This window comes from Apteryx mantelli, chromosome 9 (genome assembly GCF_036417845.1).
Source record: "Apteryx mantelli isolate bAptMan1 chromosome 9, bAptMan1.hap1, whole genome shotgun sequence".
NCBI lineage: Eukaryota > Metazoa > Chordata > Aves > Apterygiformes > Apterygidae > Apteryx > Apteryx mantelli.
The window spans coordinates 19,700,811-19,772,899 of record NC_089986.1 but is presented as its reverse complement, the minus strand read 5'-3'; the positions used below and the strand labels follow the sequence as shown (position 1 = coordinate 19,772,899).

The following is a 72,089-nucleotide window of genomic DNA, read 5'->3' as shown; positions in this document are numbered from 1 at the left end:
CACAAAGAAACGACTCTAGCGAAGTACAAAAACAGCCAGTAATAAGAAATACAGACACCTTCCTTGCAGCAGTGTCTTCTCTGATGATTCTCCCTATCTCTAGATCCCAGTTATACTTACCTCCAGGGGACAATTATGCTGTAGTCTCGCCTGTCTGTCAATCCAGGACAGAGATGTAGACCTCACGGGCATCTAGAGGAAGCACTGCTGTGCTGGGAAATTGGCTGCTTCGGACCTTTCAGTGGGAGGTCATCCAGGTCCAGCACTCCTTAACTTATATTAATAAGTATCACCAATTTGTCTGAGGATCCAAAACTCACTGATGAAAAGATGACTGTGGTAGATTTTGGAACAGGACTCCAGTGAACTCCCTGTGCCTATGTTATTCACAGTAGGGAGAGCTTTTAAAAGCCCAAGAAGGAATTCCTTTAATTTAGAGTAACATTTTTCTTATCTTTTAAAGGTTTAAAGAGAATTTAGTATCTTCAGTTATCATCCATCTAAACAATATTACTAAGATTTTTAATTTCTTATTAAAGGACTGAAGTAAGTGGGACTATGTAAAACTAAGATATGGCTCATGTTTTCATGCTTTTTTGCGTTGAGGTTCTGATGTAAAATAGAACAATTCTTCTGAAAACAAACCTTTCCTCACTAAGATCAGATAAAAATTATTCTAGGACTTGCATGAGAATATTTTAAGAAAACGGGTGAATGTACAGCCTTTCAGATTCACAATAAAGCCAAACCCCGCAATTCATCGCAGAAGCCCAGATAAGTCTCAAAATCTATCCTAATAGGAACAGAAGTAAAGAAAATAATTGCACCTTGTATGTTCACACATTGCAAGAGGCCTTTTGAAAATATTTTGAATAACCAATCAAATATAATTACAATATTCCTAGTGACAGTTCATTAAAAGTAATTTTGTCCAGTGATGCAAGATACTGCGAAACCATTAATGCAAGTATCAATGGCAAATTTGAAGGAAAATCAGATAAAATATACATCACACTTATATTGATAAATAATCTTTGGGAAACACTTATTCCGGGATATTATCACATCTGCAGTTTAATTTCTGTTGCTACAGAAACACATTTTTGTGCTGCACTGTGTGAATCATAAAGCTCTGTTTTACACATGTATTAAGCTATGGTTCTCACTGACATTGACTTAATTCAAATATTGCCACAAGATATAACAGTACAAGTCCTCAGAGTTCCCTAATACATAATGAAATTTGTTTAATATACAGAGATTAAGATCCTGTTTCATCCAGGGATTTAAATGAAAGAGTAGTCTCATTTGAAGCCAGCAGGACTGTTTGAGTTGGTAAAAGAAGGCAAAGTACTTCATATCTGAAATTGGAGCCTAAAATAGGGTTCTGTAAATATATCTATAACGGCAGCCCTTTAAAACTGTCTGCTGAACCATTAAAATTTCCTTTAATTAAGAATTAACATTGTTATTTGAAGTTGAGAATTTCTGGTTGACTTTTTTTTGGTAATTGGTAATTTTTGCTGTGCACCCTTTAAAATGCAAATCAAATTTTAAGTGTAAGGAATATATAGGAAATGTCAGCTCAGCACCTGTCTGCCAGTGCCACCTGCACAGAGCCCAGGGGAAAGGGCTGTGGAAAGACCCGCTGGCCAGGGAGGGAAGTTGTAGCTGGGGAACGTATGGGCTTTGTTTTTTCTCTTTTTCTACAAAATTACAAATTGCATTCAGAGGGCAACTGGTCCAAATGTTATTGATTTTTGTCTATCAGAGCTGCTAGAATGGACAAGTTATCGCATCCAAAAGGATAACTCTTGCCAAAAAACGGTGTATTTGCAGAATCAGATGCACCATAATAGTAGATTAGATTTAGAGCATTTATTTTTGATGTCTTTCATTATAAAAATAAAAAAAAAAGCATTTTTTTGGCCTGTAAGTCTGCCTGAATCACTGCTGAAAAGTCAGATTTTTTTTTAATTTTCCTTTTTCTATAGCCTTGTTTGAAGCTTACCTGCACAGGGAAATCAGTGCTGCACTAAGGTATGAATTTCCAGTGTTTATATAGTGCAGTTTAAGCCCTGTTAGACATGGACTAACCCAACTGGACACAAGGGATCCTTCATGAAAAATAAATGAAACCACTCATGAAATCAGTACAGAATAGCTGATGATATACTTTTTATTCAAATCATAGTTTATTTACAGTAATTATCTTATATTCCAATGCTTGTCTACGCACATCAACAGTTCCCATGACAGTACAGTGGGAAGCATACTTCCCACCTGTTTGAATTGTTGATTTCTTTAAAAAACAAGTTACTCTTCCAACACATCAGGAAAGAATTCAGTAGATTGTAACACAGTGCTGCACCAGTGGAGCCCTCGTGTCCACACTAAACGTGTTCAGTTTTCAAAACCCTTCAAAACAGAAGTGCGTTGTTCCCTCCGGATGGTCGTTTTCTGAAGCTGGGAAGTCCTGCCATGCGGTAGGCCCCTCAAGCAGGGTTTTCCCTGGGCAATTCCCTTGTCGTGCCACCTTTCCTTCCATGCCCAAAGCAGTCTAGACTCCTACACCTCCTGTGAGAAGCTGAGAAGTCAGTGGACATGGCAGTGATTTTTTATCATTTGTAGAGTCCCTCTCTGGAGCTGGCTATCATGCTACACTGATACTCATTTTCTGAGGATTTCAATTTTTAATGTCATCGATACAGTACCAGAGCAACCACCAAATTCACGTGACCTTATCATGAAACCTGAACAAATCCTCAAGCTCAGTTGCAAGAAGTCCTTTGCAAGTAAAGCCATGTACGGGCTTTCAGCATCTCTGCTTCACCCTTGCAATTGCTTCTAAGGCTATCTAGTCATTTCTGTACTTGCTGAGCCTTCATCTACAGACAGCTGGTTGTTGCCAGGCCATAAAATCATGTCTAAAAGCTATGATCCATCAGACACATTACAGAACACGCAATGCACATCAGTTAGATTTCAGATAAATACATTTTCTTCTGTATTAAACACAGAGCAAGTAAATAGATATTTTGAATACAAATAAAAAGATCACAGGGGAACTAGAAAACCTTAGAAGTGTCTCAAGCATTCAGGAGTAACCAAGTGAATATTCTGCTTCAGTGAAATGTTTGAATTCCTTTCAGGTATTTTTGACCATGTGTGAGCTCACGGAGATTCAGAAGTCTCTGTCACTATATGTTTTATCCAAATCCTGCATTTTATTCTGTACAGCTTCTGGTGTTTTTAAAAGATAACAGCAAATGGAAATAGCAGCGAGGCCAGTCAGCTGGGCCACTGATGAATTGTGTTTAGGTACCAGCAAGATATCCATTTAATTTTTGTAATAATTTGTCAAGGAAATTCACAAGCTGTGTTAGAGCATACGGTCAGAGCATATGGCCATCAAGCCTCACCATATGGCTGAGCCCTGACTTTGCCCTGTTAGCCATCTATTCAGAGGCTAAATTAGGCTTGGGTAACTTGCCAGTGCTCAGCGTCCGGGGTTGCAATCCAGACCAGATTGCTTTAGGTCCTTGTGCAGTTGTTGAACTGAAGTTTACCTCCTCCCGCAACCGTGTCTAAACTATCAGCTGGTCTTGTAGGGAAAACTGCTGGTTAGAAAAGAAACAGAAATCTACCCAGCCTAACACATAGAGGTTGTCAGGAACTGGGAATTTCTTGCGAAGCCTTTGAAAGAAACATTCTTTTGTTTTCCTGAGATTACTTTGGGAATATTTTATATTATTTCTGAAAGAAAGAAATGCAAAGAGGGAAGGGAGTTGAACTGTCTCAGGTTTTAAAAGATGTGAAGCTCACAAAAGCACGAACATAGCTGATGGTTCTGGCTGATTTCTAGAACTGTTCCTGCAAAAGTTAACCATGCATTTCTTCCCCCAAAACAAGTCGGCTGGAAGCTGAGTGTTTTAGAAAACCCCATTTAACTTCAACCCTGCTATTCTGTCCTATCCATACATAAATGAGAAATAACTGTTGGGCTACCTTCAAAGAGCAATTTCTTCGTTCATCCTGGACTCATCCGATCAGTCTTAGACATTGCAAGGTGTTTGTCGGGGAGAACTGGTCACAGCTGAGGAGCGCAGGCTTTTCCGCAGTCCTAATGCGGCCACGTGTGCCGGTACCAGCTGCTCTCTCCAGCTAAAGCAGGCAATGGCAGCCTGGCCCATCATTAGCACTGTTATCACAAGAAGCATAAAGGCCACTGCCCCATCTCAAGTGAAAGTCCTAGAAATGAAATGAAAGTCCTTATTTTTCTACAAATAAGTGGGAAAGGGTTTTTTTTTTCGTGAATTTTTTGGTGAATATATAACAAAACTAAAATATGAAATACAAGGAGGGCAAATGCAAAGAAAGCATTCCTTGAGTTAAGGCTCTCAGAGCACTGTTAGTAGGCTAGTAAATGAAGGCTTATTCAGCTCTTTCTTTTCCAATTAAATATATGACATCTCCATAGCAACAGCCATTTTGTAAGACGCACATATTTCCTGGTGTTTCAGTACTGTCGGCTAACTAAAGGGGAGGGGGCCATAACTGTAGTGCGGGTCTTTTCATAATGCTCTCTAGGGAAAGGAGCAGTACCTAGCGCCACAGAGCAACAATTTTCCTGAGAGCAATGGCAATTTTAAAACCTTTTTCCTTTTTATACAAATTATGTTTTTTCCTTCTCAGTCCTTGCTGTGCTGTGTGATGAGAAGCAAATTTTAAAAGAGAATTTTAAATATAAGATTAGAATGCAATGTGATTTTGTATTTTTGAAGTCGTGTTGTTACCGAGCTAGATTTGCAGTAGGTCCAAGTCCTTTTCAAATCACTGAAGTCACCACAGAGATGCTAATTTATAAGAGCCGAGGCTCTGCAGTCAGTCTGTTATCAACACGCTGCTAAAAGCAGTTGCGGCACGTCATCTCGGCAGCGCGGCTGTTGTCGCAGCGCGGTAGGTGCTGTGCAAGCGAAAGAGCACAACAGCTACCCAGGGAAGATTTTAAAAATTATTTTCATAATGACGTTTGTCATCCATCATGTGAGGTCTAAACACTGCGCCTCTCCTGCACAGTGCACGTGCCAGGTGGCGCGGCGTACAGCCGATACCAGTAAGAGTAAAAATTTGATCCAAGCCCCACAATTAAGCCGAGAAGGGTTTTGACACACGCTTTGGACCTAGATCTGTATTTATAATTTAACCTGCTGGCGATACTTGTAGAGAGCCTGGCCCTGTGCGCCTGGTGGCAAGAGCAATCCTGGTAGAAATCCACAGCCGTTGAGCGCGGGAGGGGGGAACGCCAGGCAGGAGCTTTGGTCACCGTTTCTGAAGGCGGTTTTCCCTGACCGCCTTTTCTTCGGGTGCTCTGCCGCCTGCGTTTGCTGCAGGTGGAGATGGGCCATTGGTCTCCCCGTTGGAGCCCTTCTGGCCGTGGTGTGGGACAGGACCCCGGCGACGGGGGGCTGCTCTTGGGGGCCCTCCGGAGCTGCGGCCGCCCCGGCTGGCGGGCGGCGGGAGCGAACTGGAGCGGGGACGAGCTGGTCAGGAGATGGCGAGCAGGTCTGGCAGGAGGCTGGCGGATGCGCGTGGCTTGCGGAGCCTCCCGGGCCGGCGGCCGAGAGGGACAGGCTCGCTTGCTGGAGACACCGCGGAGCTGCGTGCGAGGCTGGGGAATGGCCACGTACGCAGCGGGGCAGCTCTGAGCACGGAAGCAGATTTCTAAAAGCTGAATACAAGAGTGTTTAGAGCGAAAATTGGGGTTAGAATTCTGACTTATCGTACGTGTGAGGCGCCAGAGCTGCTTTCCAATAGGAACGGCGGATTAAGATAAAAATCCCATCAGCTTTAAGGTGGAGGTAGCCAAGCTGATGCCGGGTGCCATCACAAAAAAGTATTGAGTAGGGGAAGCTGCCAACGTTCCCAGGCCCATAGTTGTATTTTAGGCTTAAATCCTCTGTTGAGATAAGATATAGTTACAGCTCTGAAAGGGATGGAGACAAACCTAAACCAGCCTTTGCGCTTTATCCCAGCCCACTGTCAATAGCCAAGGAAGTCCAGTCCCCGAAGTGAAAGAAAACTTTCAGGATAATTTTTCAATTCACGGAAAAGGAAGGTAAAATGGCAAAAAAGTTTGTTGATAAAGAGAAAACATAAACCCCGTGCTGTGTTAGTGTTTGTGTCCCCTGCTCGCGGGGCGGAGTGGCGGGCCGCCCCGGAGCTGGGGCCGAGCCAGCGCAGAGGTGGTGCCATCGGCAGGCCGTTGTATATGTACATATATAGGCAGGTCTGTGCGTATCTGCAGGCTCAGCAACAGGCCACCTTCAGCCCTGCTTCGACTACAGTGTCAACAACAAGGCTGAGCCAGGGAAAGCCCTGCCCAGTATTGATAAAAAAAGTGAAGCGTGACTTTCTGGGAAATGCAGCAGTTTACAATGTGTCTTCCCTAGGCAAGTTCTGTTATTTTTCTTTTTTGTCTTTAAACGAATTTGAGGTTTGTTTTTCTTTGGCTCAACATGACAGCCTGGGCACTAATCTTATTACCTATGTCCCATGAACTCCAACAAAAATCTATGAACATACTATGCTGGAAGCAGCGGGTGACAGGTGCGGTTGGAACTGGTGCTTAGCACAAGTGCGTTTTGTGCCAGCAAAAACCTGGGAGTAGGAACAGAGGATTGCAATGTCCGGTCTGCCAGGAATTGCCACAGGCAATTGCAATAATGGATTATTAATCTCTGTAAAGGGCTTAATAGCTAAAATACAGTTTTGCGTGTTTTCAGATAAAATATTCTCAAATATGCCTGTATGCCAGATGTCCCCAAGAGAGCACATAGCCTCGCCAGGGCATTTCCGTTAAGGAGGACAGGAGCTCTGGGGCGTCGATGCAGCTCTTTGAGAGGCTGAACACCTCCGGAGGGGAGCCGAGCGCAAGGCCCTCCCAAACTTTGGGAAATTCATTTCCTTTCCTCTCCCCCTCTGCTTGCCTGCAGGGACGGGGCAGGCAATAGGCTGCTTTCAGACAGCTCAGATGCGAAGTCTGGGAGCTCACGCCTTCTCGGGGCTAGAAAAAGGCCTTTCTGTTAACAGGTCTTTCCCCCTGACAGTGAGAGATCTGCACTGGGGGTGGGATATACTACATCTGTGTTTTACGTCTAGTTCTGAAAGTTTCTGGCTTACTGAAAATTTAGGTTGTGATAGTATTATACAGAGACAGGTCTTTCTCTGGTAATTTTATTAAAATCTTATGAATCCTTCTTTTCTTCAGAAACCCTGCACTATCAGATATTCTTGAGGGAATTTCCTCAAATATTTTTTTCTCCTTTGCATAACACCTTTTACTCTTAAATTGTGACCACTGTTCTTTTATCCTACAGTTTCCTTCACTGCTTGGAAATGTCAAATACCATTAAGTTTCTCCCTGCAATTCAGGATATTTGGGTATAACACCTAGTTTCTGACTAACAACTGCTTCATGGTGCTTCTAGTCTGTTGGTAAATCCTTCTTTCTAGGAAGGAATCTGTTCATTATTTAGGCAAATATGTCAATGCAGAAGAGCGGCGGTGCCTTGAACTTCAATTGAGAGAACATTCATTTAAAACTATTGTCATCTTAATTCACTACTATACAGCTAGATTACTATGGCTAAGGATAATTTAACAACACAGCAGGTTATAGAGCAAACTACTGGTCAGAAGTGGCAGATTTAGACAACCAGAAACCATGGCTGTTTTCTCTAGAGGCGATTGCATTAGGCAACTCTCTTCCAGATTTGGTTGCTGACATGAAAATTCTTAAACATGAACTGCCACCATGGCAATTTTTAGGGAGGTGCAGGGTACTGCTTGTGTGAGAAATCTGTCTGCCTTCATCTACAAAAGAATGAAACTTAACTTGTCTGCGTTGCCTTATTCTCCTGGTTACAAAGAGTAAGTAAAGGGCCACTCCTCTAAAGCCTGTGTTATGCTACTGTAATTCATAACATGCTCAACTGCTCCAAGCCTGGCCCTATGTCCTATCAATCTATGCAGTATAGGAAAAATAGTTACTAGCTTCATAAAAATGATAGATTCGGGTATTTCTATTTTAGCAAATGGACATACATTTTTTCTAGGCCCAGAGCATAATACATTCAATATCACATTCCATCAAAAATGCATTATTTGCCAAGAAATATGACTGTTGCAATCTTTTTCCCTGGTATTACTGCCCTTCGGCCTGGTCATCTATGACAACTGGCTCAGGAGGGAAGTCTAGTTAGCAAGTGTTAGCAGATGAGCCCTATTTTACAGTCCTCACCTGTCATAAGTGATGCAAATGAAGCCAAAGGCATGGCCCTTGTATACATATGCAGTGTTTTTATTGTTGTGTTACTTAAGCTTGATCATTACATGAGTTGCTGTGCCATCCGCTGTGGCAAAGCCATTGGGGAAACAACTGCTCTTAATCACTTCAGTATATGTGGAAGTGATTTATCTTTTCAAGCAAATGCTTTCAGTGATCTTCAGGCTACCCTTAGGTATTGGGCCACTATCTACAGTTATGATCTAAGAAAAGAGTGGTGTAAGCTGATGGACTCACATCTGGATGACTGTCCCTTTTTAAGAAGAATTCCTGTGATGCTCTTTGTCATCATGAAGCAGCCTTCAGAGCAGAGCTGTGTTTGACCTATCTTTGCAGCACTCCCTCAGCTGGGTTTTCCTTATGTAAATACAATTATTCACCAGTTTGAAAGACTCACTTGAATAAGGATTTTAGGATCTGGATACGTACCCACAGAAGAAGCTTTTACATCATAGTAATTTATAGCAGTATTGCTTCTTGAGATTGTCAAAAGAGTTATTACAATGATAAATACCTGGATTCTGTAACTATTGACATTTATGTTAAAGAAAGCAGCCTGTGAAACCACCTGTGCATGAGCTGTTGATACAATCTAATGCCCTGATTGGCAATGCATTGCACACGGGTTGTGTCAGACTTAATGTGCATGTGATTTAGAGATATTTGCACAGTTTGGTCTGCATTTCAACAAGATTTGCATGTATCCAGCAGGCTCTATCTGATACTCTCAGAACATCTCTAGTAGTAGAATGACACTTTATTGCTGCTGAAAGCCATCCGGAACAGTGGCACCTCTGTGCAGGAGATCAAAGCTCCCCAAGTCAGGATAACGCCACTTTCATTTATAGCTGAAACTGGAAGATCTTTCCTTATTTTTACTTTATGCAAAAATAATTTTTTGGGAAAGTACATAATCCTCCATCTCTGTGCTCTTAGTCGGCTCAGCCCCGGTGGAAAAGAGTGATGAAATGTTCTCAAGCTGTGTTTCCCAAGCTCTCAGGCACCTGGTGAGGAGCAGCCGGTCGCCAGGGCCAGTGGGGTTTGCTCAGGAGGAGACCTGCCCTTCGAACCAGGCAGAAACCACAGCAGCAATGTACACCAAAAGCTCAGCCCCGGTGTCGTGACTGAGAGAGCAAAGACGCTTTCTTTGGAAGGGCAGGTCATGTGAGGTAACTGGGAGGACGACTGGACACAGAACAGCTTAGAGTCAAATTGGATTACTGCAAAGGCTGTCAATAAACAAGACCTGAGGACAGGAAAAGGAGGAGAATTAACAAGAGGAAATAAAGTATTCTTCAAAAAAAAAATTATGGAATTTTGAGCAAAATTAAACAATAATCAAATCAATGCTTTTGGAAAATGTGCAATATAGATCCTAAAAGACAGCAGTACATTCTGGATCCACAACATCTGCTATGTTTTCTTATTAATATCATCTTAGATTATTTATTTTTCTAGTAATATTATTAGAAATAACAATAAAAGCAATAATAGGCAGCCTCAGGGTTTAGTGTCTAGGTAGGAGCAGGCTTCAGACCTTTAATATTTGTTCAGAGCATTTTTTAATTACTATTGTAGCGTTCATATTCCTCTCAGCTAACCAAAACCATGCAGGATACTGTTTTTTTCCCTTCTAGCTACGGTTTGGTTACCTTCTGGCAGATTAAACTTCTTGTAGGCAATGTCAAGAAGGCTTGATCACTCCATCTCCTGCCATCCTCATCCTCTGGACTAAAACTCCAAGCATTACGTTACATGCATTATGCCAAGGCATGCCTCTGCCTACATGTTTCCTCCCTGCTGTTTTTTAACATCTTTCATTCCAAATTACCAGCTACAACTCTAATTATTCGGTAGAAATGCACTCAGTTGGCTCCACATACGCAACTGGAATCACAGCAAAGTCAATAAGGTGTTGTGCTGAACAACAGATCTAGGCAAATCCTACAGCAGGATTTTAATCCAGCAACTCAAGGCTTCCAGAATTCTGGCTTAATTACAGAAAATCAAAGAAAATGTTCTGCCTTGTTGCACTATCTCAGATCTGTGTGAGACAAACTTCCCGAAAAGCTCTTAGTGCCTGGCTCAAGTTCAGCCCTGGGTCCCACCCAGGCAAACTCACAGAGATCAATGCAGTCAAGAGCATCCAAAGTAGGAAATCAGAAGAAAACTGCTCAGGCTGTTGTATTTGTCCTTAACATTTTGTGACTGCACTTCTGTATTTTGTCACTTTATTTTACTATTCCATAAACATTTCATTTCTGCATCTAGGCCTCCCAACACTGAGATTGTTGCAAACAACCAGCAAAAATGTCATGTTTGCTTCAAACTGCTTACGGGGAAAACATCTGGTAGTAGGGAGATACAGTAAACAGGGAGGCAGAGTACTAAGTAATAGGGATATTATTGTTCATGTGATAAGCAACAGTCACAGCCAAGTGAGTGCCTTGTTAAAGGAAAAGAAGTGGTGCTTTCCCACAACTGCATCTTTTTATTAAAAATTCCAGCTGCTCTCCTGTGACCTCAGTGTGCGTTTGCTCCTCACGAGGAGCCAGGGAACTGAAGCTGGTAGCATCTGAGCTAACAGACACACCATATAAGCCATGGTCTTCATCTTTATTTTGCTCTTACCCTGATTTTTACCTGTCCCTTGCCCAGTTGGATACATGCACTTGGGTCTAGTGTTGTGCCTCAGTGCTTTCCCTCCTGCGCTGAGGAACAGCTGCCCTGCTAGCTTCTCCTTTCACTAGATATTTATGTGAAAACCTCAAGTATTAGCTGCACAGCACTCTGAGATGAAATATCCCCTCCATGAAAAGAGAGACTGTAAATAAAACCTCCTGATAAATCCGTTCCAATATGAGCAACATCAGCTTTGGTATGCCTCCTCTGGAAAGCCATTTCCTTATCTATTTAGTTTTATGTCTAGTTATTATTCAGCTGGCTGTAGACACTGGCCTAAATTCGGTTGTAAAGTGGAACAGAGGAAAAAAGGAATAAAGAGATTATGCTGGTCATAATTTACAACCCATGCACGATTAGCCAGTCTTCTGGGGTTGTTAGTGTTGTTGTAGGTTATGGAGAAGGGCTCTCAAGGGGTTTCTGCTCTTGTGATTTTTTTGGTTCATTAGATGCAAGTTGTATATTGGCCCCTTGTTCATGCCTTGAGTCCATCTGCAGCATGTCTGTCCCAGCGGGGAGCAGTGACAGTGCAAAGATCTGCTGTTAACATAATTTTTGTAATTCATTAAAGGTGAGAAATGGAGCCTCTATGAATTAAATCGTTGTGATACTGAATGCTCTCCAACAGCCCATCCCCTAGGGTTTGAACATTAGCCAAAAGAGAACCTGAAAGCATTCGTTTTTATGTTGATTTTGTAGATTCTCAAAAAAACGCAACAAATACATTCTCTGTTTCTCTCATGGTATTTCAAAGAACAAAATATCCGTGTCATTTGTACCAAGGTACAGGGTATGCTCCAATTTCCTATTAAGGTGGGATGATATTTAATAATTGCACTTATTTCCATGCTGCTCAGTAATTTAAATCAGCTTTCTTCACTGATGGACAGTGTCAAGGCCCTAGAAAAAATATCCTTGTGCTACACCTGCATTTTTTATAAATAAATAACAGAAAGGGGGCTAATGATAGCATTTCTTACAGTAATTACATCAATTAAGGTAATGAAACGCTGCGGGAGCTTCATTTCTAAAGTTCTTCTCCTTTTAGATCCTGAAGAAATTTACAGTAGGTCAGGGGCTCTTTTCCAAATGGTTTACATAAAGTTTATGATTTACATGGTAGGGTTTCACAGCAGTTACACAATAGTAATTAGGTATTTAATTACTTTCATTTTTTAGATCCTGTTCTTAAATGTACATTATAAGGGGAGCGTTCTTCACAGCTAATAAACACAATGATATTAAAACAAAACAGCAGATTTTTAAAATGTTTTAATACAGAGATCCCTTCACCTTCATTTCTGATTTGTTCACTGGTTTCTCTCTACTTTTTGAGAGAAAGCATAAGGATCTTGGCTGTATTTTAAGAATAACATAGCTATGGTTCTTCCCAGATTAAAAGAAGGCTTGCAAGGTTAAACACAAACAGAGGATGCTGGCGAGGTGCTAGTAGCCTTACTCTGTAATGCAGAACCTGTATCAAATCTGTGAGCATTTCAAAGCTGCTATCGTGCTATTCAGGAGATGTTAAAACCTAACCGTAACCCATAACCTAATCCTAAACCAATTCTGAACCAAAGGCAGATGAGCATTTGGGTGCCCAAAAGTAAATGCACTATCCTGGACCACGAATGCAGCAACCCCAAACTAAGCCAGATCAAGCGATTTAGGCAGAGATCATTAACTAACATGTGACCCGAGTGTTTGTCAGTGATCTTCTAGGTCCCCCAGGGAAAGAAGGGGCCTGAGCATGCTGCCGCCCTGCGAAGAGCGAGGCCGGCTCCGCCGGACACTGCAGCTCGGCAGCTCTTGCATGTGTTGAGTTTTGGTTTCCCGACGGTCAGGCAGGTGGCCCTGTCAGGCTCCCAAAAGAGGCGGCGTGGGGGGATATTCTACCTCTCCTACAAGTAACCGCTTACTCCTGAGAGCCCACCCTGAGCACACCACCTTTACTCCTGCAGGACAAAATCCTAACCCTTAGCCAAACTCTAACCCAGTTCCTCTTCTGAGGCCACTGGCAATGTGGTTCTCAAAAGTAAATATATTGACCTGACCCATGAACTGTGTTTTTAACTGAGGATTAATTGGAATGTGGAAACTTACATTGAGCAAATGAGATTTGTATTAAATAAAATGGCTAACATGGAAACAGCATGAATTTCTAAGCGAATTTGCTCTAAATGTGCCTTAGGATTACAGTAATATAAATCACAGTATTTCCATTATTTAATTTTAAATCTCAGCCTTTAATAACCTCATAAATTCAGTGTTGCTTTTAATTACTGTTTATATCTACAGCATCAAAAAAATAGACTCAAAGAAAATATCAGAACCTAGTTTTGATTAGAAACATTCGTAATATTAAAATAGACATGTTACTCCTAGCTGTACTGTTTGAATTATACATTAACTCATTTCATCTTGTTTCTTTGGCACTGTTTTGGATTATTTTTTCAACCATTGATTTACATTACATGTCCAAGCTGAAATTGTACTTTTTAATATTCAGAGATAATAGGTCAGCTGTATAATTCAGGAATTCATCAAAGTAAACACCATGCCTGGTGCTGTATTGGCTGCGCACTGACTAGCGAGTGCCACTGGGACAGTGAGTCAGAACGTTTCCAAGGCATGTGCAGAAATTTGAGATTCAGAAATACAAATATACAAGCTAATGCACTATGGGTGACAATCAGCTAGAGGGCATGTCAAATTCAGAATAACATCCTAAGGCAAATGCGTGTGCTGTTAACTATGCCACTTCAGCTTATACTAAGTACTAGACCCACAATAATATTGCTATGTCAGTCGTTCATTTTTCCTAAACTGAATTGCAGACAACATATCTGGCATCATTTCCCAGTATGGAATGCATTTGAAAAATTCCTGTTCCACTTGAGGGTGAGTACAGCCACAACACAGCATTCACTAGTGAGGAACAACTTGACTTAAACATTACATTTCGTTGAGTCTAGTAGAGATACTCCTGCCTTCAGTTCACCCCTTCCTGTTTTACAAGTAGCAAGCGGCAAGGAAGAGCCTTCTTTTAATTCATTGTAACGAATAGATTTCCCTTCAGCCTGTCTCCTTCAGTTCCTCTTATGGAGGTTGCAAGAAACCAGCATCGAGAATGGCTGGGGAAGCATGCTCCATTGCACTGTTACAGTGTGGTTTATAGGACTAATTTGAATTTCTGAAGCTGTTCAACCAAGATGATGTTTGCCCCAAATCTTTTGAGCCCTCTTCCACCTCCTCTGCCTGCTGCTGTTGTAGAGGCAGAGCTCGACTCTTCTCCCACAGTCCCTGTACCAAGGCTACCTTCCGTTCCTGCGGAGAGTTTTAGGAACTTACTGTTTCATTCAAGAAAAGCTGAAATAGGTTTTCTTAATAACATCATCATAGTCAGAGCTTGAAAACACTTGTGAGTTATGGCTAATACTGGGTGCAGAAACAGCTCTTTGGCAACACTTAGTACAGGTGTTATCTGACCAAAGTTTAGTCCAGAGGTTGGAAGTAGTCATTGTTTTGATCTTAAAATTGGGGATCACACAGCAGAGGCCACAAGAAATCATTTATGGATAGCATTAAGATCTCTTTCTTTGATTTAGGTTTGAACTCGAGTTAGGCATATGTGTATTTTTTCATTATCTTAAAGGAAGGATGAGATTTAAGGTTGGGAGCTAGGTGGGTTGATGAGCTGCAGATGGAAGTGGGTACAGCAGAGACACTGGTGCCAATACACTGTATTAAGCGCAGTAGGCGGCTGTGGTTTGCTGCCTGGCTTCAGCAATATGCCTAACGCTGAGGTGATTAGGAACCAGTATGTTTTGGTTAGGTTCAGATCTCGAAGGCTTAGCCAGACTAGTTTTCTAACTGGGAATAGAAATATAACCCTTCATTCCCATCCTTGACTCTTAATTAGATACTCATATGCACAGGTTAGAAGTGGATGTAATTTTGCTGTGCATATGGTTTTCCTCACACTTCAGACAAAGCAGTTAGAGGCACATTAGAGAGCTGCTTGCCTTCAGTTAAGAAATGAATGCCATAAGCCTGGGTATAACTGTATTTTACCCTCAGATTTTTACATAAATGTATTTGAATTTTGTGCTTCCTCAAAAATCTTGAGACTTCTACTCTGCTCAGGGAACTTCATTTCCTCTCTGGGTCCTCTCATGACTCGCACCTCTTTCTGCTGGCTTTTTGTCCTGTCTCTTGCAAAGAAGGACCTTGTCCTCATGTCCATCAACTGCAGGTCCACTCGGTTCCCATCAAAAAGCGCCTGCCACCCACTGGCCCCAGCTGGAGCCCCCGGCGAAAGGGTCCCATCCTCGCCTCGCTGGAGGCGAAACAGGGCTCGCCTGGGACACGGCCTGGCTGTGGCTGTCTGCAGGTCAGGTGCTCATCAGAGAGTAACGGCCTCAATGCAATGAGTTAATCACAGCTGATTGATTCATTAGAAATTAACCTGCTGCCGTTGCTCTTCTTTCCTTCCCGTCACGAGACATAGTCGGTATTCCTTTCTGAAAGAGTTTGGTCTGTGCAGAGCAGAGCAGAAGGTAAACCTATAGCTTGCACTGCCACAGTGAGAAATAATATGGGGATGTTTGTATATATATATATACAGATGTGTATCTTTTTAAATGTGTATGTGTGCATGTGCTTATAGATATATATACACACACACTGAATAATTGTCACTATATATAAATAAATGCAATGTTTACATATGAGCTTTAAATCACAAGCGCTTGCTGCTCAGAACCTAAAAAAACAGTTTTTCACGCAAATTCATAGAAAGGAAATATGGAAAAATGTGGATTTAGCGCCATCTTGAGGATAAGTGTGTTTTGTACCTGACTGTAGATGTTATTTTGGGGCCACACACTGCAAGGTGTGTATGTTGTCCCCAAGGAAAAGGGTTTAATTGCAGAGGCATGAAAAGATTTCAGGCACTTGAGTTGTTGTTAGGGGTACTTTGAACTAGGTAATTGTGTAGTTAAGCTTTTCTTCAACATTTGGACCAGAAAAAATCAACAAAGTCCAAAGCCTGGATGCTTATTTGTGTAGTACCTACCATGCCCTACAGATGACACCTCTGCCTTCAGGAGGGACTGCTATCGAGCTACGCGTGCTCAGGAAAGGAGCCTGGAGTGATAGGGTGGCAGGAGAAGGGGTCAGAATTAAACACTTTTTTTGGCTTTTTTCCCTTAACTGTGGTTTGTGCTGTTAGGACTCTTCTAGGGTTTGGAGTGAGGGGGGTGGTGAGGAAGCTCAATTTCAAACCCAAAAGTTAGTTCCAAAATTGGACTTGCTGCATCCACCCTGAGGAGATTTACAGCTGTGAAATAAAATCCAGCTGAAGCCTTGAGGTATCTCCGCTCAGCCTGACAGCTATTCCCCCGCTGCCAGAGAAAGCCTGGGGGAAGAAAGAGGTTTTCCCATTTCCCCAGCACCTGAGGAGGATCTGCAGTGAGGCATCAAAGGCAGCGCTGAGCCCCACGGGCCGGGGGTGCTGGGAGCTCAGGAGCCTGGTTAAGAGAGGAAATAGCAGAAACACTTGTCCGTGCGCGGCGCAGCGCACTCCGATCCCTTCCCGTTCGCAGAACGGGGATGCTGCCGTTGCCGAAAGGGGGCTCCAGGCCTTGTGGGCACTAAGCCGCCTGCCTGCCAAAAGTGCCGCAGGGCACCAGGGAGCCCGCGGGAGCCAGGGCGGGAGAAGCGCCTAGTCGCGCAAGTCAGACGGGCACGATCAGCTGTCAGGTTGCCCCTGATGCAAGGAGGATGCCAGGTGAAGCAGTCAGGGGCAGGTGATTCAGGCAGGAAGCATACGGAGGTCGTGTTACAAATATGCCGCCCAGCACCTGTGTGTGAAGGACGGGAAAAACAGAGTGAGCGATGAGGGATCGCGCTTCGAGCAGCTGCTGCCAGCTCTACCTCGCTCCGGCTGCAGCCGGGTGCCCACGGGGGTGAGAGCCGTCGGGGCCGTCAGTTTTGTGTGCGTCCCTTCGTGTGCCTTCTGCAGGCATCAGCTATCACAGGGGCTGTGGAAATAGGTGTTAGTCACAGCATTAAAGCACACAGCAATTCATCCGTCAGTCCCCTGGCTCCCCAAGCCAAGCAAAGTCCTGCCACGCAAAGATGCCGAATGGACCGTGCGCTCCAGCAGCGATTCCCGGCCTGCCGTGCCGCTGCGTGGCCGCGTGGAGAAGTGCAGGTCTGGCACTAACAGTCCCTTGGTGCTCTCTTGCTGTGATAATCCCCAGAAGAGCAAAACCAAACATAAAGCAGGCCATGTCAGCAGTGACAGCACCAGCATAGTGACCTGCAGGCACAACCTGAAATGAAAGCTTCTTCAGTATAAACACTTCCAAAGCATATGAGCAGGTCCTCCCGTTGTAAACTTTTTGTATCATCTCTCATGCTCTTGGGGAAAATAGATTTTAATAACCTAAATCTGTTTCATTAGTAGTAACAACTTCTTTTCCTGATTGTTAATGAAATCTTTATGTTTGGAGAGATGCCACACGTTCACAATACATCTTTACCGTACTAGAAATAATATTTTAAAAGGAATGTTAGCTGAAGATAAAGCTAGGAGGTAGGTAGGTTACATATTGTTGCTTTTTGATACACCATAAAAGAAATGCCAACAACTGCAGTGCAGTAGCTGAAGCGTAGCATTTTCCGTGTATTAACCTACACCTTGCAAGGTGGCAATGAGCTGCAAAAGGTGCTTCCCTGCAACTATTGTACTTGCCTAGGGAAAATCTGAAAAGGGACATCTGACAACAGGACGTCGTCCTCCTATTGCTGAGCAAGCCCTGATCTGTCCTTTCAGGAGGACTGATCAGCTCCTGAAAAGCAGGCAGCTAAATTAAAAGAAGATTTTTTTTCATTACTATAGAATACAATTTGTGGTGGTCCTATAATGACACAAATTGCAACTGGGAAGAGATCACTAGGAGAGAGTTCAGCAAAAGCTGAGCTGCAAGCTGCAATCAGGAAGGCAATGCCGATAATTATGGCACAAATTACCTTCCAATGTAGCTGAAAATGATGGCAATAAAAATGAAATACACCACTTTAAACAGAGAATTTGGGCTGGAGAGAAAGTGAGATTAAAGTGGGAGGAAGACTGCGTCATCTTTATGTTGTGCTTTCCTGTTCCTGTTCTTCCATTTGGTTTTATTTTCTCGCTTTCTTCCAGTTCTTAATGTTTTGGCGATGATTCAACAGCATATGTCTAGTGGCCAAACATGCAAGTTATCCCTCTGAATTCAAAGGGACTCTTAACATGTGGTGCCTGCTTTAGTTGCTTGCTAAATAAGGCCATTAGCGCTGCCATTTTCCTGGTCCCCTGTTGCTTCTCGTTCTCTCTAGGGACACAGCTTTCTGCCGGTGGGGCTGCGTCCAGTAGTTCTCACTTCACTGAGCAAGTGTATTTTAAATTAGCAGTGTACGTACAGCCATGGGTGGGTGACAAGGAAAGTAGATAGCAGGGCAGCAGCATCAGGCCCTGGAGTTAATCCCATCACGTGTGCTGTGCCCTCCACTGTACCAAGCTACAGTTTGTCAGGATTTCATGAATTTTCCTGAGAATAAAATTTGACTGCACGTATTTCATGTTTTTATATAGTGCTGTAAAGCAGTCTCAGACTGGGTACCTCTCACTTTCCCTAGATGCCTCCTTGAACATTTAATTATGCAGTGAAGAACGCAGAGGTTTCTTGTGGGCTCAAGGCTTGCCTTTTCCTTTTTTCTAACCAGAGAGGTACCATTAGAGAGGAAAGGGTCTTCACTCCCTTCTCCATGGTAATGCCCACATGTTAATTAAGGACCAGTAAAAATGTTCAAAAAACTGGTCCACAGATTAGCTCAAACTCTCCCATCAGTGAATAGAGAGGACAAGATTCTGCCCACTCCTGCCTGTCTGGTACCTTCTCCTTCTGGCTACTGCCAGGCCAATAACCAGGCAAGAAGCTCAGTTTAACCTCTTGAGCTCAAGAGCCGCTTAGCACACAGCCTGGTATAAATGAGTGTTAATTCCCACTCTCCTAAGCAGATACTCAGGATACAACCTAACTCAAATGTACTAATGCTCAGTCAAATTCCTTGTCTCTCACTTGCTAGTGTCAATACAGAATTTTCAGACGTCCATGTAGACGTTGTGTAGGAAAAATTTTAGTGAGCAAGGTCGCACCTGACTGAAAAAGTGCCTATGCGCAGGATGTAGTCACTGATTTCCTCCCAGTTGGAATAAGTGTCTGGAGAGAGTATGGCTGGAGTTTTGCTGCTCTTTGCTGTTGGTGTGAATGCTGGGAGCAAAAGTACTGCTCAGTGTAAGGGACAAAATTGGCACGGTGGGCTAAAGCAGCTGCTGAATCAGTGCCAGTTTGTGGACAATTCGAAAGTATATAACTGAGATACATTCATCAGGTAAATTAGGCAGAGAAATAATTAACACATCAGAGAGCGGCGCAAGGTGAAGATCCTGGCAGGGAGGAGTCCCAAAGGTATCAGAGGGTTGCACTGCACAGCGTCGTCTCCTGTAGCGGTTTGCCTTTACGGGACTCACAAGTTCCTCAACAAGGGTCTCCTGCAGGGAAAGAAAATCTTCCTTTAGTAGCAGGCCTCAGAATAATTCAAGCTGTCTGCTAGTAATTGAATCCATTGCTTTAGCAACAGGTGGCGAAGCTGTAATTTTCTCACATCTGTTATCATTTTTTGGGAGTCAGTATGTATTAAATGCTAGTGCTGTGTAAACCACCGAGCAGGGAGAGTTGGGTTGATGGCTGTCGTCCAGGCAGCTGCCGCGCTCGCCCGGGTGGCTCTCTGCAGAGCTGGGCAGGGGGGACGTGAGGATATGTAGTGGGCTGGGAAGGCTTTGGGCAGGATCCCAACGGGCAGGAAGGCAGGGATTTAATAGAGAGGAAAGAGATTTCATAGGTTCCTGTTAGACTGAAAGAGGAAGGGAAGAATAAAAAAGAAAAAGGAAAGCTGGTTTGTGTCTAGCATTACCTTGGTGTCTGTTTCAAATCCTGCTGTGCCATAGACTTCACGTGTGATCCGGAGCACATTTCTTGGTCACTCTGGCTACATCTATATTAGAAAATTTTAAAATCAAAATCCCTGGGAAATTTCATAGTGACCAAGGACAAGAGGCATAGAACAGCTCACTTGAATGTTAGTGAATTTGTCTTAGCTTCCAAAACGGAAAGACTTTATGCAGACTGCCTGTTGTGAATGTTGTGCCATGATCAAGAGGACCGTGCAAGTTCCAAAGGTAAATTTTGGATATTGAAGAGATCACTAAGACAGAAAGCTTTGCTTTATGCAAAAAAACAAGTGGAATGAACACAGTTCTGCGTGGATGTGTACTACAGCTGGTTGTAGGTATCACTCTTATGTAAGATCAGAAAGGCATCCTGCTGCCTGGGCACGCTGTGTCCTCGTATAAGTTTGTTAAAGTCCACTCTGGAGAGCAGCTGCAGCTAGTTCCACCAGACATCAGGATGATGGACTTCCCAAGAATGTTTTCTGTGTCTTTTCCACCTTCCTCCAAACCCCGCTTCTCCTTTGGCTCTCAGGTGAAAGGTTATGTCATTTTGTGGAGCTGTTGTGTCCATTTTTGAGTACTGAGAATGAGTATGCATGAAGGGGGGAGAGAAGTTCATGATCAGTTTGCTTCCCTGAATGGTGATACAGGGTCTTAATTTGGTTTAGGACATGCTGCCTTTATACCTCTCCTGAAGGACTAGTTTCTTCTTCTGCAGTAACTACTTGCAAGTCCCACCTCCCCACAGCGGCCGCCTAGAAAACACTGCCTCCGTTTCTGTCTCTCCCACGCTGAAGGAGGGCAGGAGATTGGGGTGTTCTGCTCTATCTGGGACAAAGCAGACCTTGAAAATGTTTTCACTGAAAAAGCCAAAACATCCCCTCACCTGCACTCCAAAGCAGAGCAGCTTCCAGTTTGGTCTGGCACTTTGTTATTCTGAATCCCAGCTCAGTCCCTTTAACCATCAGGTGGCTGGATGAGTCTCTGCCCACCTCTCCTGATGGAGTTATTCTATTTTGCTTCAATAATTCAACACTAATAGGATAAGAAAGACAAAGTGATCCTGACCGGCTCTGTCACCAGGTTCTTCAGGTGGTCAGCCAGAATCTGTCAGATGTTTGCCATAACTGATGTCTTCTCACCAAAACCTTTGGTTTTGATGCAACCAGCATTTTACAATGAAAAATTGTTTCATTAAAAATGCCATATAGTTCTTGCAAGATTTACCAGCTCAGGAACTGGAAGCTCTTATTGCAGAATAATATACAGATGAGAGGTCATCAGAGGCCTCTTGGATCCCCAAATTAGCAGCATATGTAATGAGCCTGATGCTGTCCCATATTTCAGTTTTACTGAACTCATGGAAGTTACATGTGCCTGTATGTGTATCCATCTTTGTACTTTTTCTACAAGATTTTTTTCCTCTAAGTGGCCAAAGTACTCTCCAAATTAAAAGCAAAGAAAACCTGAGGGACTAACTTAGCTCAGTAGTGAGCTTATGCCTTCCCAACAGAATAAATCTCAAGATTATACTATCAGGCAATAGAAAAAGCTTATGCAATCAGTGTTGTTAATGAATCAATGTGAAGAACGCTTCCTAAACCCTTGTGACATTTATGTTTCAGTAATATCTGATTTATTATCCTCAAACATTTTACCTGTATCAACTCCTTCTGGATGCACAAAAAGCAGGAGTAACTATTTGCTGTTGTTCAGATTCAATCAGATCATGAGCTGAGGTGCAGTTTAAAAGGGTCTGGGAACACAGACAGTAGATATTACTTAAACCTTTGCTGTAACGAAGCTCAGGGATAGTTTGAAGCATGACAAGGCCTGAAACATCTCTCCAAAACTGATTAGTGGCTGATACCCAGTTTGAAGATGGCTGCACGTATTCCACTAAACCTAGAGTCACTCTTTTTGGTTATGCTATCAGTATAAAATATCATCATTAACCAGATTACTGAATGCATAGTATAGATCAGCTAGAGCTGATATTATATAAATAATAAAACACAGCATGGTATGCAAATCATAGCTGTACATATTACATTGAACGTAAGATTGGCAGTATCAATTTGTCAACATGTACAGTTAACTCAGATTTATATTCTGAGTGTGAAGAGAGGCGTACAAAAGCATATTTGAAGTACCTACTTCATCAGATTGCAATATTGAGGATACTTATTATTGAATTGAGCTACAGTTTTGTGGCCAGTAAATTATTATTCACTCAGAAAATAAATCCTTAAAAAAGCGGTTTAAAACAAAAAGTATATAATAGTTACTTTTCAGAGGAAATTCTTTTATTATGTTATTGTGGCAAATTACTGTAATTCTCTCCAAAGAATCATCATTTAGTTCCATCAAATTTTGAACTAACACCACGGTGCAGGTTCTTTTATGTTAGTGTTAAAGACTGTCATTAAGCTGAGATTATGTGGCTGAAATCCCCTGCGCGGGACAGGCTTTACCCAGCAGATCTCCAACTTGCTGAAAAGGCCGTGGTCCCTGCGGGAAGCTCCGTCCATCTGCGGCGCTGCCCTTCCTCGCTCCCCACCTGTGCTCCCTTTCCCTTTGCACGGGAATGAGCCAAAGCTCACTGGAAAGACGAGAACGGATGCAGGGGGCTTTGGGGAAGGAAAATTTATTTACCAGGTTTAGCAGCGTTACTCCATTATTTGTCTAAGAGGGTTGAACGGTGGAGGCGGTTTCTTCATAGGAAATAACTACACGTTGCACAGTGATTCACTGACTGTTGGCCAGAGTGCTGTTTTGAGTGAGTGATTTATCTGAATCCTTTCGAAAACTTCCCCTATATTAACATTGCAGCAGTTTCTTTCCTTTGTAAATTTGCAGTAGTTACGTGTTGCTCAGGATGCTTGTACCGAAACGGTTTCAAACAAAACGAGCACACAGCGAGCAGACGAGCTGGCCCGGGTTCCCGTCGCCACCCGTCCGCCCGTTTCAGACGGGCTTGCGGCAGGTGCCGTTGCCTCTTCCCCGGGTGGGCAGCAGAACTGGCGGCGGGCGTTTGGCCTCCTCACGCGGCTTGTCCTTTGGAGAGCGTTAGCCCGGTCTGCACGCTTCCGAATCCCTATTTCCTTCTGCAGATAGATAGCGTCTGAACCTGAGCCCGTTTTGGCAGAGCTGCTGTTGTGCCGAAAGCCGTCCCGTCCCTATCCTGCTGCGCCGCGCCACGCCGGGTCGGCTGCGGGCTGCGGGCTGCGCTGAGCCCAGGCGCAGGCCGCAGAGCCGGAGCCCGCCGAGAGCTGGATGGAGCAAACCTGGGAGCCGGGTAGGTCTTGGACCTGTATGCAGCACTGGAGCACTAACCCTACATACCTGAATTTGGACTGGCATCAGATTAAAGGTTATAGTTAAGGCTGATATAGACACTCCTTTTAAGACTCCCTTCTAGTCTAACTACTTAGAATGCAAATATTTTCCGTATAGGTTTTATATTGTAGTCCCTATTATTTACACTGCTTTGGATTAATGTTGGGCGCTATGATTAGCCGGACACAAGGTGTCACTGTAGTGTAGCGGATTGTTAGTAAGGATTTACTGCTACAGCATCATTTGTCCGTTAATACAATTAAAGCCTGCCTTCTGGTGGGTTATTTGAATAGCCAATTGCAAACATTCAGGTCAGGTCACATCTTTTGTACCTCACTTATTTAATCAATGAAGTCTTCTCATGCTATGATTGGGAGTAGAAAGCAAGTTAGTATAAATGACTGAAATAAAAAATGCGACAGGCCACACGCTACAGGCTACAAATATTGTTGCACTGTGTTTTAGCAAGAAAGGCTGGTAAAGCAGGATCGCAGACTGTTGGGGGTGAATTAATTTGTGTCAAAATATGAGAAGTGACCATAAGCAAAAGACACAACGTGTGAATTAATTAACTCTTCACAGTAAGGAGTCAAAATATCTAGATGAAATGGTGCCTGTGCTCAATTATAAGAGGCATAATGACTGATGAGACAAGAAAAAGATGGAAAAGCCATATTAATGAGTTCTATTTTGTCTCTCTAAGACGCAGATCTTTGTGTGTCATTAAATATAAAGGCAAATGCCTCAAAGGAGTCAGAGCAAAAGCTGAGTTATGAATTACAAAGGATGTGGAAGCAATTCGGTTTTGTACCCCGACAGGGGGTTAGGATCTGGGGAAGAAGGGCCTGTTAGAAATGCGAATGAAAGGCTTCTAGGAAAATGACTCCTAGAACTGTGAATATTTCTCTCTTTGAAGTATGCATTAATGGGTTTTGGCTAAGATTTTTCAAAGGGGTTGAGGACTTATCTCCCAGTGAATGTCAGTGGCATTTGGACACTTCACTTCCATAGTCTGCTTTGAAAATCCCAGCTTAGAATATTAATTTTAATTTATCTTTTTCACTGCAGTAGGAGGGAGTAGACCCATGACAGAGAACGGAACAGAGAAGCCACAAAAGAAAATAAGTAAGTTTCTTTATATTACAGTCTTTCTTTTTAAATTATTGTGCTTTACCTAATCTACTCAGTCAAGTACAAAAGTATATATAATAGGTGGCTGAATAGAGGATATTACATTACATGAAGCCCTTCCCTTGTCTGACTGCCTCTCCATATTGTGCTTTGCATTAAGGGGAGGACACTGGCTAGCAGATAATACGGTAGAAGAAAATCTTTGGACATGTTTCTTAAAAGGACAAAGGGAAGATGGAGCCTGTTTATGCAAGGAACTGGTTTTCTCAGGTTCTAAACCAGCTGTGACACCACGCCGTCCTTTCAGAGATATTTTATTGGGCAACAGATCAGTGTTGGAGGTCAGGAGAGCAACAGCAATAGATGCATCATGTTCTTTGGAGCTCCCTGGGGGCAGGTTGGGACAATAGTTAGCAAAAACTGCACAATCTGTGGGAATATAACTCATGCTGTTCATGTGCTTCTCTCTTTTGCATTTCTTTTTCTTATCATACATCTCAACAAGAGAAAAGACCCATGCGTGATACTGATATGAGAGTGAATAAAATGCCTTAGGGCACCTTAAGTCCTTCAGAATGAGAGGAGGTTGAAAAGGTGTTTTTTTGCATATTGACAGTGGCAACACAAAGCGATGGAAAACCCAGCAGAGAAACACCATTGCTAGTCCCACGTCACATGTTCACCCCAGCCCCAGAGGTTCAGTATTGCAGTTAGTGGAAAACGGAGGAAAGCCTTGCTCCCCTACACTGGTCTGGGGACACTGGGGGTTTTAAATATGCTTTATTTTATCTCTCCTCAAAGGAAAACAAGTCGAAGCATTTTCTTTCTTGGAATGAATTGATCAAAAACTGAAACAACTTACCAGCGATATGGTGGTATAAAGTATATCATATTGGGTTTGGGGTTTTTTTTTAATCACTGTTATACTGAAGAAAACATAAAGCATAAATAGGTGTGCTGTTAGGAGAGATTTGAAGTAGATAAGTGAGGCTGACTAATAGGTCATTTTAGGACTAGGAGAATGAATGCTGAAAAAGACATGTACCAGAGCTGGGACAAAACCCATATAAGAGTCCAGTGAATACACGATTTCTAGCAAATGTTTGCCACCTACAAATTTTCACCATTACCCCTGGTTTAAATAGCAAGAGGTTTTTTCATAAAAATATCTCAGGCCCACAAAAATCCCTGCTGATCAGTTATTACTACTGAAGTGCTTGTTCCTAGACAAGAGCCCAAATCACAGACTTGGAGCTGTGTAAATCCAAACTGATTGTTTGCACAAAAACAATAAATTCCGCTCCTGAGAGATGCATAGGTTTCTCTGCATATATTCTAGTCCACCTGTCACCAGCCCCATCTGTTGTATCTACCTCTGAAAAATGAACACTGCTTCGCCATGGAGAAAGCCCTGAATGCATAGCAGTACTTGTGCTTTTTAACTGGTTTTGTGCAGCCTGGGCTAAGGAAGCCATTCTGTGAGATGATGAGGTTGTAGTTCCTTCTCTCACACTAAGGCTGTGACGTGCCCAATACACACAAACTGTGAGTGTTACCAGAGCATCAGTGAAGGGTTTACAATATACAGGAAATAAATGAGAACACAGTTCCTGACATAAAGAACTAAGAGTCTAATGGTATATCTTCATTGTCTGATGTATCCAAGCTGGTTTGCTTCCTACCAGCTTGAAAGTATAGATTAAAATTTTCATGTTTGCCTACATAAAGTTATTCTGCAGGCTGCAGAATTTTCTCCAGATCTTCTAAAGCTGCTGAATATGTCCTTAATGTTACTACGTGAGCATTAGCAGTTGTATTACTGTAGTGCCTAGGAGCCACTTCCAGGACAAAGAGTCTATTTTCTTGGTTGTGAACAGAAAGGAAATTCCTGCCATACAGCTTTTGCAGTCTGATACACACATGGGTCCATGCAGGTGGGAGATCACACAGAAGTGATAAGCCAATATTTATCAGCATGAGTGGCAACAGTCCTAGTGCATCAGCAGGCTTAACTGCCCTCAAATCTTTGGTAGGCCAAGGAGAGCTTTAAGGACTGGAAGGAAGGTACCAGCATAGCTTTCTAGCTCCACTGAGCCCCAAATCTGCATGGGAGGAAAGCACAGGGATGCTTGTGAGAAAATGTAACAGCTGAGTAATCGGATGCCACGCTAGATCTACCATCAATCGTGTGCTCTCATGCCTTGCTGGACCAGGGCCCAGATCTGCAGCATGTTTAAAGAATAGGCTTTCTATTGAAACAATAGATTATGAAGTGAGGGATTTCCTGACTTCTGGGTCCCCTCCTGCTACAAATTTTAGTTTTGAGCAATTAGAAGTGCATAATAGTATTTGACCCTTTAAGCAGCAGTGAGCTATGAGGAAACTATGTAAGCTCCACTTTAACTAGTCATGCGAGGATATTCCAGACTTCTCCCCCGAGTCATCCTAGTCGTCCCCAGCAGAGTGTTTGTCCTAAGAAGATGTTCTTTCAAAGCAAGGCAATCGCTTTAAACTCTCTAGGCTGCTTTCTTCACAGATTTCAATGTTTTGGCAGTTCAGACAAACACGGATTAGGTGTGGGTGGCACTATTCACTATGTGAATCATATAAGGTGGTTTAGAAGCATGTTGTCTTCTGCTTAATGTTACCCAAATGGTAACCTTACTCTGAAGCCTGTCATTTGGCCAGTCTTCCTTTCTTGCCAATCACACACCACTGAAGAAAGCAGGGGTATACGCCAAGATGCTACTGCAAAAGGCAGCAGACCTCTAACTAGCGCTGCCAGTCTGCTCCTATGTACACAGAGAAGTAGGGAGAGTCAGGATAAAAAGCATTTTTACTGTTATATGCAATATATATATATGCAATGATACATATTCAATATTTTGAGGGTATCTAATTTTGAAATTCTGGCTCCAGTTTGGGCCAGCTGATTGGGGAAAAGTTGGGATGAAGACATCTTTGGAAGCACTTTTCAAACACAGCACATCCGTTGCACCACACACTGGAGGTCCTGCAAGAGCCCAGCACTGTGAGCTGAGTGCATATCACCTTGACCTCATGACCATAAGAAAAATGGTCAAAGACTGTTGTTCCTGAAGACATCATTTAGAACACTGCTACACTTGTTGACATTAATCATAGGTCACAAATCTGATATTGTAATTTAAGGTATTGAATAATATCCTCAACTCCTGATTCATTATGGCATTTAAATGCCACAAGTAGTGTCCAGGACTCTATTCCAAAATGTATGAGTTCAGATACCCTTCCAAAATAAGCAAGTGACTAAAAGCCATGAATTTAGTTCACTTCAACTGCTAATAGTGCCCAGAAAGACTATGCTTTAGCTCTTCTGGCAAGCATGAGGTCATAAATATTCCAATATATACTGCCCCCCTCAGATCTCATCCCTATTTCACTCTGAGGATGCCAACATTTGGCTTTCAGCATTTACCAGAGGGTTAATTCTGTTCCAGACAAAGAGAGCTGAAGTGACCTGACAGCTTTAGTTAACCAGCACGGCAAAGCTCCATTTCTTGAGGCACAACTTAGGGATAATTGTGTCTGTGGCAAGCATATTGGAGAGTGCAGGTGATCTCCCCCACTTCTGCTCCAAAAGGAACATGCAGCACTTGAAGAAAAGATGACTTCTCCTGAGCACACTGCATGCATATGTGCAGTGCTTACTGCCTTCATCTCCTGAGGGTAAGACAGTACCCTCTAGAAAGCAGCTTCTGCTCACCAGACATTTTTTCAGAGCAAAATTTCCAAGTTTCCTTTATTGGTGCACACCAAAGCACTCTGTCTTCAGCCAGGAAAAGTCATTCATGGTTTGGGGTTGGTGGAACCAACATTTTCAATGGATCATCTCTTACTAGCGTTGGACTACCTTGGAGCCTGCATTCAACAATAGATAGACTAAAAATCCCGACTTGTTGCCTCAGCCACTGTCACTGAATACCATCTGCTGGATGAACTGTATTTGTATCTACTCTGTACACTTCCTATGAGTTGTGTGGCTTTTGTTTAAACGTGTTTATTTTCGATAGACTCTCAGAGCACTGTATGCCCTCAGGACGTAGATTCCCACATTGTTTTTTCCTCTTTTTAGCAGTGCCAGTGATGATGCGCAATTCCTCAGCCTTGTGGAAAGATGCACAGTATGAGCATTCCCCTGGTTGGAACAAGTCGTTTTGACAATGGATCCATTTATCCAACAGAGAACAAGCAGCAGGTCCAAATGCTGACTGTGGACACCCCATCAAAAGTGAGGTCACTTGTACATACCAAGACGCCAAAAAGAACATTCATATGCCAGAGGAGAAGACTCTGCATAAGGTCTGAAACTCATACTTCTTTCTATGTAATATGCCAAGTGTGATAGTTGCAGAAATCTTTTTAAGTGTGCTCAGCACTATTACATTGTAACAATGCTAATTTTTTTTAGACTTGAAGATTAATCTTGATCATTTTCTAACGTTTACATCTACATATAGAGGTTTGTTAAAAGAAATCCGAGCAAAATTATGGGGGAGGGTTGATTATGAAGTAAAGAAATTTTCTTGCCAAAAGCAGATTTATTTTTTCTGTGACTGCTATCTGTAATCTGGTCTGTGCATCTGCTTGCATCATTATGTTACTTTGTAAATACTAATCAATGAAATGCAGTAGTTGATATAAAAAGAAAAATCCACTGGATGCGAATGTGATTACAGACTCAGCCTCTAAATTGCAGTTGCTCCTTTTCCTACAACCAATTATAATTTTGTTGGCTTTGCAATAGTTACTCTTGATTTACACACATTAATGTGAATGGAGTCAAGCACAGCAAAGATCATGCAAGACTTACTTAAGCAAATAAAACAAAATAAACCTAACAGACATCTCCAAAACAAAGTATGAAGATTAATAGGGAGAAGCGCTCAAATTAAAGCAAAATTTAATTTTAGTCCAACTGGCACATTTTATCAAGCTACATACAACTTATAATGATTTTAAAACAGGAAGAGAAGACACAGTGAGAAGTTATAATACGTACTAACAGGCAGAAAACAAATTCACAGATGTCCACATCAAAGCAAATTAGAAGAAAAACCCTGAATGCCTTTGCTTTTGAGCCTGTGCAGAATCCTCTGCCAGCCCATGAACGAGGTGCCCTGGGTGCAGTGCGTGCCGTGGCGGTAGGTGCTGGCCTCGTGCCAGGTGAGATGTTTTGTGAGATGATGAAGAGAGAATGGAACTGCCAGAAGAGCTGTGGGAAAAGAGATTTCAGCACAAGAGGGATGACTAATCGCCGCATGTGGTGCCAGGCCTGAGAGGAAGGGTTCAGAGTACGCTTCTGCAGGGTTAGCCTCAGCATCGAGAGGAATCTGTACATTACAGAAAAGTATTGCTAATGAGCTCACGTCAGCTGAAAATAGCTCCGGAAAGCACATCCATGTCAAGCAAAAATGTCATCTAGAAGTGGGGATTGACTGGTATAAAATAGGTGAGCCTGAGCCAGATACAAAACTTCACAGGAAAACTCAGTGAAAAGGAAGGGAGAGGAAGGCATCTCCGTTTCTGAGCAAGGTTGCAAAAATGTACCAGGAGGATGATACCATCATGATGGGTTTACTAGGAGATGGAGACATGCGCTTGGGGCCTCAGTGCAGCTTTCCTGCCGCATCCAGGAGTCCCGTTTGAAACTGTCCCCGCTGCTCGGCATGTCAGAGGGGCCAGCAGCCAAGAGGACCAGCCGTTAACATCGTTGCGTTCCCTCGCAGTAAGAGCAGGACCTGTTTTGCTGGCCTTTTCGGGCATGTTACCTGCAATTAGTGCACTGAAAGGATGAACTATAAGTAAATGTCAGAAGGAGGATTTTAATGAACACTCCCAAAGTGCTGAAAGGCAGGTGACTGGAGCCTGATTTAAACTAGCCTTGTGCACTGCTGACCAAAGTTATATTTCATAAGATAAAGAAAAAAAACCCAGAGAAATATAGGAACTCTAAAAGGCTTGAGCTGAAGTTCCAGTCATTTCTCGAGCTAGTTACATGCTATGCAGTGCCTAAGGTACAGAGCTCCCTTTTGAGATAAAAACTATAAAATCAAAGTAAACAGTGAGAGGGACTGAGCTGCAAGTGTAGCAGCCTGGTGGCCCATCTGCCGTTGCTCTCCCCTTCCTCCAAGACATCTATGGCACTCAGTAAGGTCCTGCATATCCTGCGATACCCTTCTTCTCTTCCTCCCCTTTAATTCATTTCCTTTTCCACATGAATTAATTAACATTCTTTTTCGGAGAAGAAAGTCTTGGAGAAATGTCCTGTATGTGACTTATAATGTATATTTTCTTAAATTCCATCCAAAGTTTAAAATTGCATGCTGAGGCCTGTTCTTCTTAATTGATTCTCATTCTGAGTGAATATAACAGGATTTCAGTCAATTTTCATTTGATCTAGGAATTTTGCTCTGCCTTCCCAAGAGTATAGGGAATATGGCACAAACACCAAAATCACTAGTTTCAATATTTACAGTGCATTCTGGTGTTAAGTATATATATGTGAAATCCTAAACTAAGCTCCACCCTCTGGCATATGCCCAGCTTTCAACAGAGGATTAAGCTCAGACTATCAAGATCCAGTTAAGCAAATGCTAACTATTGGCTCAGGTGGTGCCAAAGCGCAAACTTTGCAGTGATACAAAGATGTGTGCAAAAAGAGAAACTGAGCCGCAAAATTTCGTGCACAAGTCTGAACCGTGCTGTGATGGCTTTTCAAGTTGGAAGCTAGGCAGGCAGAACTGCACTTGTCTCTTGTACTTTTAAACATTTCTCTCTGTCTTCTCTTAGATCATCTACTACATTTCAAAGAATACATGGATTCAGTTACAAATTAGAATTTTTTTGTGCCTCTAACTTGGCAGAACAATACTCAATTTCAGAACTGACAAGCTCTTCTGCCTAACAAAGTAATTCACTGCCAATGATTTAATACGACCTGAGAGAGCGTTCTAAGATAGTAAAACTGGCTGGCTGTCCTAGGCAGCATTCTGTCTCCCAGAAGATTACAACAGGATGTGTTTGACAGCCTTGGTTTATAAAATCATTCTGGTAACAGTTATATATACAAGAATTGCCAAACTTAGTGTTACTATAGGTCGATTTTCACGTTCTCACTTAATACAAGTGTAAAATATAGGTGACAAATTTCATTGTAGCCTGACAGTTTAAGATGTGCGGTAGATGTAACATCAAAAGTATGCCTTAAGCTGGAAGTGGCATTTTTAACATTTCTCAGCTGAATACACATCCTTGACAATGTTTTGATCTTCCTGTAGCAGGACATGAAAAATGTGCACCTGAGAGCTGCCTCATGTTCTAACAAGACATTTCCTACCAGGCAAACATTTTCAAAGCTGCATTCTTTGTTATTTGGGATCAGCACAGTGACAAGGACAGGGCTCCAGAGAGTTCTGGCAGACTCTAGGCCAGAGAAAGTTTCAAGAAACTATCAAAGTTCATAGTTTTCCTTATTAGTAGTTCTAGTCTCCCCCTTTTTCTCCTCTTCCAAACCCTGTTAAATGCCCATGTGCTTCCAGTTTCTTATTCTGATCCTAGCAGTTGGCAAAGATGAGCTCAGCTCTATGTGTAGTCATCTTCATGGTGGTGCTCTAGTTACTGCAGTGATACAGAATCATGACATCTGTAAAATTCTCAGATAAAAGCAATCTAAACAGTCAGTCAGCCTTATTTTAGTCCTTGCATGCCATATCTCCATGACCACCCCAGGACCTGTGGAAATATAGTAACGCTGAATAAATATCTTCCCTTGGAGCCTCAAGACAACACTGTTGTGTGATCTTAAGGGAAACAACATAGCTAGTAGCAGTGATGTACAAATAAGATATACATATGTATACATATGTTTTAAAGATTCTAGGATTCCTTAGTAGTGAATTACCTACCATATTCTGAGTGATTATAACTTGGACAATAATACTCTTTCTGCAAATGTTTAATATGGAGTTGAGGAATATCATATCTGCTGGGGACATTTAAAGCGGTTTGGTGTTTCTCCTTATGGCTAGACGGAAACGATTCTGGTGCCAGATTCCATAATGTTCTATAAAGTTCTAAAGGGACAGAAATGTAAAATCAATTATACAACAGCATGGTAGTCTGTTATATACCACATATTGTGTTAGTTCAAACAAACCATGAACAATCCAAGATTTTTCTTTTTTTGTGGTGTTTTTGCATCTATCTTTTTTTTTCTATGAATATATTCCAAGGTCAGAGTGTGGGCCAGGCCTTTTTCTCTTTTGTCTCTCATGTTGCCCTCACAAGCCAGTAACATATAAGGCAAAGTTCAGATTCTATTAAAAGAAAATGAAATACCTGGAGTTGTACTGAGTGGAAATTACATCAGAAACAAGTTATTTTACTGTGCTGGTCAGTCAAGTCTTTACAGTCCATGAGCAGCTGTGAAAGCCAATGGCAACCCTGAGAAAGGAGAGGTCTTTATACCAGTGATCTTGAAGGAGAGTCTGAAGACACAGACTTAACATGCATTTTTCTTACTTTCCCTTCCTGTGCGGATATTGCAGTTGTGTCAGTTAAAATCCAATTGCTTTGGAGGCAGAGAGACCGAAATGTTGTTATCCACACTGGGGGCGAGAAAGGACCAAGGAACTATACTTCATGTGCCCTGAATGAAGAGTCAAGCCCACTTTCCATCTGACTGTTGGAAGTTAGACAGAAAAGAACACAGAAAGGTGTTTCTGTCTTGAAAGAAAAGGTAGAAACAGCAAGTATCTTCCAAAGAGGCATGTGACTCAGGGAAGACTTCAGTCTGGCAGTAACAGGATTACAGCAGCCTTACTGAAGCCAGTTACATTAGGAAGTGGGTCTGACTGGCAAAGGAAGACCCACAGGCAGGCACGTCTGCATGCATTTGTGCTGTGGGGAACCTGTTATAAGTAAAATAACTCTCTTGCCTAGATTATTTCTGGAAATCAGTAGAAATCTCCCAGCAATTAGTTGTTTCATTCCAGAATCTGGAAAGGGTTTTTAAAAAATTCCTGCTCATAACTGCAGTGTGAAGTTGCCCTTAAAAATTTTCCAGCTATGCTATTAATTACAGTATGTGGCAGCAATGTTTCTCCTGTGTTGTTACACACATTTTTCAGCTAGGAAAAGAAGCCAGATCATCCAACAGAGTGGTGCAGTTCTCTCCCCACTAAGCATCGCCGCCACAAGATTGTTAGTCTTGATAGAACAATAGTGACCATTATTCAAGAGTAATACCATCATTAAGCAAAATTTTTCAGTTATGAGTCTTACATGAGTAAAGCAAACTTTTCAAGCTAATAGGCTTGAAATAATAACTAGCATCTTTACAGATGATAAAGAAGAAGGAACAAGATCATAGTACTATTTCATTTTTCTTCAGTCTTTAAAAAAATGACTATCATTACCACATCCCATTTAAGCATTCAAAGCAAAGTGAAACTTAGAAACTTTTCTTCTTTTATAGAACTTAAATGGGGTACTATTATTTACAAGACTGTTGTTCTATTTTCTGGAAAATTATCTACATTAATTATCTGTGTTTCTCCAAAAAATGTATGTTGGCTGTTCACCAAGAAATATTCTCACTAAGGTGTGGCACCAAGGAGAGTCTTTTTGCCAGTTGAAAACTGCACTCCTTCACAGCAACCCATCTTATCATTGCTATCAGTTGAAGATAGCCAGGTGAACTAGACTAAAATGTTCATTGCATTTTTTCAGTGTGAATATTTCTTTTCTGCTCCTGTGTAGTTGCCAGCCTGTCTGCTCTCTCAAACATTATGGAACTCTGACAATTTCTAATGATGACAGAGTGATTCAATACTGTCTGTGTTTATTCCTCCAGGAATAAGTTGCTTTAGCAGAAGCACATTTGCAATGTGCATGACCTCTGCTCTCCTTCATAATTCTTTTTGACAACATGAGGAGCCAGTGCAGCATTTTTAATAGGCGCTGTGTTAACCATTATATCTTCCTGATTTAGGAACCAGTAAAAAATTCTCAAAAAGATGTATTTGATCCAGTCTGAGATGTATTCTTTACATACATAAAGTTGTCAAGCAAATCAGAGAAGCCCAAGAAGCCTATTTCTGAGAGACGGTAGCTAAAGCTTGAGCTGATTTCACCTGGAATTGTGGATCTGAGCTCCCCTCTAAAAAAAAGACACACAGGGGAAGGGAATCACTGGCACAAAGTTGATACTTCTGGAAATATTGGCTCAGATCTGTAGGACCACCATGCCTACAGCAGGATGGGGAGAGAAGTGTCTAATGTTATGTTTGCATTTCTGAACTTCTGGGGCCGAGCAGTTCATTGCTGTAATGCAGAATAGCCCCAGGACAGTTCTGCCTCTCCATGATCCCTTCGAAGTTATGAGCAGCCAAGAAAAACTGAAGAACTTAATATTAACCACACAATAAAGCTGGATGAAGATGTAAGCTGAAAAACTCACACTACTGGGTGGTACATGTTAGCAAATAATGACTTTTTAATGATGGCCGTCTTTTCCTTATTAAAGATACACTCTGGTTAGATGTTTTTGTCCATCTTTGCCACAGCAGGACAAGAATATGGCTGGTGTCATGGCTGTTCAGAGTAGCTTCTCTGATCTTCAGAGATAAGGTTTTCTGTCATCTTTCTAACAAGTTACCTAACAAGTTACCTTTCAAATCTTTCTATTGAAACCTGAAACACTGAAAAAAATATTATTTTTCTTATTTCTGCATTTTCAAATCGGGTGGACATCTCTTTCCACTGTTTCTAATGGAAAACAGGCTGAAACGACTCTCATCTGTTCATTCATCCAAGCAGCAGCATGATTCACTCTTTGAGCATGAATGTGACTTCAGCCTCTTGCACTAAAGCAATACAATTGTTTTGCGCTGCATCGCAACAGATATTCATCAGCACTTTATTTATTTATTTATTTATTTATTTAGGCAAATGACCATAGAATTAAATTGACATGATCAAAGAGAGATCTAGAGCCTGCAAAGCACTCCTTAACAAAAAAAAGCCCACATTTTTGTTTAAACTACAGTTTTAAAGTGATTCTTTAGAGCAATTGTTCTAAAACAGAGTTACAGAGAGTGAGAGACATACATAAACTGGAACTGTAGACCTGACTTTTAGGGAGCCTTGGTTGAAGACCCAAAACGTTGTAGCTTGCCTGGCCCTGTTTCCTTAAAACGGGATGAGCAGATTTCAGTACAAAAGCGCTTCCAAGTTTGGAGACACACATATTAAGTTCCGAGTTGAACCTGCTTGTGTGGCTTCATCACTAATTACTATCCTAGTACTAGGTTTTGGAGTAAAAGGGGAAAAAAATCCTCACATAAATCCTGGTAAATCAGATGCTTCTGTGATCAAAATTAACTGCAGTTTTTGGCAACTAATACTGTTTAAAGAATCATGGGTTAATAGTGGAAATAATATCTATAGTCTAGTTACACAAGCAAGCTATTTTAATTGTTGCTATTGGAAGAAATGTATCAGCATATTACGTCTTAAATCATCTAGAAGAATGTGTTCCTTGGCTTTTTTTGTCCATTGAATCAAGTGTTGTTTAAAACAGAGAAAACAGTTCTACTTCCTTATATGTTTTTAGTGTGTCTTCAGGGCATTGGTATTTATTTTGCAAGGTCACTGTAACTGTATGTTATTCATTTCACTGAATTTTTGAAATATGGCCCATCAATTATCAATTAAAGTGACTGATGGACCCAAGTGCATACTACTTTTGTCTATTGTAGGCTACAGTCACTGGTATTTCATTACCATTTCCCTTTACATCAGTTCTCTATTTGGCCATTTTGCTTAATTATAGCTTTAGAGGCAGTAGACTTGGAACAAATTACAAAATGTAAAAAAGGTCCGATTAAAAAATAACAACTGAATAAGAATTATTATAAAAATAAATAATGAAAACAACTAAAAGCTAAAATGTCACAGTGTGATTTTTCTCTATTTGCCAAATAGCACTCACTAAATGGATTTCTCACCTAAAGCATCTCTAGGCTTTTGATATACAAGTATAGTCTTGATGGCTGCACATTAAAAAATGGATTTATTCAGGTTTTTTGGCCAGATTGTGTACTGGAGAACTACGGAGCTGTTTTTTAATGGAAGAAGACTGAGAAGATCATTTAATCTCCATTTCACACTTTGTACACATTTTCTCTTGCTGTGGTTGCTGAATAGTGTACAGTGCTCCAGCACAGCAGAAAGGGTCAGTCTTTAGTCAAAAGGGGGTCTCATTCAGATTCCCAGGCTGAACTATTTGTTCATCCACATCTCCATCCTGGTTAACACATGTTCAGGTTCATGATCTCAGATTATGACTAACAGAGGACAAGGAGCCGGTCAGGAGACGGCAACTTGCTAGGGCTTTTCTGGGAAAGCAGTCTCAGCACAATTTTATAGTGCACATTTGGCAGATGCGGTAGCTGCCTACACTGCGGCAAGTTCCCCTTTCACATCCTCTGCTGTGGCGGGGGTGAAACAGTCTTGGAAGAGCTATTTCCATGTCTGCACCCCAGGCCTACTGCCAGCACCTCCCACTCCTCTTCGTGTCTGGCAAGGTCATAAAACAACATGGAGTGGAGTGCGTGTGTATGTGTATACATGTATATATGTGTGTGTGTGTGTGTGTATGTATGTATGTATATAGATGCATTGTGGTCATGCTTCAACACAGCCCTGTTCTGTTTTGAATGGGATGAAGGTGCATCTAAGACACTTCTACAGTACCCACCTCAGCTCTGGAGCCAACAGCAGGTACATTATACAGTGTCTGAACTCCTCTAGGAGGCACTGCCTATATTATAACCGAGAAACTATTATATTGCTGAAAATTGCAAGGCCTAAGGGCCCATGCCCTCTGCGTGCCTGCAAGGCTGGGTTGTGTGTGCCACCAAACTGGCTGCTTGAGTTAAAATTGCTCTGATCAACAAATGCAATAGGGCTATCACAGTCTTATATACATGTCTGTTCAGACACCGTATTTTGATGCATATATTCTGTGAATGGATGAAACAACAGAGCACATTTGGAATTAAACTTCTGTCATAAAATACTTCACATACTTTATTAGCTACACCAGGTGCTAGCCAATACCTGGCAACCCCTTTTCTGCCACTGTAGTGCGGGGCAGCAAGAGGAAATGGGACAGATGAAAGAAGCTGTAATGATTCATTTCCCTTAACCCCTTGACTATCAGCCTCACACCAGTGGGAAGGGCCTGCCTTCTCCTGAGAAAGTTAGCCCAGCCAGGATGTTTGAAAAGTTCATCTAGCATAAAGCTAATTTTAGAACCTCTGTGGTTTAACCTCCGCTAGCCAGTGTAATAACTAACAACTAACAACTGTGCTATCATTTATGCTGAACATTGAATTAAAAGCATTTCAGATTATTTACTCCAGTGGTTTGGGCCATGGAGCAAGTGATGTGCCAATGTTCCAGCCGTGATACTGCCGACTGCCTGGGAGCTGCAGGCCTGGACCTCCAATTCCACAGAGCCGGCTGAGCGGCAAGGTGCGGAAGGAATATCCCCAACTCTAGCTCATGTCATTCACAGGTAAAAGATTACCAAACATCTAGAATATGTAAAGGAATAGAATCAAATGGCAGGAGAGCAGGAAGCATCCAAGAACATAGTCAGATGCTGTAAATTCCATTTTCTAGTGCAAATGACAAAATACATAGAGGAGGAAGCAGACTGATAGGAATAGAGAGTTGGAAGGGAGCCAATGCAAAGCACTGAGCAATAGCATCATACCAAAAATGAGACTAATTTGTTCTAAAAGATGCTCACTGTTTGTTTGAAAGCAGAGCTACTCATATGCCATAAGGTAGGAGAAGTACCTATTGATACTAATCATAACGTCAAAATAGATTTTGAAGCCTCCATTGGTTTTATGTTGGGGCCTATAAGATCTGGCTAGTGCACAGCTAAATAAGTATTCAGGTGTTATTTAAAAATAATTGTACTCTTTTCGGTAGTCTCTGCCCTGCATTACCATATAAATGTAAAACAGCTGAGAGTATGAGCTTTTGAGAAAGGGATTCTTAGACACTTCCTAATCATATGTTTATAATGCATTTAGTTATGTTTACTATTCAAAAAGATTTGCATTTTTGTGATGGATTTCAGGATAGGCAAATAAATAAGTAGTTGCTTGTTTGCAAAACAATCCAGAATAACCTGTAGACTTTAAAGTAATGCAACCTGTCAAACATAAATACCAAATTTAAGTGTATCACAGAAGAAAGCTGCTGAGATTTTTTTTTTAGATTTTGCTCCTCTATTAGCTCAAAGAGAACTAAAGTCCCATACAGATTTAAAAGTTGGACATTTTTCACAGAACATATGATTTTCAGGAATGTGGGCATACTGTTTATTTTCACAAAAAATGTTGAGCATCCATGACTGATTTCAAAGAGAAATAAGAATACTCTGCATTTCTTAAACTCAAGTTAAAGCTGGCTGTAACCGCATTAGCAGTAGTGGGAAGCAGTTGGTGTGGATGCACAGACCAAAGCAATTAGTGGTGAGGACCTAACATCTGCACTCTACACATCTCAGGGGTTTTACTTAAAGTTAACTGTAGGCTGGTCCTGTGGACTGAATGCCAATTAGCATTGGAGTACATTAGGAGCCATCTTCTGATTTCTCTTTATTCAAAAAGAATCCAGTTCATGCACTTCAAGAGCACTGTGCAAAGAGACCAAAGCTTGATAGGTCAGGCTGATCGGAAGACTTGCTTCAAAAGCACATTTTTGATCTGAACTGAAGTACTCTTGTAGATACATCTAATATTTCCCAGGAATTGGCCTCAGTGTAAATTTCAGATTTCCAGACTTTTCAGAACTTGGAACAATCCTGACTTGGACCTGCCAGTTTGCATTTACATGTGACAAGCTTGCCCCATGGTCTTCGCTCCTAATTCTCTGTAGATGTGAGGACTCTTAATGCCCACTGACTCCAGTAAGGATTGATACTCAGTATCAAACAAAAAGAAAATGATGCAGTACGCTAATACCTTTAACATTTCATAAGTGGTAACAGCAGACTTGTGCTAGGGAATCAGCAGATGTTTGTAATACTTTTTCCGAGTGCAGCATTTGAATTGAGATTTTCTACAAATAACACTGCTGGAGTGCTGCTTGTTTGGTATTTTGGCAGATTCGTGTGCAAGTATCAAATAGAGAAAAATGCCCATGTAGCTGCTGTAAATGTGATCGCTGAACAGTACAACATCCAGCAATAAATCTGTAAGAGGAAACATACAGGTTGCATTTTTTCGCTCTCTAGAAACACTAGTAGCATGGGACTGGAACCAGAATAACTGGATAGTTTAATATTCACATATCTAACAGAGAAAAAAAAACCTTTACTACATGGAACAAGATTTTATGACAGGCTGGTTTGCATCATCTTGAACTTGTTTGAAGTGATGAGAATCTTGTCAGGAAGAGGAGAAAGAGTGATAAAAGCAGCTACCCACTAAGACAGCCAACAGTGGGATTACGAACAAGTCCCTCTGCCCTGTGTGGGATACGCCACCTTTAACACATCCCAGTCAAACAGGTTTTCCTCCCTCTGAAGGAATCAGTTGCTTTCCTGCTTGCCCGTGACCGGGAGGCTGGCCCCAGACCTCTCCGATACACAAGGAAAGTCCGGATCAGCAACAGAAATTGGAGACCCGCAGAATGACTTGCTGCTGGTGTCCCTCACAACTCCCTACGGGCTTTTGTCAAGCACAGCTCAGCCAGGCCAGAGTATTGGAGTGAAAGTATTCAGCAGTGGTAAAAACAAAGGCCCACTTCAAATGGATGAGCTGTGCAGGTAATAGCATAATGTCCGCACAGTCTGCGCACGTCACAGCTATTGCTGCTTACTGGCTGTCATGCTATAAATCGTTATCCAGCTCCTTGTCTGCTCCTTGGTGTGACCCAAGGCCATGACCAGGCTGGATAAACTAATCCGTCAGCAGTTCGCAGAAAGTCTCCGACTCAAGGCACGGCCTTGTCCCGCTGAGGTGGGCAGGGATGGCCAAGCTGGGCTTCTTGTGTGAACAAGGGAGGTGGTTGCATAGTAACTCAGAGGACACTGAGGAACAATATAATGCTCTTCATTTCTCCCCTATGCCAAAGTGACCCAGACTCTAACCCGCAGCAGTTCATCCTTTGCAAAAAGACTTACTAAAGAGTGGAAACCTTTGGCCCATGTAGATGTTTGGTCCCACTGAGAGGTTTTATTCCCTGACTGAATCCAGATATAATGGCCAAGATGAAAAGCACCACCACAGTGGTGTAGCCTCCGTAGCTCAACAAGTGATATGCTAACAGTGAACAGAAAAGCAAAGAAATAAAGTGTATAACTGAACAGCTTCCATGCACAAACAGCTTGGCAGAGGAGCAACATACTAAATGTGCAGTGGAGCCTGGCTTTTCACTTAGTTAGTTGGAAAGAGGCTTGCTAGTACAGATGCCATGACAGTGCTTGTCTATATGCAAGAACCTGAGCTATTAAAGGAAATTCTCATACAGAGAAATCAGCAGCTTCAAGCTGTTGGGACTAGTCACATTTCTGAGCACGTTCTGCTTGACAATGTGAACAATGCAGCAAAGATTTATTGTCACAGGAAACTGACTGCACATCTCTCTCATTAAATAACTTATTTTGTCATCTGTAGCTAGCAAAATAAGTGAACAGTAAGTTAAATGACTTTTGAGCCAAAAAATTTGCACTTAGGCTACATTTTTTTTGCAAAGTCTGGAAACCCTCGGTGGAAAACAACTATTTGTCTGTACAACATCTTGTGAAGGAGACCACTTTCCTGTATATGCCAAACCGGCTAACACAGTGTGTATTTGATGGATCCTGAAAGAACAGAATGTCTCGTTCATTTACATACAGTAAACACATGTTTCATCCAAACAGAATTGTGAAATAGTTTTGAAATCCTTCTTTCATTGCAGTTGGGAGAATGTTGGCTAACAAGAGTCCCAGAAGGTTGTATTGTCTCTTGTTTACATGGGAGGATTAAATTACAAAAACTGTTTCAGAAAGATCATTTCTCTTTTGTTTCTTGAGCACTTCATTTCAGTTAAAGTACTATTTCTAAGATTAAGCCTCAGACACCTCCAGGATGCATCTATTTATAAACTTATGCTTTAAAGTAAGACAGTTAGCTTGACATACATGTTGATAGCCTGTTTTTACCACCACAGGCTAGATGAAATGTGGAAGCTGGAAACACTTCTGTCTAGCAGTCATAATTCTGTCTGCATTTATCTGGCACCAGCTTCGCTTGCTCTTGCTTTTGATTCATTCTGTATTTTCTTCTCCAAATATTTTCATACGCTGAATACCTATAGTGCTAATGCTGACAGGCTGGATAATTCCAATTCTGGCCACTCATGGGAGTAGATGTTGAGGCTGTTCAATACTTTGCAGGATCAAGTCCAAAAGAGAAAACTGGTACAGACTGGTCTATAAAATCAGCATAGCAACAGCAGACCAACCCTCAATGAAAAGCTATCTTGAAGAAAACTCCCCAGTAAAATCTACAAGTCTCAAAGTTTCCCCAGAACTGATGGTGCAGAGCAGCCCAGGCGATAAGGCATACCCAAAGGAAAAAAATCAGAGCTGAGTGGATTTGCTATTAAGCTTTTACTTCAAAATCAGAGTTTAATTTTGAAATAATCATTAAGTGTAACAACCTTGGTGGTCTCTCTTCAGTCTCTAGTGGTTAGGGGAATCCACATCATAAAACCACCACACACCATCTGACACAGTTGGCACTCGTGGCGTAGGAGGGGCCCAAGGCTGAGCCTGTAGCAGCTGTGGTATAGCTTCAGTGGGACAGAGTAGCCAAGAAAACTGTGTGCTCTCATCAGACAGACCTGGTTTGTAGAAACCATCTCAGTCCACAAAAGAGTAAATTCTACATGTGACCCAAAATAAATTCAAAAAACACTCACAATCTTTAACATCACCTTTCCTCAAGAAACGGCTTTGGTAAGATTCCGTGTGTTTTCAGAAATACTGTAATAATCTATTCAAACTTTTCAATGCAGTGAGTGAACTGGCCGCACACAGCAGCTGGTCAGACATAGGCCAAGTCTCATTCACCCCTTCAACTGCATTACAGCATGTATAGAGTAACACTGGAAAGGAGGCAAGAAAGGCCAACAAACAGAAGGAGATGCAGCCAGGAACAGCATTTCTCTTTAGGATTAATACTTTGTAAATTTTTTAATAGGTTTCTCATTATGAACTTAAATAGATCTGTTAATGAATTACTTAAATCATTTAATGTCCTTATGGCATCGGCCTATTAAATTGATCTATGAGTGAACTGAGGTGCTGGAAAAGCCCCTAACCCATCCAAAGGTGCAGAGCCTGTAGGGAGCGCACTGGGTGGCACCTCCTACCCGGCCACGGCAAGGGACTACGCCACGGCACAGTCCATGAGCAGTCCTGCAGGCACAAGTATTTCCCTGCCTCCTGCCAGACCTCTTCTGCTCATCTATTCTCTTCAGGTCCTGCAAAGTTCAAACTTCTGCTTTTGGTGAGTTCTAAAACACAATAGGGTAAATCTGCTAGCTTCAGGTTTAGTGAAAGTGTCACCAAAACATAATTTGATCATCATGGCCCCTTAAATAGATGTATGGTATGGGAGAGAATCTAATCCAGTCTAGCTCTATGGCCACACTGACCAGTTATCAAAATCAACAGCTAACGTAATAATAGATCACTGGCAATCTGGAAAGAAATTCTTTTATGATTTACCTTTATCAAGAGAATGTGTCTTATAAAATAGGCACAAAATGTTATTTGTTTTTACTTCAGATCGTACTCTGTGTGCTTCCTTTTTCTGATAAAGAAAATAAAATGTTTATTAAGTATTTAAGGAGCAGCATGAGTCAGAGGAAGCGTGCACAAGATTCACAGTGTAGGGTAAAGCACTATTGTTTTAAATTCATCTGTGTGGAAAGGCTGTCATCCCATTAAGAATGACCTGCAAAGCCTCAAAAAAGTAGATTTTAGCCATGGCTAGCTCTTTGTATCTACTCAGAGTAATTGCAAGACTGAAGCTTTTTATTCTATGAGTAATCAGGAACCATAGAAATGTTGATGAAAGCAGTAGCTTAATGCTGCTCAGTTATGGTACGTGCATAGTCACTGAAGGATCAGCTCTGAAAATTCTTCTGATCATTTGAGGCAAGTGGGAGCCAAGCAAATTGAAAGAGAAATAGATAGAAATTTTCAGCACTTAATCTGGATGAACAGGTCCTCCTAGAAGAAGAGCAATTTAAACAGCTGTTACTGTCTTCTACAATTTCCTTCTTGAGAAATCAGTGTCATAAATTTCTACAGGAATAGAGCCTGTGTTGTGACTCAGTAGTTGTTTCAAGCTGTACATAATTAGACTAAATCTGTGCTGCAAACATCACTTAGTTTCTAATTCAGATAGAAATAATGCAGCTCAAGCATAATTTGATTTACAGCTGATGATCTCCTTGAGAGGTGCTTTCTAAAAGAGGGCATTGCAGAAAGTCCTTAAGGGAGCAGTGGGGTTAAATATACTCTAAGAGTATAAGGGAATTCCTATTGGCAAGAGGGGAAAGGCAAAAATCAAAGAGTTTTTTTTGTAGAAAGACTAAATTCAAAGGCTGCACTCAGAAAAAGTAGTATAAACATGCACTGCATCCATTAGATTAGATATACGAAAGAGTCCCTATAGCCAGTAACATCCAGTTTCAAGCTAATGGCTGCAGCTACCTTCTAATCGCGGCTGAGAAGCCTGTGGCCAAAGGGACGGCTGCTTCGCAGGGACCTGCGACCACAGGTGCTGATGGAGCTGCTGTCCATGTACTTTCAAATTATTCTTAAACATCCCCAACAGTTCATCTTGGGCTAAAAAGACCCTTCACAGATGATCTTTAGGCCCTACATTTTGAATTACTATCCAAGGAAACTAAAATGGTTTCCTTTGATACTGTCTCCTGCCCTTACACACAACACCCCTGCGTGAGCAGTGTTCATCTGCTTCGCTGAGCCACAACCAGGGGCTCGTCAGCAGTGCAGCAATTCAGCTGCAGGGCGCTTTGGCCTTGCTTAAAGTTTACTTTTTTTTTTTTTTTTTGAGCCTGGCAAAGCCAGAAATAGCAGCCCTATTCAACGTTAGAAGCCAAACAGAGAAAGGCCATTCATTGCACATTTCAATCACTGGCTGATAGTGACTGATGCCATTAATATTGTGCAGATCTAGGCATTTTTCTCTCCCCTCTTAGGAGCATTTCAGATGTGTCTTTGGTTCATTTTTACCAGTATTATAGCTTAGCTGTCCAGCTAATTGTAGCACATGATCAAAAAGCAAAAAGAAAGGAAAGAGTATATTGAAAGCATGTCACAATATGACAGCAAACCGTGGCCATATCTTACCTTCTTCCCTCCCCTGAGAACTGAGCCCTGAGGGTGTCTGACACTTGTGCATGTCAAAGCTGAAGACGGGGCACCTGGCGGTACCGAAAGGAAAGCGGCATCATGTTCGCCTCACAAAAATCTCTGCTCATGCCTCAGTTTTAACTTAACTTTAACTTTAACTTTAAATGGAGAAGCCTGGTTTCAGATGCAGACATTTTGGGCTCAGTGCCTGCATATAATGTCTTCAGTGGTTTGTTATTGTAGCCTCTGAATTCTCAGGTTGTTTGGGGTTTTATTTGTTTTTCCTCTTACTCATGTCTCCTGTACTCTTTGCCGTCCTGGTTTTCAGTATTTCTGGTCCGCTGTCCCAGGCATCGCCCAGACGTCGTCGTGGCTCATTAACGAGTTCTGTCACAGTTGCACTAGATGTAGCTGATATTTCCCACTGTTTACAAAACAGCGTTGGCTTCCTTTTAACCTTTGCCAGTCTGCGAGTGTCAGCTTACAAATGAGCACTGTCTGAGCCATTTTTGCCAAGCCATCTTCTCTCCATCCGCCACTTCATGGTCCCAAGTGACGGGGTGCACATGGCAAGGACAACACCTCGCAGAAAGGGCAGCTAATCTGCTCCTGGGGCAGGACATGGACATTATTTTTACTTGATTAAAAAGGTTATGAGGTTTTTACAGTGTTAATGATGACACTTTTAATCTGGCGGTGTTGATGCTGGATTTTTTAACTGGCTTATACTTCCAAAGCTTCATTGCTAGGAGTTAAATCTTCGGCCACTGTAAATTAACACCGACTTCCCTAAAGCTATATTGATTTATACATGCCAAGGCCCTGGCTCCATATCTGCAGCTGTGTATTTGAAAGGGGCGCTAGCACCTACTAGAATTTAAAACTCGAGAGAAGCTTTTTTTCCTTTTGCCTCCTGCCTGCTAACCTCAAGGTGTGACGAAGCCTGTGCAGCCTAGTCATACAAGAGAAAGCTCTTGTCTTAAAATATCAGTGTTTCTAGTTCCAGCAGGCCCTCAATCTAACTTTATACTGGACAGTTTGGTCCCATTAGTTATAGTGTCAGCATCAATGGCAAGAATGATAACCCTCAAGGGTTAATAGAAATGTGGAGCTGATAGACTTCTTTATAGCAACTGCCTCAGGTGTAAAAAATGACTGTGAGCTTCTCAGCCTTGCTAGGTCAAAACCCTGAGTGTGCAAAGCACCTCCCATCTTAGCAAAAGGTTTTGTGAATGCAACAGTACTTACTCATCCCGAGGCTGTTGATGATCCAGCAGCTCCTGGACAGCCATGCTTCCTGAATCCATCTGTACCAGCTCACAGGCTTCTGTGAGGCTTCTCAGTGCGACAAAAAAGCTCAATTTTGCAAAGCTGGTGGAGTGGGGTCCGGCCAAGGCGACTGGGAGGAAAGAAGAGAGGGAACGAGAGGACAACTACCTGAGGTTACGGCAGCAATGAGGTGGCCTGTCCACTCCAGACATGGACAGTGACTCTCACCACCAGCTTGACGGAACAGACTCAGGTGACTGAAAAGCAGTTGTGAGGGCATTGCCAGGAAACACACTAAAAACAACAGGGCACCTTGATCACCCACCAACACTGAGAAAAGCAAGTGATGCCCAACCAAGTATATCTAGGCCCTCCTGAGTCACTTACTACTGCAACAGTCTTCAGCTGAGATCTTTTAGAAAAGAAAGACATATACGGCTACAAAGCATATAGGCACGTATGCTACTGCAGTGCCCCCTGCGCCAGTCACAGCCCAGGATTTGGGGCAGTGATCCTGGGGCAGCCACAGCTAACTGTTGTGCCAGGCCAGGACTCTCTTCGCTTGAGTTACCTCCCTTAGTACATCCCTTGCCAGCCCTCTCGGCCCTGGCACAGCCCTTCGCTGTATGCATGTGCTTTGGAGAAGGGGCTGGCTGACTCCCAGGGGAAGAAGTGCCGGTTATGCAGAGTAGTGTCTTTGTGCCATTGCTTCCTAGCGCAAGCCATGCAGGCAAGGGGATCTGCTCCTCCCATATTGCAGCTCTCCCTCTAGAAGTTTAGCGTAATGAACAGTAATTTCCTTATGCGGTGCTTTTACAGTTTATGAAAGGAGATACAGTCCAAAAATTCAGTATGTTAATCTCCTTTCAGGCAGCTCTCTGCTCCACTTGTGAGCATTTCTATTAGGCACAGTAATCATGCAGTACCAGAAACACTGCTCTGCCCTCTTGATGACAGATTGTAATGGTCATAAATAATCACGGAGTCCATGCTAACTAAGAGAAGCTTATTCCTTTGCAGTCCCAATAGTGTGTCAGACCATGATCCATCACCATGTCCCATCAAAATGAATTGGTCTTTATCTTTTTGTTCCTGCACATTAGCAGCCATTTCCATTTTCCTCAGATGAATTTTGTAACAAGCTTCAGTGACAGATTCTTTACAGAAATGGTTTCAGATTTTTTTCAAGGCACAATAGAGGAGAAAGGATGTCACACAGAGGGCCTGGTGATTTCTGTGATGCCGTCTGGGTTGCATAGACCGAAAATGTTTTCATTCCAAAGACTCTGCTTTGAAAGAGCTATTTCATCTTCTGAGTTGCTAGTGAAATAACTACAGTCATGGCACACTGAGATTGGTGCTGCACGCTAAAAAGTGACATGAAACGGTTACGTTTGACATTATGGCTTCCACTTACGTAGGGTTTTCCTTCTCAAATTCCAAGAAATTTGCATGGGATAAACAAAGCTGCAGGTTCATCTCTTTGAGAAGCCCCCAAATCCTAGTCTGTTGCACATTTTCTCACAGATCACTTTGAGTCTGCATGGATGAAAAGCAAAGAAGTGCTCCTAGAAATTATTCTAGATAGAAGTAAATGTACTAATGAACACTATTTTCCCAATATTTGTTTCTAAGCTGGTGGCCAGATGCTTGAACTTTAAATAAAAAGAGTCCAGACACATTGAACATTCACTCCCCAGACAGTTCACTTGACTGTTTTGTTTGGTTGGATTTTTGTTTCATTTCATTTCATTTTCAAGAACCCTCAGGAGAGACTTCATGGGACTTTTCTTTAAAATCAGAAGTAATAAGCTAGTTCCAGCTTACATTTCTACAATTATAATTGTATTAATGAAGTGGTTCCTTTTCTACTGTGATAAAAGTGAGTTCAGCATCATGCTCAATATTTTCTAGGTCATGTAGAACTGCCATAGGGAGGAAAAGTAAGCCTGCCCACTAAGTACTGTGCCATTAAAAGCATTGCATAAGGAGCTCTTTGCATAACCAAATAGTGCTCTGGGTTACTCCAGTGTTTTATCCAGTGGGCTCACTTCATTCTTCCTTACGCACACTTCATTCTCTTCTCTTTCATATCTGACCAGAACCGTTAAATTTATGGGACACTTTATCACAGAAATCATTTGCAAAAGATTTTTAACATTTTGTTGTGTATTTTCCATATCCCTCACCTCATTACTGACCATTTTGTGCTGTTTCAAATTATTTCCCCTCACACACACACAGAACTTCCAAAGAACTTTCAGTTTCTGGGCCCGTCAGTGATACACATGACTGAAACACATCCATTTGACACACTGCCCTGAACACTTCCATTCAATAAAATCAGCTATAGTCTCCTGCACACAATTTCTGGAAGATGATTAGATTGCATTGCCTAATCTTTTCTCACAATTCATCTTGCAATTTTCTTTGAGGCACAGCCTCCCCTCTCCTCCACCACCTTTCTAATAATCCACTTTTCCCTAAATTGAAGTGATAGCGAAGTTTGAGTGTTGCATTAGGTAGTACATCAGGTAATGAAAATTGTGCACATCTTGTGCACTTCTGTCTCAGTACTAACAATATGCCTAAACTTTTATGGCTTCATCTAATACCAGATGCCTCCTGCAGATACCAACCCATGACAGTGGCAGGTCATGCCTGATGGGAGGAAAGGCTGAACTATAGTCAGCATGTTTGGATGCGGTCTCAGCCTTTAGTTCAAACGATGCCACCCCTTCCCTGTACTCAGATATTTTGTCCTCCAGAGTTGTAGAAATCAGCCAGAAGAAAGGAGGAGCCAAGGTATCTAACTTTTTACAAGTAGCTGTTAAATAGGATCAAAGGAGTGAACAGGAACTGCTTTTGTGACCTATATTCAAGCTGTTTGCAAGATGGGAGCAGTGAGCCAGCCCTGGGAACAAGCTGTATAGGAGCAGTCAGGAGCTTCCATCATTGGCGTGCTTGGATTCAGTGGCGGCTTGGGTTGTGTGGTGTTCATGTAGGCATGCGCTGCAGGTCGTTGTCCATGACGGTTGTGATCTCATATATTGCATGGTCTTCAGCTTGATCTTCTCCCTAATACTTATGAACTCCTTCGCTGATGGTTACCAGCATTTACTGGCTCCTTGCCAGCTTTGAAGATGGAGTAGTTCAGTCCAATGAAACAGACATTTTTGGCAGGAAAAAATATGCTACTTTTTGCAATGGCTTATTCTTCCATTCAGCTGCTTTCTTTAGGTACAATGATGGTCTGCAAAGAGGGGAGTGTCAACCCCAGATCTGGCAGACAAGACAGCAATATAACCCATGGCTTCCTAGAAAAATCACATTGAGAGTTAGGAGTAAAAGCTGAATGTCTATTCAGCTTAGCAGGAAGAGCGCAGCTCCACATTGTTTGCTGTATTGAGCCCATGTGGAGTAGTATATTTGATGTATAAAAATGGAAGTCTTTTTTCAGTTCTGAACCCAGTCTATAACTCTACACTTAAGCATCTTTCTTTTACAGACTAAGAAAATTTTGTCTAAATGTTGTTGGATTTGCTCCATTTTCATTTAAGATGTCTTTGTGTGTTGACAACCTTGTCTGAAGGTTATTTCATTGTGTTCTTCTTGATCAAATGCTATTCACAAAACAGTGGATGTCATGACCTAGTAATCCCTTTTAATGAAATGCAATGTCTCCTGACTCACTAGCAAAGGGAGATACTATTCAAACATAATTATTGGACCATAGCATGCAACTCGTGACTAATATCAAATCAGAATAACGCTTGCTTTTCTCCTTCTGTTCACCTTGAATGAACATTAAATTGATTAATAGATCTAGATATCATCAAAGTCCTGAGAATCTGCACACACACTATAATAAAGGCAAAAATCATTGCTGATGGATACATTTAATTCACCTCATAATGCATACTACTAATTCCCTTGTCCCTTGAATGATCTCAAGCTAATGATGTTACAAATTTATCTCCCCAAAATAATTAACTCTTATCAAAATCCACTATATTTCATTTACTCAACCATAGCAAGCTGTTGCTCAGAACATACTTACAGTTTGTTTTTGATATCAGAAATATGAAAATAAATGGAAAGAAGGAGGACCTACAGCCATGAGTGAAATTTAAGATCAGCACTGCAACATCCAAATCTTGGTATCTTGCTACCTACAGGAATCCACAGCCTTGAGTGAGGTTCCAGACACAGGAAGAGCACTGTGCCCAACACCATGACCCACAAAAAGCAATACCCTATGTTGGCTGCTGTTTGGGATAACAAAGCAAATGTCTGGCTGGGACCTACATCCAGGCCAGAGGGAGACATAAGCTCCTGTGCAGGATGAGAGATCAGCAGTGTACTCTCAGGACTTGAATAATCATATGTCCAGTCTACAGTAAAAATTAAGATGCCCAGATATTTTTATTGATGGGAATTTAGGCATCCCAACACGGTGGTTTTGGCTGTGAGTTTCATACTTGGGTAGTTAAGATTGACATGGGCTAACCACCTAATGACTGGGAAGGTGATCAACTCTTTAGCACCAACATGTCCACATGGCAAGGAAAGTTACTTAATTGCTAACGTTGCAGTTCCAAAACAAACAAAAAACAGAGATCATAGACTATGTTGGTAAAAAGGGCTCCAGACGTTTTGGGGCAGGGAAGATTATCAACCTTTATGCACCAATGACAGCACAACATAGGTAATTTAATCCAGCCTGTTTTAAATGCCCTGGAAAGTCAGAAGAAAAGGCATTCTGTGCTTCCCTTCCTCAAGGCTCATGTACAGCTGCAGTATGTTTCCAAGGATGTTTCCAAGCAGCTGCAACATTTGTCCAAGGAGGATGAAGCAATCTGTTTAGTGTCTGCATTATTGGTCTGAGGAGTGCTTAAAAATTCTTCGCAATGATCAGCCCTTTTTAAAATACTTTGCTAGGGGGCCAGTTCCACCTCCACATCTCACACTGCAGAGACCGCAAACAGACACACACAAATACTCACGAATATCCCAAAACACATTCACCACTGTGATAAAAAAGCCAGCAGTGTTTCTCAACACTGGCTTGAAGGGAAGGAGAGGGAAGGAGTGCTCAGGGCTGACCTACCTTCCCACTGAAATAAGCAATAAAGCTGCCATTGCTTTCAATGCACAGAGGTCACTTTTCAGCACTTCTGAAAATTTCCTTCCCCAGGGTCTGTAAATATCAGCAAACACCATCCAACTTTTCTTCACGTGCCTATGGTGACTTATAACAGCCTTATTTGTATTCACATCCAGGATTTCAGGTACAAATTCGTGGCTGCCTGCTGCCCCAGAGCCGAGCCTGTCTGAACGGAGGTCAGTGAGGCTATTGATCAGCACCACGGTTCCTCGCCGGCGGATCTCTGCCAATGCTGAAAACGAGCCACTGCTCTTGGTGTCACTGACACCAAGCAGAAATCCCATTACCCTTCCGCACTCGCAGGTAGGATCCTGTCGTACAAAGTCAGGGACAGACCCCATGGGAGGAAAGTCTAGGAATTATGAACAAGTAACAGGATGGTTCACCGGTGGATGAGGTAACGGTGGTCCTCCCCATCACAGCACGGGGCTGGTCAGAGCTTGGGCTCGAGTAGCACATTTGTGGCATCTGGCTCTGCAATATCCTCAGGGTGGTGGGTACACCATGGTCAAACAGCAAGTCCTAGGATAAACACAGTTTCTTGGATTCCGGGAACTAGCCAGGGTTTTTTTGAATGCCCACCAGAGATACCACGAGAGACAACAGTCTATGAAACCACTCCATGAAAAGTGACTGCAATAGCGAAACTGCAGAGCTCTGTGGTAATTAATTGTAGGGGTAAAAACACAACAAATGTTCAACAGTAAAACTCAACAGTAAAAACATTCTTTTAAAGGGCAAATAAATCTAAATGTGAGGGAAGTAGTTAAATATTTAAATGAAGACTTCGAACAGTGAGTGTCTTTTACCCTATTGGTTATGTAAATGTCATCTATATTTTACAACTTTATCCTACTTACTTTCTGCTAGTGCACAAATCCAGCACATGTTGAAGCTAATGAAATCATTGCTCATGTACATATATAAACCACCCTGGAACAGCTAAAGGTTGCTATTAATGAAGCACTATTTACCATGAAGCATTAATTAAGGCAGACAAAACAACATTCAAAATAAACCAAGAAATAATATGCTGTTTACAGTTATTAAACATAAGTAATGGTTTGCTACAACTTACAATACTACTCTGTTTTACGGGTTTATTGCAACCCTCCTTCCCTCAGAATCATTGCAAAATCGATTAAAATTTGTTTGATATGATCATACAACTTTTGGGGGAAGAAAAAAATGTATATTACTGAATCTAGCAGAATGGATGAGGTATTATTTCTTCACTTACTTATTTGGCAAAGGCAGTTTTATCCACAGCCTTGATGCACAGAATTTCTATTGACCAGATCTCTGCAGTGTGACTAAGTATTTCATTGTTCCCAAACTGTTACAGGTCAGTGCCTCCAAAAAAAATAAAAGAAAAACAGCAAACCCAAAATGTGAATGATAAGACTGCTTTGGTGTCTTTTGCAGCAAAAGGGATGGGCGAAAGTCCCTGGCACATAAACCAAGGGAGGGCTGGCAAAACCTGTCTGTCCCCAGCCTTCCCCTTCCAGCTCAGGCAGGGTGGCCGGGACCTGGTCCCACATCCCTTGGGCAACAAGGACCTCCGCTCAGGGCTGTGCGAGGCGCCTGCAATGGGGCTGTGGGCAGGGAGAAGCCAGCGGTCAGTACTTCTCCAGCCCAGATAAATACTGTTCCTACAACTGCTTTAACCAGTTGCAGCCCCACAGACAGAGGGAAAATATCTCAACTATGTGACCACCTGGCAAACAAAAATTTTTCCTTTTGAGGAGAAAAGTGGAATGCCATTAATTTAAAATATATAAATTATCATTCAGCATTTGGCTGAGTTGATGGTTAAAACAGCATAATGTGGCTGATGGATCCCTGGTGTAAATTAGCCATTTGCTTCTGTAAAAAGGTATTATGCACTGCCATTCTCCTAGACAGACTCGCTGGGCTGCACTGACAGATCTAATCAGGGATTTAATTGTGTTCTTTCAATAGTGAACAGGAAAGGTATTCAATGACCACTGAAGACATTTCCAAAGGAAAAACATCCACTTTCTCTTAAAGAAAATGATTAGTTCTCTTTGGGACTGTGTTATTGAGAAGGAATGGCTGTAAATGTGGATTGCAGATGATTTACTCTATATCCTGGGATTTTGGGGATGAGTCATATTACTGTACCAGACAATGCTGGACAAATCAAAAAAATCTGCTTCTGTTATTAGGAGAAAGAAATATATAGCAGAAGAAAAGCATTCTTCAGTATGCTGATAAAAGCAAACACATATTCAAAAGAACTGTAGAACCATACTGGTTTATAGCACTAAAACAAAAAAAACTTTCATCCCTAGAATTTTCATATTTTCATATATATATATATACACATATATGCATAGATGTACACAGACACAGACACACACATATAAAACTGAACATTTTGAAAAACAGTCCCAAGCTCGGATTGCTAATGGACAGGAGGCAAACCCTAGAAATTTGCTCAGTTTGGATCTGGCTTATGACAGTCATCGATGGATAACTGTCATTTTTAAGGGGCCTTCAGTTGTGATAAAAATCTGAATATTAACTGCCATATTTCTGTGCTATATCAGAGAATGTAAGGGACAGGGGTGTTCTGCTGAGAAAAATCAACCACTTGCCATGTGCTGGCATCAAGGAATACTAAGTATCTTCTTCCAGTTCACTGAGCCCTCACAGATTTAAGACAGACAAATATAGCTGTCTACGGCAAGGTAATACAGAGTACAGGCTATTTTGGAAGGAAGTCTAGGAGAAAGCAAGCCTGAGGAAAAATGCTGAGCTAAATTCAATATGATATTATTGTTAATTTCTCCACTCATTAAAGCAGACCTTAGGAAAGGAAAGTGAATTTAAGCTTTCCAGTGTGTGAAATATACTCCAGAAGAGATTGAATCAGGCGACTGCTTATGAGAAAGTACAGCAGCTGCTGGGGTAACATTTTCTAACACAATTCTCAGTTTTAGGAATGGCCAATCCAAGCGGCCACTAAAAGCAAAACCTAAGAACCACATTTTGAAATGGGAAATTGGCAAAAAAAGATTAATATACTTTTGTAAATGTGGCCCTTAGGTATGAAACTACTTGAATGAATTTTCACAAGCCTGAAAAGTGCCATGTCATTAAAAGTAGTATAGATCTGTGGACAATCACCATTCATACTTTGCTCAGGATAAAGAAAAGCACTGCAGACCTGTACCCCACTGAACAGCACTGCTGTTCACAAGACTGTTTAAACTGCTTGTACTTAAACAGAAGCCCATCACAATATTACAGAATACTTTAAAAGTGCTCTGTAATTAACTTCCAGAAATAAATTAACGAATAGTGGATGAATCACGGACTTTTGTTCTGCAAAACTCCAAGGTGACCATCCCTCAGAAATGCTCAGCCCTGGAGAAGTCACAAGGCAGTGCAGGGCTGCAGCCTTGCCAGCGCCATGCAGCGGCCTCGCACTCAGGTCCTGCCTCGCCTTCCTCCGCCAGGCTGTCTCCAAGGAAATCCATTGCCACTGCCCTGACACCTTGTCCTGCTCTTCTGGGAGTGATGTGGAAGTATAGCAGGGTGCACGTCTGAACTCTGCTTTCAACTCCCCTTCAAGTCAACAGCATGAGCATGTTAGAGTATTTCTCTTATTGCATTCTCCAAAACAGTGCTCTTGGGTGCTTTCCAAAGCAGAGCGGTTATTAGTTTGGAAGGCAGGGCAGCAGCAGCCGCAGGAGGCATGCCAATTCTTCTATTAAATATCAACAGCACTGCCACATGAAGCTACCAAGAATGTGACAGAACTAATAGAGGAAAATGCCACTAACACATCTATACAGTCAGATGCTGCACTGCTTCTGACAGGCTGCAATAATCAGCTAATCATCCATTCAAAGCAAGACTGATGAAAAAGAGACTCCAAATAAAATGCAGCCAGTGCTAGAGAGGAATGCAAAGGTCCAAGTGACTGTCCCCCTCCTTTGGAGTTTTGTTGCTGGTTTTTTACTTTATATCTCAAGCAATTTCACTTGCTTTGAAAAACTCTGATGGTTTTACAGACAGCTTACATCTTAATGTCCTGATTTGGACCAACAGCAGAAACAATGGCAGTTTTGTATTTCTTACAATGAGTCTAAAGAAGAACTGGTGAGCACAGAGCAGTTTGGTTTTGCTTCTGGAGAGCAGTGAAGATTTCCTCTTGACGTACAACTGTTTTCATCACAGATTTGATACATGGCCTCCAGCATAGAGAACTGCATCCATAATTATGGAAATAAAGCCATAGGATGGATATAAGACTTCTCAAACATGATTTAATTAGTTAATTAAAATCATCCAGTCTGCACTGGTGTCCAGGTGCTGCAGAACTCTGCAATTGCTTTCTGCTAAGTATGCGTCTGCGTAGTTAGGGTGATAAATGCTGACAAGCACAAAAGATTATGCGAGATTTGCAGAAAATACTGGGTTTTATTCTTTCTTTCTCTTTTCTCTTTTTTTCATACTACTTGCAGTAATGAAGTCATGAAATCCTTACTTTCATTCCTCCCCCATTTTGTCCCATCTTGCAAAATGAAGCAAAGTAAACGGGAGACCTCATGCTAGAGTACATTTCCTGCCACCTTGCAATCAATCCTTATCAGCCACCACCATCACACTGGTGAAAAGAGCTCCAGTCTTTCTGGCCAAAGCATGCCCTTCACCTACTGTAGGGTTTCAACGGCAACGTTCTGGCCTCGTTCTTCGACAGGGAACGTGCGGCCTGATGAGGAGAGGCAGAACCTCCCCTAACCACAGACCGCAGCTCTCTGCAGGAGCTGGGACCCCCGTGCAGCCCTGGGCCTTGTCTGCAGAAATCCTTGGAAGTGCTGGCACTTGAGACCAGCCTCCCGCGTGCGTCCCCACGTGAGCAGTCAGCTGCTGGTGGGGGCCCCAGAGCCTCCTGAGAGCCATCGGTGCGTGCAAGGTGCTCCTGAAACCACCCAGTCTCTAGTGAGCAAACTCTGCCTGCTCCAGCATTTTTCAGCATGGCCTACTGCTAACATAAGGAAATGTCTGAGACCATGGAGACATCTCCATTCAGATAAATGCTAGGACAAAATACTCACAAATAGCTGTCGAAGGCTGAGCCCAAGCAGTTAAATGGAGGGTATCTTCCTGGAGCACTGGCAGTTGTCGTTGACTCAGCACAGCCGTACTTTCAGATATCAGGCAATTCAGATTTCAGTGCTAAACAAAGGATTTAAAATCTTAAAGATCACTGGGGGAGGAGAGGAGCTAAGACAGATTTCTGAAGGGATTTACATGCTCAAAGCTAAAGCAGCGAAAATGCTACCCGCCTGGAACATGTAATTTGGGGGAAAATCCAGACTTAGTTGCCTTTCTTCTGCCAAGTCTGTGAATGTTATTCTGACTACTCTTTTAGAAATAAGATCACATCTTGTGCAAAAGGGACTGTAAAAATTTAAATTAGCTACATGCCTCATTTGTATTATTTATTTGCATTACACTGTGAAAAATGGATTATACATTCAACTCTCACAACCACAGAGTGGCTGCAGAGTTTAATGAGGGCACAACTGAGATGCTGGCTGCAAATGCCACCTGCTTTCCACGATACAATGAGCTGAAAATTAAAAATAGATTATCATCTGAGCTGGTCTTGATTTTGGAATGATTAATAAAAGGCAGCTCCAACACTACATTAGGAAAGTGGACTGATGAGTACCAAATATACATTCATGTCCTGATTAATGCCTGTTAATAAACATGTAAAATATGTTTTAACTTAAATAATATTTACACACAGAAAAATTATTTCAGACTTGCAGATAGACACATGGTGAGGTAGGCTTTGTATGCAGATATTATGACAGTATGGAAGAAATGGTATGAGCTCAGTAGAGGCCTCTTGCACCTGGGGCTGGGGCCCAAGGGTGGACACCTCTGTGCAGGTCTCGGTGCAGCTGGTGGGTGAGGTGGGACCAGACCCCCGCTGCAGCCCGCAATGCAGCAACACAATGACTGACCCGATGGGAGGAAACTCAGTGCTGAGAAACTAGCCTAGGAGAAGGAAGGAGAGAGAGAAGGAAAGAGAAGGAGAGAGAGAGGGAGAGAGGGAAGGAAGAGAGAAGGAAGGAGGGAAGGAAGGAAGGAAGGCAGGAAAAGGTTTGCATCCTGTCCCTGGGCATTTTTCATCCTGCTGTAGGTCATTTTAGCCACAAATGTCAAACTAATTAGGAGAAAACAAGATCTGATGTGAATCCCCAGCCTGAGACTGCAGCCTCATCCAATGTTTGGTGATTCTTTTGCTGTGAAGTAATTTGTGTTTTCTTTTCTTTTTGTTCCTCTGCCTGCTTTTAGCTGTCATCAGGAAGGAAAACAAGCCCATTCTGAGGATATTACCGAGGTATTACTTTTAATGAGCCCATATTCAAGTTTGTTTGTTTATATTAAGAGGAGCCTGATCTTGTTAAAAAGGTTAATGTATGCTGCAGATAAAATCCTAACTAAACCTCTTAACTCTTTGGCCGTTTATCTACCATGGTGTTGAATTTAATGTGTAATGTTTGAGGTATGCTGCCAAGGATGGATTCAGGTTGTAATCTCTGGAAGAGAGGAAGCGAGCTGTCTCCCATATGCAAATCACTGAAGATATTAATGGCCATCAGCAAATAATAAATAGTTCTCCTAATAATGCCAGGACTGTTTTTTTGTCCATACCAAATTCATTCTTAGAAAAGAGTTGTAACTGAATGTTACTAGGGTTTTTTTTCCATTTATATAGAAATATTCATTTTACAGCCTTTGATCCGATTAAATGCTTTTTTTTTCCCCCCTTATTTGCCCAGGTGTCACAAAAATAAGATATTCTACCCAGGTATGTATGTACACTGTATATACACACTCACATCTGCTATTAGTCTTTGTTCTGAACCTAATATTTTTTCCAAAAAATGTTTTCGAATAGGAATTTTAGGCAGCGGCAATCTAAGTTGCCCATATAGCATAGCTGAATTCCAGAAATAATGGCCATGTGGCCAGAGATACAGCTTGACAGTTTCTTGTCTCACAAAATTGTACCTTCGCACTAGCTGTGAGTGGGTAAATCACTGCCCATCACAAACCTTTCTGAGTTTGTGTCCCTAATCTCTTGTAATACAAAGGCTCGCTCTCTCCGTTTGTGGTCCATCAGATTTGAAGGTACCTTATTGATACTACTGAAAAAAATAATCCTGTTCAGTTACACAAGGTCATTCTCCGGGATGTCTGAAATAATTGCCATTGAACTGAAGAGTATAGGCACCAGGAGTATTCATCTAAATGAGTAATATCTGCTCTCATTAAGCTGATGACGTTTACAATAGATAATGCTTTCTGATAGAAAATAAATTTTGTCATGGGTTTGCTATATTTTGCTGTATTTTTTTATGCAATGTTGGCAAAAGTTTGGCTGTTTTACAGAATTACTAATGATTCGCTGAAATACAGATTGGAAATGTTGAGCTTTATGACAATAGATGAAGTGGCAGTGGTCTGCTTTGGTTGTACACATTTCAGTAGCACCTCAGTAGCCAAAGAACATACTGAATTCCTGGGTGACTGTTTTGGTACAAGAAGTAACATAAGATTTATTCCTGCTGTCATTTTTTAAGGCCCACATATTTGAATAATAAGAAGTACCCAAACACAATTAGCATTGTAGATTACATAGAGTAATATAGCTAAAGTAGTTTTGAGATAGTTCTACAGTAAGTCAGTGTCACTGAGAAGACTATTAGGAAAATGGAACAAATATAGTGAAACATCACTTCACTGTCAAGAGTTCAAATACAGTGAAACATGGAGTGGAAATACTACAAGTAATAGCAGTAAATGCAGACACGGTACTGGAAAACAAGACACCTAACACCATTTAAAATCTGGGCCCACTAGATAATGTCAGATGTCGGTGTAGTTTCGTATGGTGGGCTCCATTACATTTTAGCAAAATAACTTCTGTGAGACCGAAAGCACTATTTAGCATCAGTGCTGGCGTACGAGCCGGCCCCGCTTAGGGAAGAGACCCCCTTACCTCTGTAGCGGGCTTCCTTCTCTCCAGCAGCTTTCCACCAAGATGTATGGGTGATACGGACCCTGTAGAAACACATGAACTCCCACTCTGCAAGCTTTTCAGGATCATTTCTTTCAAAATATTTACACTGGCTATTTCTTAATAAAAAGTAGATGAGGAATTTACAGCTGTACTGGGGTAAATATAAGGGGCTTGGCAAAACTCTCTGGGGTTACACTGGAAGGTTCTGCTGTTAAACAGCAAATGCCGTGGGTGGCAATATCCCATCAAAGAGCAATGCTGGACACCCCGGAGCACATTTGCATTGCACACTGAGAAAGCCTGCCAGGCTCCCTCTAGACCAGACTCACCAACTAGCCATCTCACAGGTCTGTAAGTCTGGCCTTATATATGTCCCAAAACACCCTAAATCTGCCCATCCCCCATGTTAGCGACCTGACATCCTCACTGGCTCAGGGTGCTTTCTGAAGCACTTGAAACACTTGTTTTCCTACTAATAAAAATGAATTATTCTCCCAGTGCTATAAGTTACTAGCGTTGATGCCCGAGCACTCTGCAGTGTCCCATATTCTGTTCCACTGGTGTTTCAGAGGTCAACAGTGCTCACCTGCAGCAAGTCCCAGTAAGAAATCATTACTTACCACCACTGCTACAGCAGAGAACTATTTATTTCCCTGTACTGTTTCTAGACCAGAAAGCAATCACAATGTCTAAAAAAACTACGACATGGTAACTGCTCTAACTGACTTAAGCAGAGCAATCACAGCACATTGCTTTCATCACATCTGTGTGTAGATAAAGACATTAATTTGCTCATGAACTCAGGCTTCTGGGTTTTGCACTTTTTGGTTTGTTGGGGTTTTTTTTGTTTTTTTTTTTTTAACGTCATCAGCTGCAAGAGCATAACAAGCTGTACCAGGAATAGCTGTTGATCACAGGATAAGCATGGCATAGCACAAAGGGATCTCGTGCATGTCTAAGAGTCATGACCAGGTTATAAACCGAACTCCGGACGTATTTGATTCCCAGCTTTACATGGTAGACCAGGCCATGTAAACCCAGAGTGGCACGTAGCTCCCAGGAAGGGCTCGGAAAATCCCGCAGGGCCTGTGTCTGTTTAAGCATCTAAAAATATTTTAACAATCTGTCCTTGTCTTGGAAAAAAAAAAAAAAAAAAAAAAGCTCTTCATTGATTGATTTTGAGCACAGGCTCATAAAATGTGCACTATGTCCTTTCAGGGAGCTGTTCTGACCTTGTTTTTATCATGAGAAAATGAGTTATTTGAAGCAAACAAGAGGATGTGCTCTGCGACTGGATGTGAGGCTTTGGGGGCAGCAGCCTCCGTGACCAGAGTTTGGGCCAGCCTGGTGTCATCGCTGCTGGTCAGGGAGAGCCGAAATCCCACCGGAAGCCTGCTGCGGGGGTGGCAAGGGAGAGTCCAAGCTCAAAAGGCATTGCCCAGGAAAGCCTTCAGCAGAAATAATTTGCACAATATTTAGACTGCTTGTCACACCTCTGAAAAAACAGACCAGGTCTGGTTACATCAAGCCAATATTTTTTATGTGCACCAATACCTTGATGTAAAAATAGAAAACTAAAGTGCACTTGGGAAGAACATAGACCGTCAGGTTGCTTGTATTTTTAATTATGCCCTCTGTTCCCAGCATTATGATCTAAAAATGATCAAAATCCCAGGGTACCAAGCAGATATTTTATTTAATCATTAAACAATATCACAAAAAAATATAACCCTGGCTATTCTTTGCAGCCACATCATTCAGTGCAGGATGGCATTATTATAAGACATAAAATTGCACGATCATATGCTTACTGTTGTGATTTACAGCATGCAGAATCATTATATTTTATCTTTAAAAAAAAGGAGAGAAGGGTTCATAAATGTCCCTGTCCAAACAGATAACAAACAGCAGGAAACTAAGTGAAGGGTTTATTTTATGTACAGTAATGAAGGAAAAGCAATAATTCCCATGATCAGCCAAATGGTATCGAAGATGAATGCATGTAAGTTTTGGCCAGGTACCAAGTAAACCAGGCACAGGTGTGAAAATGGTATTCCAAAGGAATTAATATAATGTTTTATTCTCCCTTATTTCAAGCATACCTTACCTCTTGCCTTTCAGTTTGCTTCTGTTTTATTTTTATTTTCGTTTTGTCTTTCTACTCTTTCTGTGCCTCAATGGACTGCTGAAAGCGAGTAGAGTCCCCTGAGCACCTTGAGGAATTCACCATATTTCAGTGAGTTATGCACATTTCCTGTGTATACAGTCTGGGGACTTTGAGCTTACAGTAAATGACATTCATTGCTTTATTCATGCAAAGCTTTACTATTCTGTTAGGAAAGAATACTGTTAAATGACAAACCAAACAGCAACATGTTGCCTTCCTGTGTTTAATGAGATCTTCACGTTCTTACCTTCCCAGCTTTGGGATGCTCTTGAAATTGAATGTCATTCCTGAGGCTTAAAGACTTTCATGTTGGGTCAGTGCCAGACCTAAGTGAATCAGAAATTAAAATATTTATTGAATTGTAGAATTAATAGTAGAAATATAAAAATGCTTCCAAAAAATATCAAAAGTCTTTCCAAAGAGGGCATCTCACTATAGTAACCAGAGGGAGATTGCTGCCAGAGTATATTTAAACAAAATGCAGAAAAAGCTATAGAGGAAAAATCAAAGCTTTTCTTGATGAAGTCGTCAGGTGATGACATGCACAGTGGGTTTCGTTGGCTTTAGTTTAATGTGGTGTTCGGATCTGTGAGGTTTCAATCTTAATCCTGCCTTTCCCCTGCCTTTTGTTTATGGAGTCACTTGCACCTGGGAGAAGCGTTTTCTGGGCGACTGCGGCGTGCTCCCAGGCGCAGATGGTTTGTCTCACTTCGCCTGCTCTGCCAGCAAGCGCAAGCGCGTGCTCAGCGCATGCACGGTCTCCTCCCTGCTTGGCCGAGGAGGGCAGACGCGGGCGCACGCCGCAGAGCACTGCCCGTTACACTCTGCGCTCTGGCCGGGGTGCGAGGCAGCGCCAGCCCCGCGGCGTGCCCCCGGTTGTGGGGCGCGCGCCTCCCTGCGCCCGCCCGGCTCCCCTAGCCCTCCTCACCGCGGGGCGAAGCAAAGAGCAGCCAAGGAGCGAATACGAAGCAGCTGATGGCACTCATCTTTCCTCATGTCCTTTCACTGTGCTGGAAGCAAAAGCCTGACTCCCGCAAGGCAGCACTAGCCTGCAAAGTTCAAAAATGTTGATGTTTTCTGCAAATAGGACCATTTCTCAGGTGAGGGGCAGCCCAGCCCGAGGACACCGCGCGCCCCGACGCCTCTGCAGGGTGCTGCCGGCTGCGGCCGGGGCTCGGGAGCTGCCGAGCTCGCAGACTTGCCCATGTGGCAGCCAGGCTACAAACGCGCCCGTTCATGTCCCCTTTCCCAGTTTGGGCACTGGCAGTAATGCAGCCAGCACCTCCCTACGGCCTGATTTACCCTTCGACCGAACAGATACAATTTGAGGCTTTGGTCTCATAAGTGAAATGGCTGAAAGGATTTGATGAGGTTTGGAAGTCTCCGTGTAACCTTTATCCGCAAAATGGGCCTAAACGTCCCCAGCTCCAGCAACAACATATTTTATTCCTGTTGGACATAGTTAACTTGGCAACTAGAGGCACTGTTCCTGCTTTGCTGAGCCGACAGCTTGATGCGCTCAGTACCAGTTAGCTCCTTGACACGACCCGACATTTTAATACAAACCCACGGGTTATACTTGGAATGCATTAATCTAAGGAGAAAAGACACATTATCGAGCACCACAGGAGTACAGTTTTATCTCTATGTTCTCACACTCTGCGTCTCTGGGGCTGTCCTGGCTCGGGGGCACAGTTATTGAAGACTAGTCTAAAGCAGCTGCAAAGCCTCAGCCTGTACAGAAGTTGCCAGTGCTCTTTCCCCCTTCTATTTAATTGCAGGATGCATAGTTGTCTGGTGAGAAATTGGGATGTTAATCCAGCTACTTTTGCAGAGGAATGGATACAGTTTTCAGACAAACACTTTAACATCCAAATGTTAACAGCCACCACATAACTGCTTCTCTCTTTCCCGCACCAGCAAAGGCAAATCAGTTGTTCCCTTAGAATGAATGTTACAGGGGAATGTGTCTCAGAAATATGACATTAGTATTAATGCTTTAAAAGAAAAGCTGATGGTCTTTTTGTCACAGAAGCAATGTTTTAATAGTTGCCTCAAAACTGCACACAGCATCAAGAAACACGTAGCCCAACCGCAGAGGAAGGCTCTGCTGTGCTGGCTGGGACTGGAAGAGGCAGAGGCTCTGGGAAGGTACACATGACACAGCTGCTGCCATCAAATTGAGTTGTGTTAGGGTAATGCCCCCAAAACCCCAAATGAGATCAAGACCCAGCAGGTGAGGCACCCAGTGGAGGGAAGGGTATATGGCAAGTCAGAAATCTGTGAGTGAGCTGGGAGTTACGTCCCTAGCCCTCAAATCTCACTCCGGGGACTGAATTGGCCTCAGTGTCTCACCTTCGCAAGCTGGCATGAGGAAAGGACGGCATCCACAGCCAGGAAACCACCCCACTGTCCTGAGTCCTAACAATTCAGATGAGACTGCATGTGTTTGTTTGATACTCATACTTCATCTATTGGCAAAAACTGAAATTGGTATTAGCACGAAGCTGCCAACATTGAATGGAGAGAAAGGATGATGTGCTCGATGACACCTTCTGGAATCTGAATAATCTTCCTTTCCCTTCCCTTTCCTTTCCCTTCCCTTCCCTTTCCCTTCCCTTTCCTTTCCCTTCCCTTTCCCTTTCCCTTCCTTTTCCCTTCCCTTCCACCCTGTCATTATTGCTCCCTGCAGACTTGCTACAAAATGTTCATTAACTTCAATGGTCAAGACTTGATTCTTAAAGCAGATGCAAATATTTCACTTATTTATGCAAGACTTTGAATAATGTTAGCCAAATTCCCTCTTTTCTGATACAACTCAGCTGACTTGGAGGGAGTTGCTCACACTTTATAGCAACATAAATGAGAGGAGATTCAGGTTCAATGCTTCATTTTCCATCTGCATCAGAAGTTAATTAACACAGCTTTATTCCCTGATCCTGCTGAAAGAATTGGTGATGGTGGTACACGAACAAAGACGCCTTCACATGCACAGAGTTGTGTACATTGTAGTTGTTAAACAAACATGCCCATGTTAACTTCAGCCTCATTAAAAATACAAGAAAAACATTCATCCTGGGATCTCAGACAGGCAATTGGTACAAAAGGATGTGTTCCAAGTATTAAAAAAAATCACCAAAACACTCCAAAACAAACAAGGAAAAAAAACACTGAAAACCCAGGGAAGGTAAAGACCCAAAATTATCAATCTTAAAAACAAAAATATGCTTTCTATGTCCTGCCTAGTACATCCTGAATCATGGAGAAAAGGATTTAACATTCGTTTTGCTCTATCCACTTTTAATAGGAGAATCCAGGTGCAGATGTGGGCTTGATTCCAGTGCCAAGCTGCCTGCTCTGTTTAATAAAGAGTTTAATGCAATTTAATCCAGAGAAGCAAAGAGCCCTAAGACACCAGCACTAGAGATTCAGAATCCTAATTAATATTCTGTTGGTCACAGTTGTCACAGAGATTCCCCTGCTTGTGCTTCTGTTAATAGGGTTTAAAAAAAAAAAATCCAATAAATTCTGTGTTTGCACTCAATCACAATTCGTAGGGAAATGATTAATATTTATATAAGAAAATAGAATATTACCACACCAGAATTACTCAGTTATCTCCCCCTTCCCTTTGCTTTGTCCCTGCCTACAAGATTGCTCTGTCATTAATGAAGGAATAAGCATAAATGCATGGAAATGCATCTAACTAATTCTGCCTCATCGTACCTTGATATGGCAAGTCAGGAAAGGCAAGTAGAAACAGATACTCTCACCTCTGCCAGCACACCTGCAGGGGAGCAGGACACGAGGGATGATGCCAGCCTGCGTGCCACAGACCCTTCCTCCACGGAGATGGGGCTACTGGCCTGGGAGGATGAGCAGGTCCCCAAAGCTCCTGGGGCTGGGGCACCATTTTGCACCAAGCAGGCACTCTCCGTACGCTTCCCCGCGCGAGTGCAAGAGGCACCGATAGAAAAGACATGAATTATTGCACGTACAGCAGCAACCGCCCCGCCACAGTGCAGCACGCAAACAGGGCTGTGTGCTGAGGCAGGCAGGGGCTCCAGCAAGGAACCCAACACCTCAAAAGGTAAATGAGCTGCGAAGGTAGCAAGGGACTAAAAGCATTAGTGGGACATTCAGTGGTGGCATGAAGAAATCCAGCAAGTCAGCAGCCGTGATGGGGATAAGCTAACAGGCACGTTAACCAGCGCAGCTGAGTGGAGGTATATCTTATTGCAGGAAAACTTTAACCATAAAAAAGACAGTCTTTCCTGGGAGGCTGTGGAAGAGGCCTTTCCAAAATGTCTGTAGTTCCTGCAATGTCTGTAAATTGTCTGTGATTTCTGCAGGCAGTGTCCCTCGCAGGTCGGAAAGTGCACGGCAGCTACCGGCATTTACACCTCCCACGAAGCTGTCCCTCAGGGATGGCACAGGGCTGGCCCTGGCCTATTTTGGATTAGTAAACCAGACTAGGAAAGACCAACAGCTCACTGCCTTAAGCAGTTAGCAGATTGCTCTGACTTTAAGACGGCCAATTGATGACAGGCATTTCTTTGCCAATATCCTGTTTGCAGGTGAGGTTATGAGGAGAGGGCTTAATAAAAGCGGAAAACCCAAACCAGTAAACCAGTAGAGTCCAACCCTGAACACCGGAGGCGGTTTCTGGTTCGAATCCCTGGTGTCTTTCCATCCCCTATTTTGCCCCTGGACCTTCCCACTCAGCTTTGTCCCAGCCTCATGCCACCAGCGCCAGCTCCTGGATCTACCTTACAGTGCTTCTGCTGGTGGCTGCTCCACACGTTGCCCCACCATCACATCGGACTCCAGCCTTCGCCTTCGCAGCCAGCCCAGATTTGGAGCAGCAGCTCCCTCTGTCCGGCGCCACTGGCAGGAAGGATGGAGACGCCGGGCTCATATAACCACCGGCATGTCAGCACCTCTGGCCTCGACACTTATCCCCGCTGCTGGTGGTGTGCAGTCAACACAGAGCCGGTGAGAGAGCCCCAACGTGGGACACTTCCCACCTGAACTCGTTACTAGTTTGAACACAAACTAAATGGAAAGTGAATCTTAAAATTACAGTGGACACTGTGGTTGCGGTATAGCAAGAGATGCCTCCCAGGAGAAAGATCGCCTCATGCTGTTGGTTGCCTTTGGATTGATGGTTCAGGTGCTTGGCCTACAGTACTGTGTGCGTAATCCCTGCCGCCTCGTGTTTTCTCTAGGAAAACGGCAGAAAGCATGGAGGCTGATGTTTGTTCCAAAATGCTGAGGATATGAGCACTTGGAGTCTTGCTGTGGTTTTGAAAGTTAATTGTATTAAAAGCTTAATCAAAATCAACTACGGGTGCTGTTGAGAATAATTACAAGAGAAATGGCCCTATTTCAACAAGACTGAAGTGTATGTCTAATCTTAAATGCACTATCAGTTCCGGTTTGAAGTAAGCATCTCAAGTATTTTGTTGAATCAGCACCCAGATATCTAAATGGGATTAATCTAGTCCTTAGGCTATGTTTAGAGCCCCATCATCACCTGCGTTACTGAGGCATGCACAAAAGGACATGAGGACTAGATAAGCAGAAAATTTCACATTCCTTCATCGTTCAGACTTGAAAAACTTTCCCTAACTTTCTTCTTCAAATGGAGGAGTAGCTTCTCAGGAGAAACATGGCTAATATAAAATGGCAAGTTAGCAGTGCATAACACATCCAGAGCAGCTTGCATTTATAGCACCCATGCGTAGCTATATGGACATTTTAAGAAGTCATTTGTTTCTAGGCACATACAACACACACAGGTTGCCATTGCCTGCACAGTTAGTTCTGAATTAGGGTGTAATTCTGACTGAGAAGCACACTGAGGGCCACAAATAATGTATCGCAAATTCAATATACTCAATGCAAACGAACAAACTCCAGAATTTGTGATCTGCAACCGTAATGTCCCTGTTGTGATATGATGACAACATACCAAGTTATTTTATTTCCTCCTGATTCAAAAGCCACATGGTATTTGCAGAAAGCCAGTTCAGTTTTTCTGAACGTAGTAAAATATCCTTCTGCAATGAAGGATAAGGGTTTTCTTTTGCAAGAAAATAATATACATCTGATAATTTGAACAAACTGAACACTGCTGAAACCCTTCAAGGCTCAAATAGATTGCATGTTGTTTTCTCCAAAATCACAGATTTTAACACATGACAGAAGTAGAGCATGTTATACCAGGGATTGTTATTAAGCAGACTGGGAAAAATACTAAATGGCCACTGTCTGCCTGTTCACTGAAAACAGTTTCGTTGCATTGATTGGTCTCATCTGTATCATTTTCACTCCCATTTAAAGATACCTAAAACAAAATGAGTTCCAATGGGAACACATGCACTGATAAAATGCGCCTGTTCCTGATCTGTGGAAATCTTTTTTAGACAATTTTTTTCTAGACAATTTTATGATATTCTAGACCATGCACAATGTAAGAGTAAGATTTTATATAAGGGACTGTTTAGGAGCTGGAGGTAAAGGCTGGGACAGTGAAGTCCCTCTCCCCACTGGCTGCATCTGTTTTCTCTCACATTGATTTGGGCTCTTGGCAAGTTGATCTGCATTTGAAAATTTTCAGCTCCTGAATTTGCTCCATCTTCTGCTCTCTACCCTCCCCAGGCAGCTGAACACACAGTTACTGCAGTGACTGAGAGTGCATCCTGACCTAAGAAATCTGACAAGAAAACTGAGAATACTTAAACCTGTTTTTAAAACAAGCCTTTTATAGCTACAGAGCTGGTCATATACAGAAAATTGTATTATTCTTCACATTATTTAAAGGACAGTGGCATTACTCGCCAGCTAAGGTGGCTGTAGATTAGCACCGGGGTAGTAGGAGTCCTTTCAGCCTGGAGTTCACAACGTCCTGGAAATCCCTCGGGGCCAATTCGCAGCGGTGCGCACAGGCATCGTGTGCGGACGGGGTGCTACGAGGGATTGCCATGGGCTGGACATCCTTGTCCACCACAGCCGGCATTGCTGAGAAAAGGCCGGTGCCCAAGTGGGAGAGCCAGGCTCTTCCTACACGACGTTCTGCAATACTTCTGCCACTGTCTGCACTCGCAGAAAGGGAGGGATTAGGGGAATAAAGAGGGTTTGCCTAGAGCGGGGAGCTGTAGTTAAGGTAATGGGTTGTTGCGTCCTTCGGAGTCCAGCTCGCCCCACCAGGGTGCCGGTGGGAGAGCCTGGAGCTGCGTTGCACCAGGGCTTGCTATGCCGTGAGACCGTCCGCGGCCGGTTGGCCAAAACGCACAGAGGAACGGCACGCAAAACAAACAGAAAGCGCGCTGCTTCACAGCAGGCTTATTTTAACCAAGCCACCCTTAAACACCGAGCTGCTTTCTTAATGCCTACCTGGAAATGGTGGCCACGGGGATGGGACGCGAGCGGGGCCCGTCCCCACCCGGCCCCTGAAACCCGAACCTCCTCCCGCAGCCGCACGCCTCCTCCAGCCCCGGTCCCCCACCACCGGGCGGGGGTCCTGGCCACTCTCCCACCCGCGGCCGCACGCCTCCTCCAGCCCTGGTCCCCCACCACCGGGCGGGGGTCCTGGCCGCTCTCCCACCCGCGGCCGCGCGCCTCCTCCAGCCCCGTTCCCCCACCACCGGGCGGGTGTCCTGGCCGCTCTCCCACCCGCGGCTGCACGCCTCCTCACCCAGAAGTCGCACAGCTCCTCCGCAGCCAGCTCCGAAGCGCTCCCGGGAGCCAGCCGACATGCCGGACGTGGATGCCGCTCCTGGAAAAACACAGAGGCTGGTGGCCGCGCAGCACGCGAGGCCGCCGCTGTTCTTGGCACCTGCCGGCCGGAGGTGGTGGAGGAGCGCCGAGAGCTGGCGGAGCAGCCGGGGCTCCTCACCGTCCCCCGCCGCCGGCCAGGGCTGGGTGGGTCGCTTCCTCGCAGAGATATGTAAACTGGGGGGGGTAGTTTTAGTTGTGTGCCATTTCCTGAGCGGACATTTTAAGTCCCACTTAGCCCACTTAGTCAAAAACATGAATGGAAGAGCTGAAGGTCTTATCCTGAATTTCCTCATGATCTGCTCTTAAAATTCCCATATGACTGACACTTGACCTCTGCTCACGTTACCTTGGACTATGTATTTCACCAAGATTATTCATTTTAAAGGTGATTTGTGATTCTAAAATCCTGGTCCCTGAGGAACACCACCTCTTCGGTTCTCCGGGAAACGCTGCCTCCTCGGTGTGCCTCCATAGCCGGCCCGGCTCCGGCAACGCACCCCGAGGGCCTGTGCCGGCCCCGCACCCGAGCTCCGGAGGTGTTCGGTGAGCCCAGCACGTTGGCGACGCGGCTGAGACTTGGCCATGCCGGCGCCACGAGTCTCCCCTCCCGCACGGGCCGGCGGCCTGGGTCGCCTGCGTGTCCCCGACGCCGTGACGCTGCTGCGCTCGCACTCCGCAAAGCCCTTAACGTTGCAGCAACGCCTGAGCGCAGCTGGGCTCTCCAGAACCTCCTGACTGCCCGCAAAGACTGCATAAACCATTCAGAAAAATGTTTTTGATTCTCCATTCACCCCCCCCCCCGCCAAAAAAGCCAGTTTCTATATGGACTGTGAACATCAATCCTCTCCCAATTAAAGAGAAAAACGATTTGTTGTGCAGAAGGAAGACATCAGAAATAAATGTTTTAGCATTACTGAGAGGATTATATGCAAGAGGAAAAGAATTCAGTCTGAGGTTTTACTTAAGAGGCAAAAAAACCATCAAGGCCTGATCTTGTTCCCACTGATATCTACAGGCCTTTGCCAGCACATTCAATGAGAGTGATTTTTTTTAATGTCTAAAACTTTACTCCTCCCCTCACACTTACTTTCACCCATTCACTCTCATGCACTAGGTAGCTCAGTCATTCTTCAACCACAATATTTTCCACCAAGACATGTAAAGGTTTGGTGTAGGGAGCTAAAGGAAAGGAGAGGGGCATAAGGATATCCCCCCCCGTGCTACCGAGAGCCCATGTTAGTGCTTCCTGCCAAGAGCCACTTCCCGCCTTATCAAAACAGGATGGAGCAGGTTCACAGCCTCAGGCTGGTCTTCAAGTGTTCGTCGGAGTCCTGCTGCTCCTCTCGACACGGTCTGACCTTGGGCAAGGAATTTATCGAGTCTATGCATCAGTTTTCCCTTCTACAGAAAGGGAAATTGAATTTTGCCTTATAGGGGCATGCTGTGAAGCTGCAGAGTTTTAAGACCTAATAAAGTGAGCAAGGCGCAACACATCCCTGGGCCAGGTGGTGCTCCGAGGCGCACTCCCCAGGACCTCACCTCTGCGGGACGTTTTATGACAGAGATCAGAAGGCCTTCAGACCAAAAAGACAAGTCCCAGTGAGAAATAAACCTGAGATTTGCTAGCATTCAAATTTAAAAATTTAAATTTAAAAATTCAAAATGATGGCGCCTTTTAAACAGAAACTCTAGGCAATTAGCTGAAACGGAACAGAACTGAAACAAAAAAGCATTTATTACCAACTCCTCTCCTGCCCGCCAGGTTTTGCGGGCCAGGCTTGGCTGCCAGCCAGCGGCTGCAGTTCACTCAGTGGCTTTCGGAGGTGCCGCAAGCTCTGCTCTGCGCCAGCCCCTTGCTCCAGGAGCTCCAGCCGCGGCACGCGCCGGCCCCACTGGGACACGTCCGCCCGGCCCCACCGCGAGCCCTGCCCCAGCCAGGCACATCCCGCCGGAACAATGACCCGGAAACGCCAGCACGTGGATAAACCACCGCCGTCCGTCACACCGAGCTAGGCTCCTCACCGCTGGGCGAGAGCAAACCAGCCTGCGGCCAGCAGCAAAGGAAAAGGCTAATATGACCCGAGGGGAGATCCGGAGAGGTTCTCCTCACCTGGGAGTGCTGGTTCGCGCTCGCACCTCCGTCACGCGCACCAGCGCACGCTGCAGCCCCGCTCCACAACCGAGACCAAAAACGGCCTCTAGGATGGCTATCAAAACCCTGCCCTCCTGTGTGGTCTTCTGGGTTTTTTTTACAATAAAAAGCTAAAATGGCTAAATTTTACAATCCTTTTCTCCCTCCTCCTTTTTTTTTTTAACACTAATGCTCAAAAACAGTAATTTAAAAGGGGTGGGAACCTCTCAATTTGTGCTATGGGAGTACGGCGCAATGCCTTGCGGGGAGGAAGGGCCGTGCACCACGGAGCAGCCCACGGGGAGAGCACCGTTCCCCTGCCCTCGTCAGTGCAGCGAAGAAGCCCGCCCGCGCCTGCCGGTAACGGCTGTTTCGCCTGCGCACAATCATAAATCCCTGCTCTTTTCTGTTCTTCTGGTCATCTAACTCCTTC

General features: G+C 43.0%; 2 long non-coding RNA genes across 2 annotated transcripts; both read right to left on the bottom strand.

The window, feature by feature from the left end:
- Positions 1 to 50,270: 50,270 nt before the first annotated feature.
- On the bottom strand, positions 50,271 to 59,619 carry LOC106485869 (uncharacterized). The gene is made up of 3 exons (XR_001292796.2): positions 59,556 to 59,619; positions 56,590 to 56,710; positions 50,271 to 52,021 (listed from the first exon to the last, which is right to left on the bottom strand). It is a non-coding gene; the product is annotated as an uncharacterized lncRNA (long non-coding RNA).
- An 8,923-nt stretch (positions 59,620 to 68,542) lies between these two features.
- Positions 68,543 to 71,709, bottom strand: LOC136992606 (uncharacterized). The gene is made up of 3 exons (XR_010884970.1): positions 71,636 to 71,709; positions 69,443 to 69,523; positions 68,543 to 68,841 (listed from the first exon to the last, which is right to left on the bottom strand). It is a non-coding gene; the product is annotated as an uncharacterized lncRNA (long non-coding RNA).
- Between the last annotated feature and the right edge of the window lie 380 nt (positions 71,710 to 72,089).